Source organism: Amphiura filiformis, chromosome 9, assembly GCF_039555335.1.
Source record: "Amphiura filiformis chromosome 9, Afil_fr2py, whole genome shotgun sequence".
NCBI classification, from domain to species: domain Eukaryota; kingdom Metazoa; phylum Echinodermata; class Ophiuroidea; order Amphilepidida; family Amphiuridae; genus Amphiura; species Amphiura filiformis.
In genome coordinates, this window is record NC_092636.1 from 28,297,571 (window position 1) to 28,369,659 (window position 72,089).

The window sequence follows — 72,089 nt, forward strand, 5'->3', positions numbered from 1 at the left end:
ATGTTTGGACAAAATATAAGTTCTTACGTTGCGTTACTGTTCCATTTCCCTCATTAAATGGAACAACGATACATTTTGCTATCCAACCTCAATGAACACGATAGTAAATCACCACACCCAGTGTTTTTAATTTTTTTTAAAGTGGTTTGTGTCACGAAACATAGTGATTTCCAACCAAACCCAGAGTTCTGCTACAGAACCAAGACAAAACCCGAGGTTCTGTGCAAATCACTGAGTTTGTTTACTTAATTATATTTGCAGCTTAATTATACAAAGGGGAGACCGGGAGTGTCTACCCTCCTGGCAAGTCCACCACCACGTGTTTCTGATCTCGTGACTGCTGGGAAAGTACCATGATGATAGATGACACACGTCACAGCTAAGTACCCAAGAAAACAAGACAATCCGGGACATTTCGCCACAGCAATTATCGTCAAAAAAGTTTCCGAGTCAAGGAAGTTTACTTTTTTGTGAATTAGTAATATTAATGTAATCTTAGTCTCAAAACCCTGTAGAGATATTTTTCACTCGTAGTAGGCGATTTGCTGACACATTATAAAATTAAAAGATCGACATTTTGTGTTTAGTAAAGATTTTTTTAAAAATGTTGGTGTTTATACAGCGCCTTTAACGTGTATCAAATGCTTTACATATATTCCACTCTCGTAAGAATATGTCAGCTGTCATACAATGCCAAAGGCATGCTCATAAGTTTGGGCAGCGCTCAATAGACAATATTAATAATATTTCCCCATTTCACCCCTGGGTAGGCAAGTAAGCTAAAGCTCCTTGTCTAAGAGCACAATACGATGGAACCGCCGGGATTCGAACTCGCAATCCACCGATTACAAGGCAGAGCCCGTACCCCGGTGCCACTTTGCCCCAAACACGAGGTAAAGATAAAAAAGTACCGTTGGGGCAAGTCCGCCCTGTATGTGAAGTAGTAAGTTGGTCCTGTGATTTCCCAAACGAAATTCCGTGGCGGACTCGCCCCATCTGTGTATTATGCAAAATATTGATAAAAACTACTGACAATTATGTTTTATAAAGTAAAGTAAAGTTTTATCAGTATTACTTTACTTATACTTAGTTATCCTTACCCCAGCATGGGAAAACTTGCCCCATTTTGCAAATCTGTTTTTGCATTACTCTGTTGCTACTGCAAGAGCTTACAGTCCTGAGATGGGGTCGTATGTAGCCAAGACTTTTACATGAGCCAACCAGGTTCCTTCTAACCTATAAATTGACATCGTTAGGCAAGCGTAGTGTCACTGATCAGATAATCACGAATAATATCGAGGGCTTTATCCTAGGTACTGAAGTGAAAAAGACAGTGACGTCATAGGGTCTAAGGCCTTCGTCTTGCTCTATACCCATATACATCCAGTTCGTTGTCGTTGATCGATTTGACGACTTTTGACTTGTGACGTCAGAACTGGATCGTAGACTAGATCCTTTTAATTAAAGGATTTAATTTATACTACACCGAATTGGACATGATAGATGAACAGAAGCTTCTGTTCGTTGAAATATACCATAAAGGGCGTAGTAAAATGCCGTTTTGAACCTCAAAAGAAATAGTCATTATTCAGATGAAAAGCCATCAATTGACACGAGCTACTGTTTATTGGACAGACAAGACCTAAACCATCTAGGGTTGGTTCCCATGGGTATTCTTTACAATAAGTATGGAACTGTCATAGTCTGCAACGTCTCTCTAGACTCTATTGATGAATTACATATTTATACACAAATGTCTAGATTCTATTGACAGGGGCATCTATTCTTCTGTTATTCGTCCCCCAAAGGAAAAAAAAGGGTGAAGTTTCAATAGGATTTAAGGGAGATCAAAATAAAATTAATTAAATTGGGGAAATAAAACGTTTTTAACTTGAGCATGTATTATTATAAATGTGAATATGGAGAAGGACAAGGTAGACATGGACGACAAAACCGGCGTCATTTATGAAATCCCTTGTCATAATTGCCCAAAACCTTATGTAGGCGAAACGGGTCGCCGGTTTGGTACTCGAAAAAAAGAGCACAGAGTTGAATCGGAAAAAATGATGGCCCAAAATTACACCAGGGCGACCCGGAAGGATTCGCAGTCAATTGAAATGAAATCATCAATTGCAGAAGATGCCAGTAAAGAAAACCATCTTATTAACTGGGACAATCCAAAAATTCTGGACACGAGAAACACCAGATGGATAAGGGAGTCTATCTGGATACGGAGGAAATCACGACCAAGCATGAAAGAGAGTCTAATGAACGGCGACGAGGGGGCCTTCCAACTGAGTCACGTCTATGACCAATTGATCTTGAGGGCGTCATCATCTCCCGATGACGTCATACCATCCAACAAGGGATCAATTGGCATATACCATTGAGAAAGGCAACAGACAGGATTGCCGAAACTGTATGGAAAACGTGAGTTTTTTCTTGGAATTTTTACTATGAAAACTTTGAAAAAAAAAAATGGAGATGGGGCTATTTTGTAATAATGTAGTCTAGTAGCTGGTCATGGGGATTTCTGTGACTGCTCTGCAGGGTAGGTGAATTCATATGTTTTGTCTTTTGTCTTTTATCTATTCCTATCCAAAATAACTGTACCATCTAAAGGAGAATTTGAGGTGTGAAGGGAAGGTAAAATAAAAACCCGAACAGTTACAATACAAAACAATATCTAGAATTTCCCATTTAGGGTGGCTCTGTGTGACTCAATAGCAGCTTCAACCAATTTTGTATATACTATACAATTAATGGGCTTCTTTAAACGACCGTGTATTAAGTTTCACAAAGTAAATTTGATGTTCTTGATTAATCTGTTATTTCTGACAGCCGACAGATTAAGAGCCGATATATGTACCATAGTATTAAACGTAATATTATGCTTGCTTAGTACAAGTTATAATATCGTAATTCTGCTTATGGGTATCTGGTAACTTCAATTATCGGTATTGACGTTATGTGGATTAGGGAATTGATATCTTTTATACTGAGTGAATTCATTTTTCAATTAACTTTGGATAATAGATATAAGGTGATTCCCATTGCCAGTATGTCATTGCAGCTACAGATTATTTTTGAAAGAAATAACCGTAAACGATAAGAAAGAAAGTAGAATAAAAGAAGGAAACAAACGAGATTAAAGAACACCTTCTAGCAGTAACATTAATCAATGATTATTAAAAAAAGATGGTATAATAGGGGTAGAATCAATATGTACACGAGCAATGTTAAGCACCTCATAAAACCCCTTATATCATCACTATCAAATACAGGAAGCATATGTGGGGACAAAAGTAAACATCTCAAAAAAAGTAACTGACCCCCCTTAAAAAATGACCATTATTCCAAAAACGGGTGATTGTATTACAAATCTGTAAAATGCGCTGGAAGCAGAATTTATTTCTGCACATTTTGACACCTCATTTGTAGCAATTGACTAAATATTGACGTCACAGCGTACATTTAAATCAATGTAGCCAAAGATCTGAAAGCTGCAGTAAATTCTATTGATTTTGTATTCAGTGTAATGGACGGATATCTGTATTTTATTGTAAAAATGTGTATGTAAGTGCAACTTTCAAATCTGGACCTCACTACATTAAATTGACATGTGTTTTATTGTGTTCTGGGCTATCGTATCAAATTAGGTGTCAAAATGTGCACAAATAAATTCTGCTTCCAACACATTTTTCAGATTTGAAATACAATAGCCCCTTTTTGAATAATGGCCATTGTTTAAGGGGAGTTAGTTACTTTTTTTGAGATGTTTATATAAAAAACACCTGAAGTAATGTCAGGTTAAAATGTGAGTCTCACTATGGGAGTAAAATAGCCAATAGCTAACAGGAAGTAGGTATTAAGATTTTCATTGCAGAAAAACATCAACACATAATAGTGTGATTATATTGTGAAAGTAATATAGATATAGGATACCGTGCTTACTGGTTTTTATTCCTTATAGGAATGTGTGTATATTTAAAGCACTCATCCCCTAGGTAACGCAGATGCTTATGTTTCTGTTCAAATTTAAGTTCAGACTTCACCATTCTTGCACAACGATTTTGCCGCTTTGTCCAATTTAATGACATATTTCGTCGGCCGTATCACATACTGACGTATTCGACATTTTTAACATTTTTGAGAAAATTGGTATATTAATTTGTTATGTTCAAATCTATATATTCACCAAAAACCATGCCTCAAAGTGGCTTAATTAGTAAAATATTTACAAAACCTTGAAATGTCCGCATCACATAACGACGTATTTGCCGATCACCTATACTGCGCAAGCCCAGTATATCGTATCTGCAATTTGAAGATTTTGCCGTTTCACATACTGACGTATTTGCGCAACGTATTTGCGCGACTCTGTCTTTTCACGGCAAAATTGCTGTTTTGTCCTTTTCACATACTGACGTATTTGCGCGACGTATTTGTCATTTGAACGACGAAATTGACATTAGTCCTTTTCACATAGTGACGTATTTTATTTAATATTGATTTTTTGCAGAATGAGTTATGCTCTGATAGTGATAAGTGAATTATATTGAAAATATGGTATATTTGCATTACTGTTAATCTGGTTTTAATCGACAATAATAATTTAATCAAGATTATAAGGCAAATGAAAATCGCTAAATTTTCAAGTTCGATTTTCTCGAAATGCGTATTTTGCAAATACGTCAGTATGTTGATGCGGCCGACGATTTATCCAGCTCGGCATAACAATGGCAACACGTTGCTCCCTTTGCGCGCAACTTGTTATAAAAGGTTTATTTCAGGGAGCGTATGCGACTTTCGCTCCGGCCGCTTTAAGGCCACTGATTCCTATGGTGCTATGTTTTTGAAAGTGAAGCTATCTGAAACAATTTTTTAAAATCAAAATCAGAGAGCTTTTAATAAATTTTTGTCCCCTCTGGAATCCAAATTTTGACATTTGTCTATAACTCAAAAACTGTACTTCGGAGGTCGATTGAACTATATATTTTTCTGAATCTGTATGACATGAGAAATACATTGGTATGGTTTTCAACACAGTCTTACCAATATGGAAATTTCACCCACTACATAAGCGGCCATTTTTGATTTATGCAAATTAGGCACTGTTCCACAATGACTTTTGACATGTTTTGTGTAAGCTTTAGGGAGATGGACGCATGTGAAATGGATTCTGTAATTTCTGTTGCACTTAGTGGTTTCATAATTTGACTGGGATATTCCCTGATACTTGGAGGAATAGTGTACAAATATTTACTGCTCATGAGGGATCTAGTGGAATCTATTCATCCCCGAGGTAGACTGGAGACCGTGAGCCTACTATTTTCCCGAGACTGCCAAAAGATTCCACCAGATTCCGAATTTAGAACAATAAATATTGGTTTTATATCCTTGATTGGTTAAAAAATAAGAAACACAATGTCTTTATCACAGACATAGGCCTAGGCATACATGTAGGCTAGGTACACACACAGTTGAGTTTCTAAAGCTTACCATCTTGTAATACCGCCGTGAATTCAGTAACCCTGTTCTCTGTTATTTCACCGTCAATATTAAGATACTGATTCTGATTTTTAGCATATTTTAGCATTAGCTGCAGTTCTGTGCTATGCTGCTTATGATTATGCACATTGATACCACGGAACCGACACTGAAATCCGGTGTAAGTGGCGGGCACTAGGAACTGCGACGTGGCAATGAGGGGAAATAGTACTTATGTATGCAAAATAGTTATGGTCACATGGTAAACTATCTTTGGTCACATGATACTCGTTTAGCCAATTAATGAACATGAGATTATATTAATGAAGGATATAATACGAACTATTCTGTACGTAGGGAAACGGTCGCTAACCTTGACTAAACGTAACCTCCACTCTCAAATGTTGCTAAATCAGCGAAAACAGCAGTAACACAGTTGATCTGATGGGCGGAGCCTATGTTTAACTTTTGGGGAAAAAAAGGGTTAGTTAGTATAACCAGTTAGTACAACTCGGGTTAACCGCTTGGACTTACATTCAGCGATGCAGTGTCCTCCCAGGGTAGCTTTTCAATGCAAGCTGTTTTAACAGCAGGAGACGCATTGTGTTATTCTGGACTCATCATGTTTTTGTACAATTTTGCATACTTATTCTGACCGACGACCTTTATAAAGATTCTAAAATTCTGAAAAAGATACCGTAAAACCTTGTCTACAAGCCGGCATATATGCCTCTAAACGAGGTTTGTTTGTTTTGACGAAAGATACGAGAGGCAGACAGGGTCGGATCCAGGAATTTTTGATAAAGGGGGCGCCTTTTGGGCGACGACGAAAAAAAGGTGTTAAAGGGGGTTACCCCCTCGAAAACTCAACGGTTTTGGTCCATTGTTTGCTGTTCATGGCCGAATTGGTTCCTTTTTTTTAAATTTCTTACAAGTTTTGTATTTTTATGTTACCGGCGCCCTTTGCTAGTCAAAAAATAGAGGGGGCGCGCGCCGGCTGCGCCCCCCTAAATCCGCCCCTGGCAGACACTCTCCACAAAAACATTATTTGGAAGTTGAACAACTACCCAGCAAACTCAAAACGTTTTTTTGTCCAGGAAATTCGACTTTTGGGTGGCAGCGGCCAAAAATAGATTTTCCTTATAAGTTGAGTGGTAAGAGGCCTTTGTCTCATATAAACACTGGTGGTTTTATTTTGACAATTTATATCTTGTTGCCATAGTAACGGACATTTTTTCCATTATTAGCCTATTTAACCAATTGTCACACTTTCGAGCAGTAAAATACCCTTTTATTAGAGTAACTGTACCTCACACATAAAATTTCTCAATATTTACTTATAATTTTTCCGATATAGATGGAAGGCTTAGTAGCAAATACATTCCATAACAAATTAGAATGGGGTCAGAATTGGGCTATACCATTTATTTTAAATAGGGTGTTTTTGATAATTTTGAATATTCCCATTTAGGCCTAACTTCTGGGCTTCATAACCCGTATGGTAACGCTTCATTTGATTTGTCATTTTAGGGTTGACTTGATGGGACATTGTTACATTGAAAATGGAACAAATTAGTTTGGGGAAAATCATGTGGTAAACGGGGTGTTGCCAGAAAATGTTGCATACTTTCAATTTGGTAAATAGATTTAGGTGCATAATAAAGCTGGTTCTCGCATAGAATACTTGTATAAAATTGTACTATTATCATGTACAATAGTTTAGTGTAGTTTGTATAACGTATTTACATAAAAAATAGCAGAGTTGCCATTCCGCATGTAAATGTTGCCATTTTTGGCAAAAAATGTACTACATCTGTAAAAAGTTCAACGCATTCTTGCAACACTGATGGTGTTCATGATGAACTAATAATAAACCGTACTTTGATATTGACTTGTCATGAATAGCTGCATACAACTAAAATTGACATTATTATAATAATATTTGGATTATATTTACAATATCTGCAGTTGAAAGTTCTATATTCAGTTTCTCATAGGCTTAATCCCCCCTTGAAATATGTGTAAAAATTCTGGTCTTCTTTGCTCGTCTTGAGGCCTTTTGGGCACCTTTTGAGATATTTTATGACAACCAGTCGATTGCAAATCGATAAAAGTTTAACATATGTTTCAATGTATGGGCAGCCTGAAGTTCCACCTCGTTTTCCAGGTACGAGGCACTAAACAGCGCCCTCACTGTTTTTGATATGCTCAAGACTATTTCGCGGACCTTTTTCTCTTTCTCGATAATTATAAAAATGCGACTTTTTGGCGACTGAAATTCATGCATAGGCTTTACACTTTATTCGAAATATAATTCGATACTCTCTCTCTGATTATTTGTCTAAAGGGCAGCCCAAATACCTCAAAAAGTTTTTGTATTTTACTGGAACTCATTAGGGTTACACAAATGGCGCATTGATTTAGTGGTGTGCTCCCTTCAAGGGTAGGTTACCGAATGTTCATAAAATCAACTTTTGTTATAATCAGAGATGCCACTTTTCCTACTTTTGTCTGAATTCCTACAATATTTTGACCATTTATTTAGATTTGCATTAAATACCAATTTTCTACCTTTAGTTTTTGACCGTTTATCTACTACCGCTTTAACCCTATAGCTAGAACTACGAAAAACAACCCCTTCGCCCAAACGACCTAAGCTAGTCGTAGATCCATCCTTTGTGCTCATTGTAGTGATAAAATGTTTACCCCAACATCTTAACCGGGTAGAACCGACCGTCAAAGATGACTATAGATGGGGGCTGGTGAGGCACCCATTGGTTTGTATAGTAAAATCAATGATTTTCATTTTGCTCTTAAATCTTAAATTATTCTAAGAGCTACTGACTTTTTACATGTTAGTTATAGGTTGAAGTAGTGTGTGTTTTCCTTTTATATTGAGGAGATTATTCACTGAAAATTGCATTTTTGTAGAATTTTTTGCCCAAAATCAATTTTGCCTATATACCTTTGTACATGGGCAGAATTTCCCAAATTTTAATGGGCACCCTCACATTATGACATCATAGCTACATTGTGTGGGGAATATTTGTACTTATTTTGGTATTACTGGGTAGAGGAGACCCATAGCTATACATTGGTACCAAATATAATGGTATCACAATTTAGGGGGGTTACATTATTTCTTTTGGTAAATTAAAATGATTTTTCTCCCAAATTCAATGACTGTAATAATAATAATAATAATAATAATAATAAAAAAAAAATAATAATAATAATAATAATAATAATAATAATAATAACACTAACAAAAACAACAATAACAATAATAATAATATAAAACACTTAAAACGCAATTTTCCAATTTTTAAAAATAGAAACACTGCTTTTTTGGAGAAATTTTTATTCATTAGTATTTTATAAATTGTCAAATCCTACCAAAATACTTTGTTATCCAAAATTGTTCTCTACTAGTAAGATTATCCCTGAACTAATTTATCTTGAACTAAAAATGAATGATTAAAACCAAAATACTATAGAAACACTGTATTTTCAGCATTTTGATATTTCTGTAATCTCATATTTATATTTGCAATACATTAGGCTTACAATCTCCAATAATTGTAATTTTCCAAATGTTAATATTACAAATGAAGGCAAACTAGACTATAAGAGATTGTAAAAATAGGGAAATTTCTAGAAACACTGTGAGCATACAGATGATTTCCCCAAACCATTTATTCTATAAATTATTAAAGCATACTTTAATCTTCCAGGAAACAAAAGTTTGTTGAAATGGAAGCGTTGGCATGATACTTACAACCGTTTCAACCATACAGGTTTTATGTACTTTTCAAAATAATAAAAAACACCCCTCTTAGAAAAAGTGGTATCTCCCAAATCAAAAGGCCCTCAGTTCCCATTTAGGTCCTGAAACACAGACAAGACCTTGACCTAAATTCTACCCTCACCAACTTTAATGAACCCGCTCTAACTTTCTTCCAGAATGATATCGAATTGACAGAAAATTTTACACATAATTTTGCCAAAATCACTCAATTTAAGGGGAAAATAACAATTAGCCGTTTCCATGGCAACAAGAAGCTGGTGTCACTATAAATGTTATTTTTGATACATCACCCTAAAGTGTCATTGATTGACACAATATGAAGAAAATTGGTGATTTTGCGTTTTGCCACAAATTTGAAAAATAAGTCTATTTTCCTGGACAAGTCCTCATAAAACGTTTCAAACAGGTTATATTTTTAAAATGTTTTCAAAATGTTATTGTGAAATATTATTTGCAAATATTTTTTGGCCAAATATTTTGACAACACTTAAATAAAATTATGTTAGAATATTTGCAGTATGTTATCAAAAACGTTTTTGAATGTTATGAAAACGTTTTATACCCTTTATACCATTTATATAACCCGGCATTTAAAGGTTTTCTGGCAACCTTTTCTAACCTTTTTCGAATGAGGTCGAAAATGTTTTGTGTTTGCTGGGTATATTAATGATATAGGCGGCTGTACAAACACGTATTATTGTAAGACCAATCTATTGTGATGTGTCTGTGGAGGTTATTTGCCTTTCATTTCTTTCGTCAACCCCCCCCCCAAAAAAAAATCCAAAAAAAAATCGCTTAGAAGCATTATTCTTTATAGACAGAATTCTACGGTACATATCGTAAGAATAATAACATATCCGCCAAGTATAACCCTCGGACTGCCTTATACCTCGCTAGGGAACAGGGACAGTACACCATGAGTTTATTTTGAGTAGCGATCACTAATGGCGAGACGAGACAGGGCGGCTAGCACAATGCTCCAAATGTACCAGTTGATTGATGCAAGTTATATGATGCTCTATGAAATTGATTACTTTCCAAACCTTGAATAATGATTGCTTTGACTTTTCGTGGCATGTCAAAATGTGCAGTCATCTGTCCCGATTGCAAAAAAAAAATCATACTAAGGCGTTATATTGTATGGAACATTACACCGATGTAGAAAAAAATAAGGTAAGAAAGTAACATAAAATACAGCGGTATTGTTGTTATTATCTACCTGCCTATTAGTTACAGTAAAGACATTGAAAGCAATAAATAAATAAATAAATAAATAAATAAATAAATAAATAAATAAATAAATAAATAAATAAATAAATAAATAAATAAATAAATAAATAAATAAATAAATAAATAAATAAATAAATGAAAAAAAAATAAATGAATAAAAATAAGTAAATAAATAAATAAATGAATAAAGTTTGACCGAATTTATCGACAGTTTTGAAATTCCATTCAACTGACCATGTGGATTGCCTTATTCATTTATTTGTTATACTCGATTATGTTCAGTCATTGCACTATAAATATTATGTTATATTTGTCGTTTGCATTAGTTTCATGCTCAAAGCGTCGTTAACCCGACATAAAGTACGAGTTCCATTTATATATTTAAAAATCAATCAGTGTCGGCCGACTCGTGTTGCACATTCTTTTATTTGAGACACGAGTTAGAAAACTCAGCGATTGGTGAAAATGTATTTACGTTTTATGATCAATCAGGGTCCATCTATAACGGACACTGGACTTCATCTCTACATCCCTGTACATGTTTGAAGTTAGATACGATGTTTTGTACAGACAGTTTCGCCCAAGAGTGAGAAGTCCTGGCCTTTTAGATTAAATAACATCTGCACGTGATCAATATTCTAATTATATATTACTTGATCCAGGTGTCTGCTAAACCATTATGTCAATTGAAGAGCAGAGTTTACGAACTTTGCTGATAGTGCCGGCCAAAAACACTTGAGACTACTCCGTAGTCAACTTGCCCATTATGCATACTCTGGATATTGCATTTAAGCTTAAAACTCTGATTTAATTAATTTGTGCACAATTGATAGATTTTCTACTCCCTCTGTTTGTTAGCTTCCCAAGTGGACTACTTACTTTGGATTGCGGTTTACATACTTAACACGGTTGTCAATGGATGAGATTGTCGGATTTCTGGCATAATAAATTTGGCCATGATGTAATGCATCTTTAAATGGATCTGGCTTGAGATTGGACGCCCACATCTTGTTATGGTTTAAATCGCCCGGGCACCTGCCATTACCATCAATAACTGCATGGAAACCCAACTATGCGGCCTTTGTGTTGGCGGGAACATTAACATTTCAGCAGGTGCATGAGCGCGTCTTGTACTCCATGCTTTGTGCGTGCGGTTAAATTGGATTGATAAACAAGTATGATTGGCAGTGTGTGTGTGTTAGGGACTTTGCCAGATCAAAGTCCCGTTTAAAATGCAATGTTATGTACATTTCGATTTTTAACTCGGACTTTCGAGATTAATAAACTGGTATATTTTAAAATCAGAATTGTTCCGTATTGAAGTGCCAATATAATTATGGAATTATGATATGTTGCATTCAATAATATAAGCCTACGTATACTTTACTGGTACTGTCACTAATATAATTATATAAACTTTTTTCACAATTTTATGCTAGTATTTTGATATAATAAATACCAGTATAATTTCGAGTTCAACTGAATGCTTTCATCATGATTAATAACATGTTTTTATTTATCAAAAATCGACTATGGCATAGTCTAAATACACTTCAGAATGCAAACCAAAACACACTGTTTGTATAACTTTACAAAATCTGAATGAAAAGTATAACATGATCGATAATGTTTTTGCACATGAACACAAATCCATACACTTTATAATCACACTAATAATTACCACTTATCCGGCAATCTTTTTGTCATATGAAAAGGTTTGACTACAGAAACGATTCTCTTATAAATGCATCTACGCGCAGTTTCCACCTCGATACACCCGAGCACACACCTTTCCAAGCACATCGAGTCTAGCCTCAACGCAGTCTATGTTATCCTACACGAGTGCATAGCATCATAAGATCTGTGTGAGATCTAGTGGAAAATAGGCATATGTGATTTGTTTTTGTCAAAACCTCGAGTGTTCCCTTCATCTAATCACATTGTTTTATATATTGAACAAAAGCTAACACTTCCCCCTAAAACACCTTTTCTACGCAATTCAATGTTTAAAGCAAGGCGAATGTGGTAAATCTGTTGAAAACGACCTATCCCAGCACAATTTTTGACTAAAATGTAGGTTTTAAATATCAAAACCTTGAGTGTTCCTTACAATATTTTCCAAACGGTATGTCATTAAAATGAAAGAGCACACTAATATTGTCAATATACTAGCTTCATTTTGATGAGCAATGGCCAATTCTCTTTAAATTGCTAATCTTGCAATAAGTTACTATTTCGCCTGTTTTGTCATACTGTTGTAAATTCAATGAACGATGACTTTGCTTAAGAGCGGCTACAAATTGATATGAGTTGAGGTTCTGTTGCACTCAATGTTACAGACGACAGATCTGATTAAAACTTGTCCTTTAGTGAACATTAACTGTAGACTTGAACTTATTTATCCTATGTGTAAATTCCTTGCACAGATGATACTTTCGCTGAATTGTACTGCTTTCATCAATCACTCGCTTCATTTAAGGAACAGGATTTTTCGACCTGTTTCACTTACATTGTGTCGTTTCAAAAAACAGACTTCGACAGTAAATCGACAGAACAATATGAATACATGAATACAAAAGCCACCTAAGTCCATGCGAAGTTATATATTTTGAGAGAAAAACCCGTGTATCATTTTAATTCCTTCAGTTAGATTTACCTGGTCAATATGGTAAGTTTTACGTGCAAATGTGTGGATTAACCTGTATTAGGTATGACGATTAGCATTTCAGGGACTTCGTGGGGTTCATTTTAAATTTTGGACTTTTGGTGGTTTTTGAATCATATACAAAGACAACAATGTTAGAATGAGATTACCACTAGTAAGATAATACAAAATAAAGCACACAGGTATGTATAATGTTGATAAGCATTCTGCCATGTAATATAAACCACACACTTTCCTTTATTAAACCCATTTTATGTTCAAAAGTCATTCTCTAGCAATGAATGTGTTACAAGTGGACTTTTATACATACTGGATTTCAATCAATGTGTTAGAAGACTCAAATCATGGAATTGGGTGATTCTTTCATACATGCTATTTTTCACATGCCCAATAGACACAGAGAATGAATTTGAGTTGTTCTTTCATGCATATGACAGGCCTATGTATAGCAACAATTTCCCATGCTTAACTCAATTTGGCCAAAGTATGGACTTAGGTGGCTTTTGTATTCATATATTCATATATTCCCCTTTGCTAAAATAAGAGCATTTTGTTGCACTTGAAAGAAATCTCCTTTGTTATATATTGCTGGAATAATAGTACATTACTGGCTTTGCAAATTAACTGGCTCACAGGAACCTTTCTTTGAAGGCACGTAGACTATAAACACATTAGATATCCTACAACAACTTTCTAACTCAGATCTGCCACGAAAACCTGATTTCATTCCTATTCTAATAACAATCCTCAGACTATTAACATCCGCAGGGGTTTTCATAATCGTACAACACTATGATGACATGATGGCTAAAGATATTAACCCCGAGACTGAACAGTGTTTTTGGATATCGGAAGTTAAAGAAAAAACGAAAAAAGGACATGAGATGAAGAAAGAAGTCATGGCATTCAAACCTTAGAAATTAGCGAAGAGACCCATTAATCGCATTTATATTATGTGTCTAGCATTTCTAGAATTACGACCAATAATATATAATATAATCTGCATTATTTCCCTCAATATTCCAGTGCAAAACCGATAGGATTTGCCTTAAGGTGGTACTACACCCCTTGATAAATTTGTGATTTTTTTTGCAGTTTTATCACCAAATAATAATACACTGGTAACAAAAGTTATGTATATATTATAGGAGCAAGAAATCCAGTTACTATACCGGAATTTCAGTGACTCAAGACAGAAAAGAGGTACCGCCAGAATGTACTTCACTTCTTCATTTCTTAACATATATGAAGAAATTTCAGTGAAATAATTGGATTCCTTGCCTCTATAATATACATAACTTTTGTCATCAGTATGTAGTTATTTTTTGAGAAAAATGCAAAATTAGTCACAACATTTATCAGTGGTTGTAGTACCACCTTAATGCTGGAGGAATTGATGTTTTGTCATTATTTTGTCTAATCTGACGGTGTGATCGATATATTTTATGTAACGCTCCTGGGAATTAATGTTTTGTCACATTTGAAATTGATTTTTTGATTTCTTGACATGCTATGACAGTTCATAATTGAACATTATACCCTGGTGATTGTTAGTATGATGAGCTTGATTTCCCTACTGCAATATTTGTTTCACATTTTACAAGTTAACACGTGCCTCTATTGCACACAATAATCGCCTTAATGTTGATCGTATTAATAATCATTAATATTATATCCCCAACACAATCCACAGTATGCTTTTACAATGTTGCAATGTATGAGTTTTACATTAAGGGGGTACTACACCCCTGCCCAATTTTGTGCCTCTTTTTGCATTTTTCTCAAAAATTAAAAATAAATAAGATATATAATTATATATTATATAGGGGCAAGGACTACCACTACTGCACTAGAAATTTTATTTCAGCACAGACAACAGTTGTGGAGTTACAGTCAAAAATGAGGGAAAACCAATATTTAATCAATATTAAGAATCAATAACTACTTGCCTTGAGTTGCTGAATTTTCAGTGCAGTAGCTGTAGTCCTTGCGCCTATATTATATATATCTTACTTGTCACCAATGCGCTATAATTGTTGAGAAAAATGCAAAATAGGCACAAAATTGGCCAGGGGTGTAGTACCCCCTTAAGCACGAGATTAATATTATAAACGACATAGAACTGAAATTGTGACAAATATTCATAAATCTGTTTACCCAAAAATGAGAGTGAATGTATGAATAACTTCGTGGGAGGAAAGTGTCTTTCTATTGAAGGAGTCAAACTTCGCAGAAAGGATACTTCAATCAATACCATTTATAACATCATTGACTTTATATAAAATCATGCGATACCCAAAACGACATGGAAGTTTGCCATCAATACCTTTCGAATTACATCGACATTGACAGTGTAGAAGCTATATTATGTGACCAGCTCCAACAAAACCCGGAGCAAGTCGTCAGACATGTGTTTAAGTTATAGGCCTTTAAAGATGACATTCCCATAAAAAAAATCTGATTTTGGAATTCTTAATTTCATGCTTTTTGGCCTTGGGACTGTGTGGACTTTCAAATCCCTAAAGCACTCATTAAAAATAGGTTTATTTAATCAATAATTACAATATTATTGAACTGTGATATCCCTATTCAATCCTGTGTAAGGCAGGAAACTAATTAGCACATTACTGTCAAAATGAGATACATGTCGCACCAACTTGAGGTACCTACGAGTACGACCTTAATGCACATTTTACACTGTAACTCAGAATACAATAAGGACATTTAGGGCATTTACCGGGTCATTCGTCGTGTTCGGTCACATTTATGAATTCGAGAAACAAGACATGAATTGGGATTCTGTCATGCAGGTCAACACCTCCAAGAAGAAGCTTCTGTATGCCTGGACACCAGAGTTGCCGTCCTTCCACATCAACACCTCGATCATTCCAACCTGGATCTGAGGGAAAATGTCAGGCTCTGTTACCTTTGTTATCATCTCCACTGTAAGCTGTTCCAGATCCTTAATGGTTGCAGCTAAACCGGAAGATATGAAAGAATGACGCCACGGCTAAACACTGAGAGGAATTACATCAGGTCTGACACCATATCGTAGAGACAAACCAGGCGAAATATCGTCGTTGGGCAGGAAAAAACTAATTTGTGTCATTGGCCCCTGAACAAGCTTAAAGCAAAACATCCTATGTAAGTGGTTGGCATATTTTTTAAACATGTTCAGGGGCCACGAACACATATGAGGTTTTTTCCTGCTCAACGACGATATGTACTTCATACCTACAATACCTTTTTGTACAGCTAATGGCATGACCTACCGAAGTCGAGTCCTGAAACTTCCGAAGGCTATCAGACTTCATAATTCTAATTTCAAATGCGCGCTCTTCTAAATCAGATGCAATTGAGAGTTTTTCATCTTAGTAATATGTTTGATATTTTTTCGGTAATAATAATATGTGTATTTATGTATGTATTAATTTATTTTGTATGAGCGCTCATGAGTGAAATTTCCCTTGTGGATCTAATAAAGTATTAATTGACTTGACTTGACGATAGTAAATCGTAGTATGATAGCCCAACCTGTATTATGTTTCTAGCAGTTTAACATAGAGCTTCTTGTGAAACTAAGCATATATTTAATTTATTTGCAATAAATATTACATTTCTTATTTTGAAAGTCATGTAATTTGAACGCAAAGCAACTTAGCGTAATTTTCTGTACACTAGTATCACAATCTTCATTACCGTTGAATATGTCCTATAGAAAGTTCAAAGTAGTCATAAACATAATTTTGGTTATCGGAAAGAAAACATAACCCAAGGAGAATAAAATATCTATGATTTTGCAATCTAATTATCGCGCTCTTTTTCTGCTCAGTAGTTTTTCTATTATATTGATGCGGATGATTGAACGAGTTCATGTTAATGTCATGCTGCAGGGTTTGGAAAAACAAACTCATGCCGACGAGAATGCATGGATGATTGAGAGAGTTTACACAAACATGAAAAGAAATTTATAGTTAAATATGCTTGGAGTCAATCGCACTTAAACTGTATAAGAGCCAACTAAAATATCAGTTGGTTTTACCCAACACATACCCTTGAAGGTTTGTCACCCACCCTAGTCTCGGGTCATTGCATGGTAGGTCAAAGAAATTGAGTGCCAGGATTGTATCCTGATTAGCTCGTTGTCTATATGATCAATACCGTCGATGTATCGGATGTACGATGTCATTCAAATAGAAGCCCCACACACAAAATTCTAAAAGGAGCCGGTCCAGATATCAGCGTTAATTTCAAGATAAGCTTAAAACGCATTGAAAACACCAACATGCATTCACAAGATATAATATGATTAGTAAATCACCAAAACGAATGGTAACGTTGATATGCGGAAATGAGCTGCGTTAACAATAATAAAGTATGTGCTCAAAGGTTTGTCTTTGGCATGCTTTCTTGAAATATCACCAAGAATATCAAATATGTTGAAAACGCCCCAAAATTTAAAACAAATATGTCGCTTCGCAAATAAATACACATTCTCACTCGGTGTCTCGGTCATTACCTGGCGCTGTGATTTGAGGTAACTCTCCTCGCCAGTTACATGTACTTTAAGTTGTCCCTATTCCTTCTTTCTTTTGTATCAGGCAACAAACAATGCAAAATGTCACATCAACACTTGTTTATGCTTTTTTAAAATCTCGGGGGTTAGGTCATTTTCTTTATTGGTCTCTAGCGACTGTCTTTATATATAATACAAAATCACGATTTGTATTAGATACGCATACCTTTGAGATAAACAACATACTGTTCTTTGAATAATAACTCATCTGTGTAAAATGTATAGAAACATTCCGCCTAGAGTTAAGACAAATATTATTGTCGTTTACATTTTGTGGGCACTTTGCAATGGCCATGTACCGATAATCATTCTACAAGGAATCAGGAGTGTGAGAGTTCATACGGGCAAAGTTTGGTCAGTGGATCACAAAAAGGAACACAATGGGTATATGAAAGGAACCGTGACAGATATCACTTTCCTTAATTCCGCTTTGACTGCCATTTTTACCGCATGCATCATATTCCGCTCAATTTATATGGTTTTTGCCTTATAACACATGAGTAATGTTATATTATAGTGATACGCATTGACACGTTCCTATTAATTGCATATGAGCCTCAATAACCTCAAGAAAAACACTAAGTAAATATCATTAGATTTATAAATTTTGCTTCGAGGACTGTTATATGAAAAAAAAAATCAATTTTTAATAATTTGCCATTAACTGTGTATTATATCGCTAATTTCAAAAATTCAAAATTATTTGACATCAGAAGAACATTCCTCGTATTCAGAATAGAATTCGATATATCTGATGTGATCTTATGTCCCACAAAAATACTGTGCAAACGTAGATATCCGATCCCTTGCATTGAATCCACTTTATTTTTTCTTCAAACGCTCAGGTATTTTGAGCAAATCACCTTTTAATATATATCTAGTATTTCTCAGAACACGTCCACCCACTTTAACCCTAGAACTTGTTCTAACCCCAACCCCAACCCCCTACGATTTTTTATAATAAAAAAGCCATACTTTTTTACGCCCAAACGATCCGAGCTAATTGTAGATTCATCCTTTGCGCTCATTTTAGTGATAAAATTTTACCCCAGCATTTTAACCAGGGTATGACCGTCAAAGATGACCATAGAGGGCGGGTGGGGGGGGTGAGGCTCACCATTGGTTTCTACCGACAATAAAATCAGTGAGTTTCATTTCGGTCTTGTAAAATTATGACAAGAGCTACTGCCTTTTTACGTGTTAGTCATTTTCTTTTATACTCAGGAGAACATTCGGTGAAATTTTACACTTTTGTACATAACCAGAATTTCGCAAATTTGCAAGGAACCCTCCCACTATGACGTCATAGCATCATTATGCGGTGAATGTTTGTACTTGTTTTGTTATCACTGGATAGAAGAGACCCATAGCTATACATTGGTACAAAATATAGGCCTGACGGTATATGACGTTTATAATTGAAAATGGGGTTCACCCCCATCTTAGTCCGTGTTATAAAATAGTGGCTCAGTAGTTCTAGGGTTAAGAATATAAGATAAACAGTTTGAAACCACTTTACATTCATCACGAGGCACAACATGTTTTTGTTACTGACCTGTCGCACACGACTACGCATTGACACGTTACTATTGTTTTCATATGACCCTTACAAACCTAAATCAAAACACTTGTGATGTAACCACCGTAAAGCTGGTTATATTTTTTATTGGGATTTGGTGGTTAATAAACACACACTGCATGCAAGGGCTCAAAAGAGCTCTAGAACAGGTTGAAGCATATACTAAAAGTATAACCAACATGCACTAAGATCTTGGAGGTGTTTAGGTCAACTTGATGGTACTGTTGAGTTTGACTCTGTTGCATGCAAAATTGTTAATTTTGAGTCAAGTCTTCAAAACCTAATTCTTGCTGGTTTGTCGTAATAAGTCCGAACACATTAGAGGATATTATGATCGAATAAAGACATGTTGGCAAATCATAATTCCATTGTATTGTTAAAATAGAATACACACAGAACCTAATGTATGGCAAATATATTGGCATTTTAATCATCTTTGGTATCTGCTCTTATTGAATCCAGTGGTAGTGGAAGAGTGTATCGTCCCTGACAGAAGAGGCATGTATCCTGACTTAGAGTGGGTATTGTGGGCAAGATTAAATCATTAAAGAATCCAAAACCAAATATTGACAAAGATGAACAGAAAGCTTTAAGGAAATTGTCACCATGATCCTTCCAACGAGGATTGACAGTAGTGCATGACAACGATCACCATACCATCTCGGCTAACCTAAACAAAGAGGGTCGTCTTTCAGATATGGAGTACTGGCGTCTATATCCAACTGCGGAAAATACACCTCGAATATACTGTACTCGAAGAATTGATGGAACACATCAATCAAATTGAAATTGACACAAACTGACATACACCCTTCATAAAGTTTACTGTAATTGTAAAATTATAGATACATCACTGATTGACAACGGTTGGATCCTGTTCAAATAAGGTATAGCAAGAGTTGTTGGAAGAAAGTATCAACAATGTCATGCCTGTATAATCATCTGCCAACATCCAGTAAAACCACATGTCTGTACGATGTGTTCAAGCAAAAATTTATTGTTTGCTGATGAATTACACAAGGCATTGCCGTTTTCTATTTGAATAAAATCTGGTCAGATGCTGGAAGAAACAAACAGACCAAACGCTTTGCGCTCTCCCGCCTTGAGCGTTTCCCTATACTCCGGATATTATAGCCAACAAGAAACGTATGTTCGTTGCACACAGTCGTTTCCTGACTTCATCAATGCTACATATTTCCTTTACAAGGAAATGTTATCTGATTTCATCTTTGCAAGAAAAAAACCCCATTTTAATAGCCAATTGAGTGTTACGAGAATCATACTAAATTATTTCATATTATCGGTATTTCAAATTTGAAACGTGGCCGCATCTATGTGACGGGGGTATTGGACAATATGTATAAATATAGATACAAAGATTGTTAAGAAAGATGAAAATATATGGTAGGACTTGATTGGTATGTCAGTTCATCAAAATACCATTTTGCTTTTTCTTTTGAAAAAAAAATGGTAGAGACCATCTTCAATCATACAGGAATAATTGCTACCGTAGTTGGATGTAAATTTGACTAGCCTTGATGTTTGTGGTTTGAAATCATTATTCAAGAGCAATGCAGAATATGAAGACACGTAGTACAACATTTAAGGCGAAAATCCGTCATCCATTAAAATTCAAATCTTGTTCTGAGGTATTTGGTTGTGATATAACAACGTGAATGTTTTTGTCGTAGGCAAATATATGACTTGAAGGTCAAAACCATAATGGCCCAAATAACCGTATTATTTGTTCAAATGTACATCCACCGATCGAAACATGAGAGCCCGATGAATATCCAAGCCTGTTTAGTGATATGCTTGCATCAGACAAGAGCATTTTGTTACTAATAACTAATAAACTCGATCTACTCGTACTTTCCCAAAACGATCCAAACTAAACATCGTATGATACATCAATTAACCTTCTTGAACAAAAAGTGTCATATCCATAGCATGATGCTCCCAGTTAGCCCTCTTTCGATACAGACAATTTCTGCATGCATTTTGGGCATTTTTCAGAAAAGAAACATATTTGATTACAGTTCTTATCTGCTCTAATCTTTTCTTTGCTAGAAAGCAAAAGTTTTTGTTGAAGTCCGCAGCTTTTTTTGTAATTGTTACATAATTTTTTAATATTTGTACTTATGTCAGCTTAAAATTAGGTCATATGAAGTGAATAAATCATATTTTTGGTAACTTCAATGTGGTATACTTATGTGTTCTTTGTAAATATATTCAGAGATTGTCTCCATTTCTGCGGTCCCGAATCTTGGTTCCATTTTTGCCTCGCTTACAACAAACAAAACAAGATATTGAAAAAAAATGACACCTGATAGATAAGAGCATAGGTTATAATCATGAAAATATGAATGGATTTTTTTCTACGGAAGCTGAGATACTAGGATGGATGCAGTTCTTTTTGAATGACCCAAGTATTTACCTTATCTGTATTGTGATGGCGACGTGCTGTTTTGCTTGGCTATCAAGTTTTAATATAAAAAAAAATTCTGCTAACTGGTTACTTATACAATTAGCGGCATTGGCGTTTCACAGCGATTAATGAATTGATCATATTTTACCTTGAGTGAAGAAAGAAAGAAAGAAAAAATTAATGAAAGAAAGTAAAAACAAATCACAAGATTGTTTATCAAATTGTATGCTCTCTCTCTCTCTCTCTAAGGTCACATTGCATACACGTATGCAGGTGTGGTTCGTATGAGAGTATGCCATCGAATGCGGTCAGCGGCAGCCCTGGTAGCCTCAGTGATGCTCAGGCCAGTGATAATTTTGATGTCGTCAAGCCAGCTCGCTGCAGGTTTGCCTCTCTTGCGTTTTCCCTCAACCATTCCTTGGACAATTGTTTTCTGAAGGCAGTGATATCTGGTGATGTGGCCAAAGTATGATAACTTTCTAGAAATGATATCGGCTCGCAAGGTCTTCTGAACTCCAAGCTCTTGAAGAACCCACTCATTTATTTTCCTGGCAGTCCATGGAATCCTCAGGATTCGTCGATAGCACCACAGCTCAAAAGAATCCAGTCTCTTCCTGTCAGATAATTTCATCGTCCAGGATTCAGATCCATATGATGCCACAGCAAATGCTGTTGATTTTAGCAAACGAACCTTGAGGGATGAAGGAAGTTTACTTTTCCACAGTTTGGTCAGGTTTGAGACTACTCCTCGAGCTATTGCCAATCTTCGTTTTATCTCCTGGGTGCAGTCACTTTTGGTATTAATGATGGAACCCAGAAATTCAAAGCTTTCCACCTCTTCAATGAAATCACCCTCTAAGGAAAAGTTTGCATCTGTATCATCTCGTCCTGCGTCTACAATCATGACTTCCGTCTTCTTTGTGTTCAAGATCAGTCCCCTCTGTTCACTTGCCGATTTTATTGCTTTCAATAGATCCATCAATTCCTCTTTGCTACTGCAAACCAGGGTTGTGTCGTCTGCATATCTGAGATTTGTGATCCGCTGACCACCTATGGTAACACCTCCTCCGCAGTCTTCCAAAACATCTCTCATGATGCTCTCAGCATAGATGTTGAAGAGCTGAGGAGACAAAATGCACCCTTGTCTCACACCTCTGCCAATTTGGAACCACTCTGAGTCACCTCTACTCGTCCTGACTGAAGATTCCTGATCCTGGTATAGCGTACTGATGAGCTTCACCAGGTGACCGGGGAATCCCATATCCCCCATGATGTTCCATAGGTCTTGATGGTTGACACAGTCAAAAGCCTTGCTGTAATCGATGAAACAAACTTAGAGTGGAATGGAATGTCCTCTGCATTTTTCAATGATATTACGCATATTGACAATTTGATCCCGGGTGCCTCTTCCTGCTCTAAACCCGGCCTGTTCGTCTGCTATCTCAGTCTCGAGCCTCTGTATCATTCTGTTATTGATGATCTTGAGAAGGATCTTGCTGGCGTGACTGATTAGGCTGATGGTTCGGTGGTTTGAGCACTCTTTTATATTTCCTTTCTTTGGTATCGGGATAAATACTGCTCTCTTCCAGTCCTTAGGCCATTCCGCGTCCCTCCAGATTTTGTCACATAGCTTCCACATGATGATCACACCTTGCTCACCAGAGGCCTTCCAGAGTTCACCTGAAATCTCATCACAGCCTGGTGATTTCCCATTTTTGTCCCAAATTGTATGCATAGCACCTGAAAAAATACAATTTAAAATTTGAATCTCAAAAAGTAATATGAGAATTCTTATTGCTTCCTTCCAAAATGTATATGAAAACATTGTGTTTATTCATTAACTGCTGTGTCCTACTCCAATAGCCTTCAGGAAGAAGATTGAATTCCAAAAAAACATCAAGACATGATTGATCAATATTGTGACATATTGTGAAAGGTAATAAAAATGTGAAATGCCTCTCACGTACTGCCTCTTAGTTTATAAAATAGCACTTGTATATCTTTCAAGAACATAATATTAGTCAGAATAAAATTAATGAAAGGAAGAGAGTACGATCGAATGATCTACGCAAAGCTATAAAAGTACATACTATTAAGGGATGGGGTATGAACGTTTAGTATTTATTGTGGGACATTAGATCACATCAGACATATCGAATTGCATTCTGAATACGAAGAATGTCCTTCTAATATCAAATATTTTGATGTTTTGAAATTCGCAATGTAATACACATTTTATGGCAAATGACTCAAAATTTATATTTTTGATATTTAACAGTACTCGAAGTAAACTTTATAAATCTGACGATTTATACTTAAAGTGTATGTAGGGGATTAAAGCCGACGATCAATTGAAAATTTTAACCTTTCAGTATTGAAGATATGGATTTTTCCCAAAACACCCAAAAAAAATTAGGTCTTTTTGTTTTAATAATCCATATCTTCAATATAAAATGTCAAATTGTTCAATTAATCGTCCGCTTTTCCTCCCAGCTACATTACTTCGAGGACTGTTATATATCAAAAATATCAAATTTTAATAATTTGTCATAAAAGTTGTATTATATCGTGAATTTCAAAAATGAAAATTATTTGATATCAGAAAGACATTCTTCGTATTCAGAATGCAATTTGATATGTCTGATGTGCTCTCATGTCCCACAAAAAATACTGTCGAAACGCTCAAAACGCTCATTCCAGATCCCTTAACAGAGTCATAGAGCTGTAAAGGAGGTTAAGAATGGAGAACAAAAAAATTAGCTCGTTGTTATTGATGGATGAGAGATTTTCAAGTTTAAAATCTATTAACCAATATAATGTTTTTTTCTTATTCTGCAGCTCTGTTGATTCTGTATGTAAAATTATTAAGTAATACGTCACAATTCGAGTCAAATTTACATCCACCTGCACCTGCAATGCTTCATAAATCCAGAAAAACAGGCAAGTGTTATTATAAAGATAAATAAACAAAACAAATTAAAATACACAAAGGCGCCATTACTATTGTAAACTATTTAGAAAAACACGACAATGAATGTTGTTAATTTCTTTTGTGAAATACGAAAGTGCATGGTGAGATACAGATAAGTGCATTATTTATAGGTAAATAATATTGTACGCGTACTGAGATGTTGATGCGTCTAATAATTATACACCCACCAGTGCATTAGACGCATTTTAGCATTTTGACATATTACTCAGGAGGGTTGCAGCCACTAATTAAATAGTTTTTTTAAATCGAAATTACCGCACATATAGACCAAAATTGTTAGCAGTCCATAACTCCTTATAAACAAGCAGTATATTGGTTTAAAATTTACGAGTTGATTGATGAAAATTTCATGAAGCTCTAGGGGATTTATTATTTTGCAAGTTGAAGGATGATCACTGTGACTTTTCGTGGCATATCTAAACTTTGCAGCAATATCCCCACAAATGGTTACGAGACGCAATATTCCACACAATAATTCGCTTGAATCTTAAGTCGAGAATAAATGAATTATTAAAAGCAATTTAAGAAAATAATTTATAAACAATACTTGTTATGTTCGCCTTATTAAATAATAATAATTATGTAATTAGTATTATTATTAATATTGAATGTTTTGCTTATTAGTTTTATTGTGAAAGGCAAGGAAATGTAAATTAATTTAAAGTTCTATTGGCAGACGTCGACCCAGGTCTACCTTGGTGATATGAATAACAACATGATACGCAATGTATATCGATAGATAAATAGACAGATGTGGAAGACAGATAGGAAAAACAAACCTATGACGGATTGAAATTCTGTCAAATCTTAATATAATTGGTTATTTTAGTGAATATATATAGGTCACAAAAATCTCAATATAATATAATCCCAATATAATAACAAGATTGTGCTATTGATTAATGTTTTTTCAATTATTCAAAGATTTCAGATATAATGCTTTCATACCAAATATATAACAGAGATTCAAAGGTAGAAATTGTACAGGAAATATGTAATTTTGAAACCAACAGGCCTATGGGGAGGGAGAAGCAAGAGAGGGAAGGTGGGGTGGGGTTTAAGGGAAGTGAGAAAGAGAAACAGTGTTTAGAGTAGAGGAGTGATCGAATGTAGGGTGATGCAAGGAGTGGGGAGGACTTGTGTTAGGAAAGATGTGGTTATATGGGGAGGAGAGGGAGCCTAGGTTAAGATGTATGAGTTGTGCTTGCCGGGGACAATAAACTAATTCATAATCATATCATCTCCATCATCTATCGTTTATGTTTCATACAAAACAAACAACCCTCACATATACGCGCATGATTTCTAGGCCGCGGGGCTCTAATTATACGGTGAAATAAAAGTATGCCACCTACGACAGAATAGAGCATTCACGGTTGTTTGATGGGATCATTTATTAGTTTTTCAAACAAAACATCATGTACAACCAAATGTTAGTTACTGGAAATTACTCTTTCAAGCTTTTGATACAGATAATTCCTTTTATTGTTTGATGAAATATGTTTATAAAATTTCCTAATTTGTGCCTGCACCACTGCGGGGTGCAGGCCTCTCCATGGTGATGCCACTCTGATTAATCCCACGTCTTTCTCATCCAGGTTACATCATAGATAACTTTGTAATTTCATCCCTCCATCTCAGTGGCGTATCCAGAGCTATTTCAAGGAGGTTGCAAGGGGGGCAAGGTAAATCTCAAGGGGGCAAACTTTAACGAAGATGGTCAAAAATGGGTTGAAAATTACAAAAAAGGCCTCCCATAGTGGGACAAGAGGGCAAGAGTGGGACATTTCACAGCACGCCCCTCCTCTTGGCTACACCACTGTTCCATTGTATTTTATGTATTCCTTGGTGCTAGTACCAGTTATCCATTCTGTGACCAGTTTGGTCCATTGTCCATCTGATGTTCTAGCTAGGTGACCAGCCCAAGATCACTTCTTTTGTTTCACAGTCTGATATAAAATTGATTGGTTGAGTCATATTTATTGGTCGAGCTATGAGTTTTAAAATATTGGACGAGACGTAGTCGAGTCCAATATTTTACAACTCATAGCGAGACCAATTAATATTGGGCGTAAAGCATCCAATTTTATCATTATTATGTGTTGGATCCAATATTTTCACACACTTGGATCCATCAAAACATAATAATGGATAATATCGGATACCTGTGTAATGCTTCTGCTCCACTCACTTGCTTTCTTGTCTATTTTTGTGATCCCGAGCATCGAGCAGTCTCCTTTCCATACTGTGTTGAGTCACTCTCAACTTCTGCTCGATTCTGTGAGTCATGGCCCAAGCTTCTGAGCCACGGCTGAGAGCCACAATGGTTTTAGACTTTCTTTTAAGACATAGTGGCATGTTGTTCTGCATCACCTCATTCAATAATTTTCCAACAGCACCCCATCCTGCTTTTACCCCTCTTCATTTTGAAAACTTTGACCAAATACATATTCTTCTTCTACTTCTTCTAGTGCTGTTTGTTATATGTAGATTTGCTGCTTGATGACGATCTGTTGAACATACTTTTGGTCTTGCTCATGTTGATGCCCATGCCCCACTTCGTTACTTTCATGTTGAGACTCCAGATCATCAGGGTTTTCTACAATGAGTACGATATCATCTGCAAATTTCTGGTGGTTTTTCCTCTCCACATTGATGTTGATCCCTTTCTTTTGAAGCTCTTGTATGATGGCGTCCAGAGCTGCATTGAAAAATTTTGATGATCTTTATATTGACGTTTCAGTAAACAAACAATTGCATTATGTTAATGTGTTGTATTGTTATTATGTGGGCTTTTGCCTACTGTATTTGTGGTAAGTAAAGTATTAGTTTAAGAATCGACATGGTTGAGCTACACAATTTCGCATCACTCGAATGGCTAATAATTGGTTTTTAAAAGCTATTACAACTATCTTTTACAGCTAAAATGATTTACTTTCAATAAAATGGTTTGAATTTACTCTCAAATGAGTCTTTCACAGAAACAATAGTTTGCTCCACTGACGCAGCTGTATTATTTCAGAGACAATTGCATTGGGGATTTTGGGCGACGTTATCTTATCTATTTCAGTCCCATAATATCATGTAAATCAACACGTGTTATTGTTATGACAGCCGTTAAAGGAACTCTTTTGTCACAATTATATAACTGAAAAGATTGTTACATGTCACACAAACACTTGGTTTTTTTCCAGAAATTTGGTGCCTCGGGACTTTTTTTCTCAGCGACTGTCATTTATATAAGGAACTCACCATTAGATATCCAGGGGGAGCTAAACGTTTAGTTAATGAATGCATGATTGACATAAAAACAAAATTTGGTAATTGTAAAATAATCATTAAAATTATGAAACTGGGTATATGTATGTGTTTTGATCTATATTTTAAAGCATTTCTCACTGTAAAAAGTTAACCAATTATATTAACTACTGTCTAATTCATGACAATAACACCGGCGCACTAACTTATTTGCACTATGCCGAGTAAATACTCTTTCAAAGCGGATTCCGTCCACTTATACTATATAAAACAGTCATATCAAAAGGCATAATCATTTTACGAATTATTGTGACTTTCTGTCGTATAATTATAACATAATGTAGGAAGGTCTTCGAAGATGTGAGACATTGGATTAAAATGAGTGGGTTTTATTGGGTATGACCAAATTCTCAAAAATCATAATAGCAATTGACTCCAACGGTTGGGATATTTGGATGAATAAATTTGAAAATCGATGAAAAACATTAACGTAAGTCATATAGGTGTTTCTTTCTTCTGCTTTTTTTGGGGGGGGGGGGGTAATAGCTAATTACGATTAGGTCGATTCACATCAAAATGCGCCAACAGGCGGATAGTCAAAAATATGTGGTGCATTTTGCAAGTCGACATTCAAAACCCATGTAATACGAATACTTGAGCATGTGTTTAAATATCAATATAATTTAAAAATGATGTTACACACATATCTACACTAAAGTAGCAAAGTAGCAACTAACACTTATAATAGTAGATCCAATTTATCACGCGAGATCTTACGTGGAACTCTTTTGAACATCAGTACTATTATCCTACTATTTCACCCGAGTCCAATTTCTGACATTCGGGGTCAACATACCTCGAAGGTCAGAAATTGGACTGGCAAGATCAGCCGGTGGGGCGCGTCGTATTGTGAATTGCGACAATTCAATTCACCTCTGTTTATAACAACAAACGAAAGTCAAATTAAATGTTTGTGAAGAGCATGAATTTAAGGACAATAATTCCAGCATACATCCTCTTTATGATATAAATAGTGGAGCGAAAGAATAACTAAAGGTGTTTGCTTATGTACGATGAAGATTAAACATATATCGCGTCATCATCATAGTGTATATTTACATCTAAAAACGCAAACAAATGTTAATGACACACTTCGACGAATTACTAATGCGATGCTTGCAAAAATAGATAAATAAATAAATAAATAAATAAAAAAATAAATAAATAAATAAATAAAAAATAAAATAAATAAATAAATAAATAAATAAATAAATAAATAAATAAATAAATAAATAAATAAATAAATAAATAAATAAATAAATAAATAAATAAATAATTTTTTAAAGCTATTATTCCTGGAAAAGTGATAAATATATCCATTTTGTTTGACTTCTTCGTTAATTAATTGCAATGTCTCCACGCTTTATTGAATGACGAGGTCACTGGCAGTGTTATTCTTGCCTTGGGTCAGTTCCATCAAGTAGTGAAATATCATATACATCAACACGTTTATTGGTATGATAACCGTTTAATGTAAACCTTTGAATCTTTTTATTCACCCCTTTCGTCACATTGAACTGGAAAAAATACACATGCTGCACCGATACTATTTTTTTTGTTTTTGTGGAATCACAACATCACAAGATAGCTTGGATGTTGGATAATACCTGTCATCTGCAGTATTTCTAGTTCTATATTGTTTCTGGATTAGCTGGTGTGAGTTTCCGCTGCAAGGAGATACACACTTACATTACACCAACCAAGATGTTTTCTTAGATACTCCCACGTTTTTGCGGAAATGTTATTGTGTTTGCATTATCAATATTATTTTGCAGTAAACAATATGGAGAAGGACAAATGATTTATGCGTTTGAATTGTATCATATTACATCTTTTCTGTAATTATAACTGCAGTAGACCTTTTGCTTAAAATCACAATATGTGATGCGATCAAGCAAAATCAGTCGGAACTCGGAAAAATTTAATTTTCAGTTTTTTATAGGATAGAAAAAAACATTCACAAAGCTGGATTTTGCAGAAAGCCCCATTGAAATTGAATACCCAGTTCTAAAGATATGAGCAATTAAAGAGTTTCCAAAACAAGAGGAAACAAAAGGAAATATTTCCTTTGTTTGGCTATATCTCAAAATCAATATTTGCGAGTTCCGACTGATTTTGCTTGATCGCATCACATATTGTACCTTTCTAGACAAAGAAGTAAGTATTCTTTATATTCCCGTATAGCTTTAGTTAAGTCAAAAATCCCATACAAGATTACATAGGTAAAAGGACAGGTAACATCATCAGCATTAAGCAGGCAAATCAAAGGTTATCTATTATGATGACTTATCCTTCACTTTCAAGTGATTTATACAACATTGTAATGCTTTTATTCTATCAATGGGATAACTGAATGGAACTTTGGTTCATAGTAATCCCCCTTGTGCTGGTCTGGATCAATCAGGCTTAAGTTGGCAATAATACAACTGATATATAGATATAAAAGCGAGGTAAAAACAATACCAAACATAAGAGAAGGGTTTGATATAAGGGATTCATAACCTGGCCACCAAGTATTCAAGAGACCTAGGGATTCAACATCAGTAATGGTATGTTACAAAAAAGTGGATAAATACAGGATAACAGGATTACTTCTTACTTACCAACTTTACTTTTGTTAACATCCTTTATTGTTAGCTTTTACATGCATCACGAGGCATACCATGTTTTATGTAGGTGACCAGTTGCCATGGTTGCACACGACAAGAGTTTTTTACGTTCCTATAACAATTGTATACGATACCCACTAACCGCGTCAAAACACTCTCGCGAAAATGGTTATGTTATATCTTGGAATAGATAAATGAGCACAGGAAAGACGCCGAAAAAGTCAAGAACATCAAATATACTAGGTTAAAAAGATACGATTCTGTTTCGGAACCGCACAAATCGGCCATTACAGACCACCTTGCTCAAGAGAATCATGTCATTCATTGGGAGGGGGTAAGCATAATTGACAACGACACTAACAAGCAAACTAGATGGATACGCGAATGGATTAGAAAGTGTTGTACCGAGACTATTAACCGTGACGAGGGCATCTAATCTCTAAATCACATGTATGATGAGCTGATAAGATATGTGCACCCGAGGAATGAGAAATTTCGCGGATTATCGCATTACTGAAGAAGTCAACCGACCTGGTTGACGAAACTGTCCAAAACCGTGAGTAGGATATTGGATTTGACTACATAATTAACGAACTTTATGGTTATGTTATAATGCACTACTTTTACTATAAAAACAATAAAATTAAGGCACCAAAAGGGATGGCATCTCAAAATAGCATCGCAACATCGCGAGGTAACTTTAATGTTGGATTATGTCTGCTGATGTGTGTTTCCGCAAGGAGATACACCTTTAAACCAAACAGGATGTATAATATTTTTTAATAAGTTTGTATCATATTAAATTTGTTCTGTAATTTTAAGGGGATACTACACCCCTGTGGTAAATGTGTCACTATTTTTGCACTTTTCTCAAAATATAATAACACACTGGTAATAAAGGTTATGTATATTATTGGGGCAAGGAATCCAATTACTACACTGAAATTACAGGGATTAAAGACAAACGGTTCAGTATATATGATCGGAAATGAGGTACATCCTAGCAGTACCTTATTTCTTATCATAACGAACCGCTTACCTTGGGTCACTGAAATTCCAGTGTAGCAATTGGATTCCTTGCCCCTATAATATACGTAGCCTTTGTTACCAAAACCACCACAATATACCTTTTTAAGAGGAGTGAGTCGGATGTCGCTAATATTGTTTTTGAGATATTGGCAAAAATAGTGTTCGAATTCTTTTGTTTTGTATTGTTTTCAGCCATTGATAAATTGCTCATAACTCGGTAACCAGATGTCCGATTTTGACGGGGTTTGCATCACAATGTAGCATTCATAAACTGCCAGAAAATGATGTAAAAACTTCTAATTGATCAGTCACAAGCATCCTTAATGAATTTCCTAGCTTTGCTTCAAAATCCCTTAAATGTTACATAGATAGAAGGACCAGTAACATCACCAGCAGTAAGCAGGCAAAATCTTAATTTTGATTCTCTATAATAGTATATCATCAGCCTACTACGCTAATTGCTACGCTAACTACTACGCTAAAGTATTTTTTTGTCATTTTGAGAACAAAGGACAAAGTGTGGTACATGTTGTAATAACCTAATTATTTCAGATCATTTGTTTTGTTTTTCAGATCCTTTCATTTGTATCATTATCATTTATTCTTGTGCAAAGATTTGAATAAATATGTTTAAATGCATGTTTGAACATATATAACAATTTTAAATATCAATTATTAGTCCATTTAGAAAATCACCGTAGTCATGAGCTATAAAGTTGTTGATCGATTTACTGACTGATTGGATCGCAAGAGCCATAATAAGTATCATATAAGCGTTTTTTTCTATCACAGTGGTTTGTGTTTACTGTTAGAGGAATACTTCGCATAAATAATAAATACATTTTCTCGACTGACAAGGCCGTATTTTATCAGTGACACTTATTATGGTGCATATAATTCGCGGTGCTATATTGCCTTGGGTCAGTCCCACCAAGAAGTGAAATAGCATATACATCAACACGGTTATTGTTATGACATCCGTTTATAGTAACCCTTAGAAGCAATTATTCCTTTTTTCCTTTTGTCACGTACAATTGAAATGGCCAAAATACACATGCCACGACCAACACCCCCCTATAATCAAGGTTAGTTTCACGGTTAATGACACTTTCATATTCGAGTACCCCAATGCTATGTGTCCAAAACAGTTATGACACGATTTAGGGTGTAATTTCTGTGTGCCGCACTCACATTATCGCCCTCTACAGTCTCTCCACATTTTTATGTTTTCTATTATTTTGTGATTGGATTTCTTTTGTTTTATATTGTTTTGTGAGGCGATCATTTGCAGGAAAAATAAAAAATAAACACGATTTTAAGTTTCATATTATTTTGTGATTGGATTTCTTTTGTTTCATATCGTTTTTTATTGTTTTGTGATGCGATCATTTGCAGGAGAGATAAAAAAACCACTATTTTAAGTTTTCTATTATTTCGTGATTGGATTTCTTTTGTTTCATATTGTTTTTTGATGCGATCATTTGCAGGATAGATAAAAAAACACTATGTTATGTTTTGTATTATTTTGTGATTAGAGTTCTTTTGCTTTATATTGTTTTGTGAGGCGATCATTTGCAGGAAAGATAAAAAAACACTATTTTAAGTTTCATATTATTTTGAGATTGGATTTCTTTTGTTTTACATTGTTCTGTTCTGTGATCATTTGCAGGAGAGATAAAAAAGCCCACTATGTTATGTTTTGTATTATTTTGTGATTGGATTTCTTTTGTTTTATATTGTTTTGTGAGGCGATCATTTGCAGGAGAGATAACAAACCTCACTATTTTATGTTTTGTATTATTTTGTGATTGAATTTCACATTGGCATTTTTTTGCCATTAAACTTTGGCACTCGGCACCGAACTTTGCCTGTTTTTAGGCCTACATTGGTTGTTTGGTTTTTGCTCAGTGATATTCATCGCTTGTTCTAGTACACTTTTTCTTCTAATGCCTATTTTGCCCCCCCCCCCCTCGTACTGTCTAGTCCGTATTTTACTTGTTCCCCCACGTCAAGTTGGTGTACCTTGCTTTTTTTCTTTCCACTATGTTATGTTTTGTATTATTTTGTGATTGGATTTCTTTTCTTTTATATCGTTTTATGATGCGATTATTTGCAGGGGAGATAAAAAACCACTATGTTATGTTTTGTATTATTTTGTGATTGGATTGTTTTTATTTTATTTAGTTTTGTGATGCGATCATTTACAGGAGATATAAAAAAACCACTATGTTATGTTTTGTATAATTTTGTGATTGGATTTCTTTTGTTCTATATTGTTTTGTGAGGCGATCATTTGCAGGAGAGATAAAAAAAACCACTATGTTATGTTTTCAATTATTTTGTGATTGGATTTCTTTTGTTTTCTATTGCTTTGTGATGCGATCATTTGCAGGAGAGATATAAAAACCACTATTTTATGTTTTCTATTATTTTGTGATTGGATTTCTTTTGTTTTATATTGTTTTGTGAGACGATCATTTACAGGAGAGATAAAAAAAACCCACTATGTTATGTTTTGTATTATTTTGTGTTATGTTTTGTATTATTTTGTGTTATGTTTTGTATTATTTTGTGTTATGTTTTGTATTATTTTGTGTTATGTTTTGTATTATTTTGTGATTGGATTTCTTTTGTTTTGTGAGGCGATCGTTTTTAGGGAAGAGAAAAATTATTAATGTTATGTTTTCTATTATTTTGTTAGTGGTCTTTGTATTTAGGTTGGGCATTAAAACCTCGTTCCTCGTCGAAACTGGACTATATTTCCCTTTGGAGTCTTTGTTATGATTTATAAAACTGGTTACAATGTCGCAACCATTTCCAATGCTGCATAATTACATTGATGTATTTAATATATTTTCTGCTTTTTTATTGATTGTTTTGAGAGGCAACAGTCTTGTAGTTCTATAGAAATGTGAGGCTGTAGAAAAAAAAGATCTGATATTTGTTACACCCTAAATCGTGCCGTATCTAGTCCAAAAACAATCCAAAAATAAACTGGAAGTCTGGGACCGGATTAAAATTATCACCAGCAAAGTAAATGATTACGAAAACCGTAAGCAAGAAAATGATAAAAACAACTGAAGGTTGATGAGCGGCTGTCAACTACTGACTCTATGGCGGACAAGCATAACTCGACACTCCATTACGAGATGCTGACCCTGCAGCCTTTCAACCCTCTTGAAATTTCAAGTCATTATGTTCTTCCTCTGCAACAACAATATCCACCAGATATTTATTTAAAGGTTCTAATTCTGCATTTTGTTTATCCCCATAGCAAACAGAAAAGGTTCCCAGTGACCACCCGATCATCAGAAACCTTTCGGGTACCTTTTACAGAGTTACCCGAAAGTACCCGCTAGCGGATACCTTGCGGATACCTAAGTAAGTTATCTAAATGTTTTCGGGTAGACATCCGGAAGTCTCCCAAAAACTCAATATTTCAAATGAGTTACACAGAAGGTTCCCAGAAACTTTGATTCTTTGCAGTTATCCGGTGGTTATCCGCTTTTAATTTAACTTTGAAAATAGCCTAAAACATCTTAAAAATGCATTATGGGTGGGTATATGGTCAAAGGTCACTGGATGATTTCAAAATGGAGTAGCTAGCTGTTGGCAGTTGGAATATTTTGTGCAGAATATTCAAGTTATTTGTGGTCCAAAATGTACTGTATATTGATGCAGACTTTATACATGTACATACACATTTCATTTTGACAGTAAATTAATGTCAACTAAATTATATACTAATCATCAGCTAATGTGTCAATTAACTGACGTAAGCTAATATGTTAAGCTATTTGTTGTAATATAATATTTGATATAAAAATTATAGGCTGTGTCAGTGATGTGATCACATTTAGGTACTGTAATACAATGTATATGTTATTATCATATCAATTTGGTTGTACATTAATTGAAAGGTATATGCACCTTTAACGCGGCTGTGTACTCTAGCCATTGTTTCTTTCTCAAAATTGAGTTTTTATGATATGTTTGTACCTTGTTATGTTTTTTATAAATACAAGGAATGAAAATCCAGATTTGTAAACTCCAACTGCAATATTTTAAGGATTTTATTTCACTATTCCACTCGTGTTTGAAATTGAAAATGAAAGAAAATCTTTGTTGTATCAGCAAGGTACACGCGCGCAACAACTCATCGCGTTGCGTATCGCGCAATTTGTTAACGCACAAATACGCGACGCATACGCGACGCTTATCTGCATGCGCGGCGCATCTTATGGAATCACCACGGAAGCACTGATTTCACAAAAACCTAGTGGTCAAATGGCTCCGTTTTAGCTGATAAAATGTGGGTTTTTTCAAGTTCTTTCCTCCGATTTAAATATCAAGTAATGAATGGATTTCGCTCAAACTTCTCAAGGGGCTGTGGATTTACCCGATGTTCACGTAATATAAGTTACAAAAACGAAAACTGTCGCATTCTCCTGTGAGATTCGATGAAAGTGCAAAATGTGACCACTTTAAACTTCAACGGCCATTATTTCAATGTTCATTTTCTCGGTAAAGTGACGATTTAGGTACACGATAACTCAATAAATACAACATCTATAGGTAAGCAAATATGATCATCGTAAAAAGCATGATCGACTCAAGAAACGGTTTTTTCATTTTTTTATATTTTGGTCTATTTCCGATTTTGGGCATCATTTTGTGCAAATAGGCGTTTTTGAATTTTAAAAAGTTCATTTTGATGCCTTATATGGTCAATATCTCAAAAAATAAGGCCATTATCAAAACAAAAAAAACCGTTTTTGGAATGGAGCCTCAAGATTGAGCTAAAAACAAAATAAAATATTTTGGAAAGAGTGTTTTTTGTTATGATGTACCTAACAAATATTGCCAAAAACTCACTTTTTATGATTTTCTTCAAAATTGTTGTTTTTACCCCAAATCTGTATTTATATTAAGATTTATTGATGTCTTGCCTTCATAAAATGTATACTTTTATATGTTTTGCGCGAATAATTACAAAGTTATTGCACTTTTACTACATGCATGTCTGAGAGTACACATCCACCTTAAAAGGTGTGAACCAAATCAGAATATTATTGTACAATAACTACACATTGTACACTTTCAAGTTTCTTATAGCTCAACTGCCATGACTGCAGAGTTGTATTTCTCAAAAATAAATATAATAAGCTAAATTGCCTAATAAATTTGTGTATTCTCATGAATTTGTAATTCTGCATTCCCAAAAAGGTCAACAGGAAGTCTCCAATGAGGTCACAAGGTATATCGGCACCACAATTTATCTGCTAGGTCCCCGAAAAGTTATCGGGTAGTTATCGGCTAGTTCCCCCAAAAAAGTTATCGGGTAGTTACCCGCTAGTTTCCCAAAAAAGTCATCGGGTAGTCATCCGGTACCTATTACTTGAAAGGTATCCACTGATGATTTCCCAAAAAATTATCGGGTAGTCACCCGCTACCTATCTAATTTGCATGTGAAATTTGCCAGTGTCTACCCGGTGACTATCGGGAAGTTATCCGCAAAGGTCTCATTATTTGATATGGGTCTTCTCCTCCACCTCCCAGCCTCATGTCCTGTTATTAAATTCCACCTTGTGGAAGAATTACAATATTTGCGCTTGAAATTGTATTATCTTCCCTGGCTTATGTTTGATAAACAGTGTGTGGAATCGTCGCACGTAATTCATATCAGAACGTCCAAAGGAGCTCAAGTTTGGTGAGCTCAAACAGCAATTTATACAATACTCACAAATCAAATTTCAATTTGGCCTTTCACTAAGACAACCTGACTAACTGTACGCCCAAATAGCTACAGGCTGCCTTTCCTGCTAAATTTACAATTCCGCGAGGATGTCACAAATTTAATAGAGCCCTGAGATGACATTGGTAGGTAGTTGGCAGATACAATTATTCAATTTCCTCAAGTTTAAAGTACTTGTTGTGCTCTACCCACACCACACACATTAGATTAATCAAATGACATAAACTTAAACTGTTATATTGATTCACTTGATTCACCGAGAGATAACAGTCGAAGATTATTGTCTCCATCAAACACGTTTTGTTTGAAAGTGTGTTTTGTGTTTATTCGTACGCCACTCAGTATGTACTGTGACAAACGAAATACGCACCAAGAGAATGCATGGTTACCTCAAATTCATGACTTTTGATACAGAAATGGGTCTCACGTAAAATATTGCGAAATGACACTCTCCTGTAAAGGAAAGGAAATCAAATACATTTGACTATTTATTTGCGACATTGACCGTCAATTTTCCCAATAGATGAGCTCTCTTAGATATCCCAAAATAATGGTAAATATAGTAACATTTCACGTTGCCTTTAAAAACCAGACTGTCGCATGATAACCAAAGTTGGTTAAGTTCCAATGTATTAATGTTGTTAAAGACAGTTATAAATCATTATTTCTCCGTAAGTAATTGCCTTAAGGGAACGTAGAACTTGTAAACTGTTTGTAAAGGTCGTATATCATAGGATGATGAAAAGCCACGCGTAGGTTGTTCTCATTTAGATGAGAGCAATCTGCCACACGCATTAGAATATGATGCCCGACTATCAAGTATTAAATGGATAACTCGCTGTTTTTCTTATGAATAATGATCCCTCTTCACGATTTTGTTGCTAATTATGTCAATGTAGCCATTGGGTTGATCTGTGTCCATGACATGTGCATTCACTTTCTTCTGGACACAGATCATCTCCATGTATTTTAATTTAAATAACTTCATGATGTGTGATTTGATTGTTTGAACAGTAGCTGATTAAGAGCAGGTGGGCTGGTGGTTTTTTCATGGATTTCACATAAGTTTTATCATGGCTTATGTCTCTGTCGTTTGTTTTCTTTCCCCGCCAGTCCATTACAGGGAATAAAGGATTAAAAAAGTAATGGATAACTCTATTCAAAATATTTCGTCTCTTTAAGTCTCTACATAATTATTTCTAGCATCGCATTTGATTAATTTGACAATGGGTATTGAACTTTACTTTACGTCAATATAAAGTAGGGTAAGCTGGTTGTTGGTTAAATTTAGCTTCCAATTACATCCATTTTAAAAGCAAATTACTTTTTTATGCTACTATCTCACAGAAGGACTTCTAAAAACACGCCCACCCTTTTCGACCTTGCTTAATGGTTTACATGTTATATTTGGTAAAGAAAACAGAGATGAATATAAGATAAACTGATGTAAATTCATCATGAGGCACGACTTGTTTTTGTTGACAACAACTGACCTGTTACACGGAACACACGTATTTGCGCTCGTGATGATATTGTTTGCATAAGGGACCTAATAGATTAAAACAAAACACTTTTGATGTAACCACCGCGAAGACGTTTGTATCATTTGTATTTGAAATTGATGGTTTATAAACACTGAAAAGCATGAGTGGTAATCTCGAACACTTCGAAATCGGAAGAACAGGACAATATGGAATATTCATAGTTAAGAACCAGAAAGCCTTGGCTCACAATAGAATCCTTCGTGAGTTAAAGGCCTATTCAGTGATTTGCTCATCCGGACGATCGTAAAAATCATCAAAATTCAGATTTTGGTACCTTTGTCAATGTCATAGATGTGCTAACATAGCCTGCGAGTGGTTCAGCCGACAGCAGTGTATTTAAGACAAAATAAGACATTTTACACGAATCTGTAATTATATACTGACAGTATCTAAAATAGCTACATGTATTTGAATGGGTCTTCAACTTCGTCAAAACTGCTGTTTTCTTTGGTTTTTTGCCAAATTTGTCATTTCAAAAATACCAAATGACAATTTGAATGACTTATCCTTCACTTTTAAGCAATTTATAAGCAATTTTAATTTTTTTTACACTTGCACTGGGAATGGGTCTTTAAGGCTTTATTGCCCTCGACCCTCGACTTGTTAACACCCAAAGTGTAAGCAATGGTTATGGGTGTAACTTGAGTTTTTTAATGTTTTCTCTGCAGAGTTTTTTTTACTCTTTGAGTTCTTTTGTCCGGATGGCCAAGTGGCCCACACACATGAGAAGGTCGCAAGATGACCAAGTTGCAAATACAGTATTTTTCTGGCTTCATTGGCAGATAACAATGAAAGAAGATGAGAAAATCTAAAGAAAATAAAAAGAAATTTGAGCTTGCTTAGCTCATAAAACATTTTTACTGTATCTGATTTCAACAACCAAGGTGTCATTTTAAAAACAGCTAAAACAGCAATTTATTTTATCCTGGTGTTTAAATCTCAATTGCTGCCGCGAGGTGGTTGGTTTTAATGTGATGGGTCACATTTTATCTTGTAGTAATATGACGTGACAGCAAGATACCGATTGAAGTATTCTATTAGCGTACTATGATGCATACTGATCGCATTTGTTTTTGACTTCAGTCGATCAGATGACGTGGTGTTTCTCAAAATATTAATGATATGACACGAAAATGTAGCTATTCAATCATTTCAGACAAAAATCAGTTGACGATGGTACACCATTGCTTTGGATTTTTGCAAAATTTATAAAAAGGATATTAAGCCCCAAACACAAGGAGGCAAAAATCTGCGATCGGTTGAAAAATCCGTGAAAATTCTGTAATCCAACACAAGTTTTTCACGGAATTTCCAAGCAGTCATAGATTTTTCACCGACAAATGTTGAGCTCAATAAAATAAAATATTACACGTAAAATAAAACCTTACACGTATAAGTTGCATTCTTACGCGTAAAAGATGCAATCTTACACGTGTACCCTTTTTTTTTTCTTACACGTTTTTTGGACCACTTGGCCATTCATACTATGATGTTCTGTTATTATCAAATTAATTGGGGTTTGAGGTGATATTTCCTAAACTCCGTCAGCAATTGGCATTCGTCAGAGCTTAAATGCACTTGTAATATATCAACTTTTTGATAATGAGAAGGGCTTAAAATATGTCTCTTAAAAGTTGTACGTACTCAGAAAGTTTGAGTGTCCACCACTGGGGTGTTATGTTATAAACTTACGGTACAAAAACAACCGTGCGGATTACTGGTTGTCCAATGAACTGACGCTGTTTATTTAAGTTTCTAACACTCGGTTACAAGGGGCCATTCAAACTTCCTGAGTATATACGTACCACTTTTAAGAGCCATATTTTTTTTTCAAAAGATCCTCCCATATTTGAAATTGGTATATTACAATAAAACACATACTACCCGGGGTCTTTGCTATAAATTGAGGTTTGACCGTCATTTGAATGAAATTGAATACATGAATTCAAAACCCACCCAAGTCCATGGGAAGTGATTTTGAGAAAAAAACCCCTGTGTATCATTTTAATTCCTTCAGTTAGATTTGCCTGGTCAATATGGTATATTTTCACCCATAGTGGGTAGGAGAACATGAAAACTAATATGAGATACTGTATTAAGATCACATATTAAGTATCATGAGAGTATACTCTTGTACTCAGAAGACAGGATCACATATTAATGTGCGACACTATGGAATATAAAAAGCAGGATATGGGTATGTTAAAAATTGAAATGAGGTATGGGGCTGGCTGGGGGTGGCTACGGGGCGTTATCTAAAGGACAATATTGTTCAAGGTTGCGCCGCAGGCTTACAAAGAAACAATAGCAATCAAGCTTAAACTTTAAATTAGCACCCGATAGAGGGCAGGGCCTGAAGAATGAGGGAAATTATGGGGTAAATATTTAACGGAATAAACTGCATAATCATATTATTTAGATTTATTCCGTTAAAAATCTTTTTAACTTATCAAATTACTAGTTTTTATATTCTATGGTGTCAAATATTTATTCATAACGTTGTAAATACGCATTAAATACGATTAATAACAACAGAGGGCGCTTTTTAATATGTGATCCTGTCTTCTGGAGTACAAGAGTATACTCTCACATGATACTTAATATGTGATCCTAATACAGTATCTCATATTAGTTTTCATGTTCTCCTACCCACTATGGGTGATATTTTACGTGCAAATGAGTGGGTTAAGCTATATTAGGTATGACGATTAGCATTTCAAGGACTTCGCGTGGGTTCATTTTAAATGCTGGACTTTTTGAATCATATACAAAGACAGCACTGTTTGAATGAGATTACCACTAGTAAGATAATACAAAATAAAGCAAACATGTATGTATAATGTTGATAAGCTTACTGCCATGTAATATAAACCACACACTTTGAATAAATCCATTTTTTTCAAAAGTCACTCGCCAGCAATGATTGTGTTACAAGTGGACTTTTATATAATGGATTTCAATCAATGTGTTACAAGACTCAAATCCTGGACTTGGGTGGTTCTTTCATACATGTATAGTAACAATTTCCCATGCTTAACTCAATTTGGCCAAAGTATGGACTTGGGTGGGATTTGTATTCATTATATTCAATTGCCTGTCCTAATTTGACTTTTTTGAAACATTTATGAGGCTTCTAACAGACCAGTGGGAGTTCAAAGACTTCAATGACAATTATCCAACATCCACAACCAGGATTAGGCAATTTTGTAGATTGTAGTATGCCAACTTATTCTGCCAAACTTCCCGAAAATGTCACATACATCGTTATTTGAAACGAACGAGATATAGCTCATATACCTTATTTTTAGGGTCATCACGGTTGTTTGATGTTATTATTGATATTTTTTTCTAACAAACACGTAGAAAACAATCCAGATCAGGCCATCATAGTTCAAACCCCTGTTAATAAAACCACGAGCCTCACGAAGCTGATGCACGTATTCGGGGCACAGTTGTTTGATGGCATATAAAATTGTAATTTTAAAGAAAAGTTGAACAATGATGGCGCTATTATATGTAAATAGCGCCCTCTATTTGCACACAAATGTACAGTTTATATAATAAAATAAATAATTATGTGAATATTAGTGTGATAGCGCTGTTGGTATTGTCCAGATATAGAATTGAACATTATATGTTTTATTAGAAAATATAATAAATGATCACCTCAAACAACTGTGGGGTTTGATAATATACTATTGTAAAGAAAGATGTAACTTGGTCAGTTACAAAATATAATTATTATCTTTTTGCCAGCGTATGGAATACTGTTCATGAACATATTTTTAACCAAAGCGATATTTGGGCGGTATAAAGCGCTGATTAAGCGCCAACCTGTCACAACTACAGTAATGGATGAATACTGATAATATCTTTGTGAGGCTTCATCCTTGCCCTACCAAACACCTCCCACGTTCAGCACGACTTTTTTGTACGCCAAAAAATTATAAGCACTTTCTAAGTTGAATGGCAGAAGCAAGAAAAAACAAACTCATTTGGAAGCTCAAGATAATAAGATGTTTTGTTGTTGTCGTTTTTTGAAATAAATACTTGAGCTTAATCTTTGATTCAAAAGTAGGTCATCTCCTGCGTAGAATATCTAGGTCGTAGTATATCTTAGACTATTTTTCCGTAGTATCATGAGTAGAAACTGATTTGTGAAATGAGCTCAGCTGTTTTTGCGCTTGTTAACTGAAGACAATTAGCGTACGTTAAAGCATCAACACCTTTTTGAAACTCAGATGTTTTCTTTGAACTTGTAAATAGTTTATCAAGATTAGAAATTGTCGCCTCTCCCACTAAAGTTTATCTAGTAGCCTAGTTTTAAATATTATGACAAGTTGGTCAACGTACAAATTCCTGTACCAAGTGTGGATCCCGAAGCTAATTGAGTTCTTAATCTGGAAGAGTGCAAAGTAATAGTCTGAAGGAGATGAAGGAGAACTTGATGGTACAGTTTTGTTTTATCAAACACGAGTATTTATATCCTTGAACCCCTTCTGCCCACTACAAGCCAGGATGTAGGTCTCATCATTGTAGAACCTACTATAAAAATATATAGTCGGAGATAACCACTGTAATCACTACCGATGTATGCCATGCTCGTCAACCACATATTCAGCAAAGCTCACCAACCAGACAATCAACACCAATACTAGGCAGCGATAAAAAAACCCACACACAGAAGCAACTCTTATAGTAAGATAAAGACGCTCAAAGACAATTGTTACCATTTTCGAGGTCACAGGCCTTCTCAACTAGTTTATTTTAAGTGGCAACTGCAAAATATTGTGATCATGAAGTGCCAACATGTCAAGGGAGGACTCTGAGAGGTAGCGCGAGTAAGCATGGTAAGAGACAGTGGTGCTTTATCGGGGGTCCAGTGGGCAGCGCCCCCGGAAGCTCATGGATTTCAAGGTTTTTTAAAGGCCCAGATTGGGTATTTTCAACCTTTTTTTTTCAAGATTTATGTGAAAATAATATTATAATAATACTGTGAGCCACTCACTCAGCCACTTCGTGCGCCACTTCTACTGACTCCAAGCGCCACAGGTGGCGCGCGCGCAGCCAGTTGAGATAGTCTCCACAGCAGCCAGTTTGGTTCCCTCCGCACAAACAGTCTACCAATGACAACGAACGAGTTCTTTTTGATTGGCTAGCCGTTTTCTGACGACGTCATCCAGCTTGACGTCAAACAAAGCTTTCAATTGGTCGATCGGCTAGACGGTTACTTTATTATTCATGAGCAATTTTGACCCGCCATCTCGCCAGCTGACTGAGGTCAATCAAGTTCCCGTATGTACAGCTCTACAGCTACGTATGTGTAGCCAGTCAGAAACGGCGTTATAAGTGGCCATTGGCAGACTGTTTGTGTGGAGGAGCGTAACCAAACTGGCTGCGGAGGAGACTACCAGTTGAGATAGCCTGTTCTAGTAAAAAAAATGTCCCCATTACCAAATGAAACAGGAACGATGTGGATGGTGAGTGATTACATTAAATTGAAGGCGTTCTGTCAACCAGCATCAGTCTCAGAAATTGGATATACAATGACCAGTATACTTGTTTAAAAGTACACTTTAAGGCGTCCGACCCCGTGTATCCTTTGCTTATATAATTTAATTATCTCGATGGACATGATTACCAATTTAACCATATATAAACGTTTTGTTTTATTTGTCACGAAAACCACGGTGTGGAAAACAAAACGTGACCAGAGTACAGTATAAGCACGAATATATATGTGATGCGATCAAGCAAAATCAGTCGGAACTCGGAAATATTGATTTTGAGATATAGCTAAACAAAGGAAAAATGTCCGTTAGTTATTTCTTGTTTTGGAAAGTCTTTAATTGCTCATATCTTTGGAACTGGTTGTTCAATTTTAAAGGGGGAATCTGCAAAATCTAGATTTGTAAATGCTTTTCACTATCCTATAAGAAACTGAAGATTGAATGTTTCCGAGTTCCGACTGATTTTGCTTGATCGCATCACATATTAATGAACAAAGTGATTGATTACTTTAACACCGAAAAGGACCTCTCCGTGAAGATGTTTGTAAAGTATTTGAGAGTAGTCCCACTTATTTAATTAGAAAAGTAATACGTTGCAGCATTTGAATACTAAATATATTATCCTGACTTTATTAAAGATATATTGAATGATGAATGCGCAACACGTGTGAAAGAAAATATCTACGTGTGATAAAATCGATTTCTAACTAATATATAATATTTGTTTAGTATAAGGTCCTTGGCATTTTTATGTTATTTTAAGAGGGTTCGATGACTGTAAAATTGGACGTAATATTTACCCAGGTGTTTTAATAATAGTGAGAAATCAGAAGTAGAGACACTTTATTTGCCTATTAAGCAAAGCCGACGGACAAAACATAGACCAGAATCCTGTTATCCATTGCACCCAATGACTGACTAGGGTGTACCTGAACGGATTTTACCATCAGAAACTTTCATTTGGACAGGGACTAACAAGAACCACGGAGGCAGTGCGGCGCCTTTTAAAATATCTCATTTATCAGCCCTATCGATAACCCACTTTTTTCTTTTGCTCGAAAACTCTCTACACCCTTTTGCTACGCCCTTTTTGTCTTGTTTTTTTTGGTTTGTTTTTTTTGTTTTTTTTTTTTTTTTTTTTTTTTTTTTTTTTGTTTGTTTTTTTTTTTTTTTTTTTTTTTTTTTTTTGTTTTTTTTTTTTTTTTTTTTTTTTTTTTTTTTTTTTTTTTTTTTTTTTTTTTTTTTTTTTTTTTGTTTTTTTTTTTTGTTTTGTTTTTGTTTTGTTTTTGTTTTGTTTTGTTTTGTTTTTGTTTTGTTTTTGATTTGTTTTTGTTTTGTTTTGTTTTGGTTTTGTTTTCGTTTTGTTTTCGTTTTGTTTTCGTTTTGTTTTGGTTTTTTGGTTTTGTTTTGGTTTTGTTTTTGTTTTGTTTTTGTTTTGTTTTTGTTTTTGTTTTGTTTTTGTTTTGTTTTTGATTTGTTTTGGTTTTGTTTTGGTTTTGTTTTGGTTTTGTTTTTGTTTTGTTCTCGATATATTTTCTCCCTACACACTATTCCACTCCACACTCCACTCCCTTCCCTTCCCTCTTCAAATAATCCTCCCCGCCTGTTTCTCTTTTTCTCTCCCCTAACCTCCCCACACATACATTTTCCCATCTCTATCTCTCTCCTCTCTCTTTCTCTCTTCTCTTTTATTTCATGCGATATGCATATGAATTGATGTGTATTACATCACTCGAATGTCTATTCTTTTATAATCTCGATGGCAATATTTCGATGGTCTGTATTTTTTCACAGTGGAATAATCCTAGGATTATTTGACCAACTAAATCACGCTTTCCAATGTAGATTAACTTGTTCGACTTCTCTGCTCGCTAATATTGCACTGTGAAATTAAAAACACTTCTTTTGTATACTTTGATCAAGGTAACTTCAACCCTGATATTCTGCGGTCACACAATTATGTAACAAACTAAAAGGAAAACCGAAATTGCTTTCTGCAAGTTTTGAGTTTCGAAAAAAGGATACAAACGAGGATATCGGTATTGACGTCGGTCATAAAGTAAGGCAGGATAATATAGGAAACCACGTGAACAAAATCAAAACCAATCCTAAAATTGCCACTAAAAAATGTTAATCAGCTCAATGCAATATTCTACACTGTCTGTATTTTATTGTTTTCTTCCCTCTTCTCCCTTTTATTGTTTATTAGGTTGTAAAGGCCGGAAAGTTGAGGTGAGTCACGCGGGAGCAGGGACAAACTCGGGATCGGGTCAAAATGAGAAATAAAGAGTACAGCTTGGGCAAATATTTCAATTTTTTCCCTGTTTATGTTGCCAAATTTTATGATATTGCTAAATAAACTTAAAAACGAGTTAATTATTTTAGATTATACTCTGCAACCTCCCTCCCACTAATTTTCAATTACATTACATAAAACATACCATAAAACTTTGGCATAATTCCGCTCGAAATACAAGAAATTACTACAGCCCGGTCATATAGTAGCTGCAAACATTTTATTATACTCCCAGGCTCCGGTAAAGTAGATATAGCTATCATTGGGATTTACGTTCGACATTTACGCCAGAGAAGATAAATACCTTCCATTCAATTGTTTCTAAGAGAAGTCATTCATTACTCTAACAGCGCCAGATGTCATCATAAAGGATATAAAACAGTCTGATATTGGCATGACAACGTGTTTTTTCTTCTTTCAAATACACTGCAAAAATATCGAGGGTTGAGAGCCATAAAGCCAAAACTCACGATTACATACTCCCACTATTAGTCTGGTGCTCTAATCATGATAAAATTCAAAAGAAAACAAAAGACATTCCTGCAGTAAACTTGCTTAAATTGAACATTCTTTCAGTAATTTACATAGTTTTATAATTGTTAATGATTAGTTCCAACAACTTTCCGGTAATTTCCGGTAAATTACACTGCATTTGTACAGCGTATCATGCATGTAGTTTATTACAATTAAACGTGTTTGTTCAAAACACAAATAACTAACTAACTGTCGTTAAAAGAGAACGCTAAGAATGACAATCGTGTTTCATAATTTTGTATTTAAAAGATCACAGGATGACAAAGACATAACTAGTATACATTGTATCAGTTACATCATTATGTTGTTTGGTATCAATACTAATGTAGGAGTTGTTATAAATACATTAACAATTATTTATTAATAATTACAGTTACAGAGGGATGAGTGTTATATATAAATGTATTGTAATTTTTCCGGTATTAAAACATAACTGTAGGAAATATTTCCTTCTTCTGTTTGTTTTGGTATATTGCTGAACTAAAATTGGTTGAACATATTTAAAACTAGTCGATGAGGTAAGAATGAGGGAAGTAAAAATAGCATAGCATTTCGGATCTACGGATATCATGTGTCAGTTTCTCTAAAGCACCTGCTTTTTGGTGGCCTTATTCTGTGGTTAGCAAAAGTGACATGGATGATAAGAAGGATTCTTTCTAGAGTATTGGTAAGACATTCAAAAGTATGCCTACTTAGTATTGTCATATCGCATCAGCTGTTCTCGAACAAGATGTATTTGGTCGTCCAAGAATGAGGGAAGTAAAAATAGCATAGCATTTCGGATCTACGGATATCATGTGTCAGTTTCTCTAAAGCACCTGCTTTTTGGTGGCCTTATTCTGTGGTTAGCAAAAGTGACATGGATGATAAGAAGGATTCTTTCTAGAGTATTGGTAAGACATTCAAAAGTATGCCTACTTAGTATTGTCATATCGCATCAGCTGTTCTCGAACAAGATGTATTTGGTCGTCTTGTGCTTTTATGTCCTTTAAGCCCAATGTCCTTCCAGAGTTCAATGCAAAATCACATACTACACACACCAGAGCTAGCAATTTGTATTTCCATTTCCAAAAGCTTTTATTAATATCAGAACACCATGTTTAACTTGTGAAAAAACATGCCGTGACATAATAAAAATATGCTACGAGATTGCAATTAAGTCATACTGGAATATGTACATGAATGAACACGCAGGAATGCACCTTTAAAGCAAAAATACATGTGTAAAAATTGACTACGATTAGTCGATTTTAACCATAAATATTTAGGGTGAGCAATCCTATAAATGATGGTATATGTGTTAGGGAGAGCGTAGTCTAATGGTTAGGGTACTTGCCTTTAGTGCATGAGGTTCCGGGTTCAATTCCCGGCGGTGGAGATTTGCTGGGATAGTGACTAAAAAAAAAATGTCTGAAATTAATTGGCAACATCTGTAATTCAGACATCCGCTCTCCCCATGATTCATTTAGAATTGGGTAAATGAATCATGAGAGTACTCCGTCCTTCGGAGGGGACGTTAAGCCGTCGGTCCCGTGTACAGAGTACCTGTACCTGTACATGTATCTCGCAGTCAGTTTCGAAAAGAGTAGGGTGTCAACCCCTGACTGTTCCTAACCTGTCCCGGTGCTCAAATGGACCCCAATGGAAATAAGCTTCAATAGAGGCTTTCTTGGGTTATCCAGGGTTGTCAAAACCCGAACAAATAACAAAAAATACAACCTTCAAGCGCAATAATATCCTGAATAGTTGTCTCTTATTTTCTTACAGTTCTTACCATCAATACGATATACATATTATAGTTATGACACTGTTAGACAAATCCTGGTACATTGCACACGGATATGGAAATTGTTATAGGAGAAAAGCGACGTTTACCTACTTAACAAAAGGATAATTACATCTTCATGGAACAATTAGTGAGCAGCCATTGAACGTATTATTAAAATCCATAAGAATTAAGATGTTGGCATTTTTGGAACAGATACATTAACACTGTCTTTTTGCTGTTTACTTTATTAAAAATTGTGCTACTCCCAATAAGGTTGACTTACATAGACCTTAGCATAGTATACTATTTGTATGAAATAATTAAGTTAACATTTTTATCACGAAAATGAGCGCAAAATATATATCTATGATTTGATATTAGTATTTGAGTGTAACTGCGAGCGTTTCATTATAATGCCGCATGGAAAATCTGGGGTAGTACCGCACTAATGAATGATTGTGTTACAAGCAAAAACAGGTTATTTTGATAAGAGTCCCGGTTTTTTTTCCATTGTTCGAATTCTTCTCCGATTAGTACCGCCTAGGGGGGTTTAGGCACCCAAACGTAATTTGCTAATGATGGTGTGTTTGGATTTTTGGCCAGAAGAAGAATATCGAAATATCAGGCAATTGGAAACAAAATATGATCTTGCATTGACGATAAATCGCGAGAAAAACTTTCAAATACATTTTGGTACCGCTCGTTTTGACATATTACACACAGTGCTGTGATGTAGTTTTATACCAATATTCTAGTTATAGTTTCTTCCAGAACATTTTACTTCCGTAAAAGTTTTTTTTTGATGGATGTAAGCATGCGAAGTTCTTTTTGAGCGTCACAGAATGTTAAAAGGATTGATATGACACGTTATTTCCAGAGTTAATCAGAACGTGACTAGGGTTTAATTGCCTCAAATACACCAAGAAATGTATCCACTTAAATGGACTACTCGACTCGCCCGCAATTGCTGTAGTTAGAGTCACTCATGAGAGTAGACATGTTGTATGCCAGCCAATTTTTTTAAATATAGCAATGTTACACTCACAGAAAAAATACACAAATTGTGTAAAATTGTACACAACTTCGATGTACGTATATAACTCCAAAACATATCAGATAAGTAAAAAAATACATACATATTAGGTAAAATATTTACGTAACTTTTATGTAGATTTTTTACCTCAGCTATTAGGTATTTGTGACCTGTCACGGCAAATGAGCCGTAAATTCCTCCCCCGGTCAAAATTGTTTTATTTCGTATTTAGAAAATATACATCATAAGCTTTAAAATGGTATATTATTTGACTTCAAACGATATCCAGTAGCGGGGTTATGGTTTGTTGAACTTTGCTCCTTCAACAAAATGGTAGCCTTTTTCATTTCTACGTGATTCTCTTTTCCACATTGCTGGCAATAAATACCAAACAGTCGTGATTGGCGGTCATATCAAGTCAACGAGGTTCAAGAAAGTTCTCTCATTGTTAATTGTTGGTTATACATACCTATACAAAATACAATGCCTGGTAACCCACCACTTGAACAGGATTTAGCCAAAGCAAACAAAGACCATAGCTATTAAAAATTATATTGCCATCTAAGGTAGAAGCATATTATCCTTTTCAATAATAGGATTATTGATTGATGTTGTGAATATCAAAATGAGACAGATGTCGCGCCAGCTTAAGTTACCAATGCATACGACCTTCGTACACATTTTACACTGTAACTCAAAATAAAATTAAGGGAATTTATGGCTCATTCGAGCTGTATGGGTCATAATTTTACTACATAATTGTTATGTAATATTTTACACAAATTATGTAAAAATACATAACATTTATGTATAGCATATGAACCCTATAACAAATAGGTATTTTTCACACAACCTTGTATTATGTAAAAATACATACCAGTTAAGCAAAAAACAGGTCAATAGGATTGGGGCTTTGTTTCTTTCTTTGTTTTATTTTATGCTGAAACATAATTCATGATAGATTTGAAGTCATCAGATCTTGGTTAACTGTCAGATTCATTCAACAATACAATTTCATGCATGAAGTATTTTATTTTGTTTTTTTTTTTTTTTTTATCAGTTCAACCGCTATCTAGTTAATGTTCAATGTAAGCGTTTCTCTCGCGCGTGTACATGTACGATACAATGCTATAGTACACTAATGCATTGTCACTTCAAGGCTTCAAGCCTATAATTCGTGACACTTGGTACACTAGGCTACATTATCGAAGTCATTTCAATGCATATCACGGCTACCCTGTCCGTATTATCTAAAGGACAATATTGTTCAAGTTTGCGCCGCAGGCTTACAAAGAAACAATAGCAATCAAGCTTAAACTTTAAATTAGCACCCGATAGAGGGCAGGGCCTGAAGAATGAGGGAAATTATGGGGTAAATATTTAACGGAATAAACTGCATAATCATATTATTTAGATTTATTCCGTTAAAAATCTTTTTTTTTTTTTTTTTAATTACTAGTTTTTATATTCTATGGTGTCAAATATTTATTCATAACGTTGTAAATACGCATTAAATACGATTAATAACAACAGAGGGCGCTTTTTAATATGTGATCCTGTCTTCTGGAGTACAAGAGTATACTCTCACATGATACTTAATATGTGATCCTAATACAGTATCTCATATTAGTTTTCATGTTCTCCTACCCACTATGGGTGATATTTTACGTGCAAATGAGTGGGTTAAGCTATATTAGGTATGACGATTAGCATTTCAAGGACTTCGCGTGGGTTCATTTTAAATGCTGGACTTTTTTGAATCATATACAAAGACAGCACTGTTTGAATGAGATTACCACTAGTAAGATAATACAAAATAAAGCAAACATGTATGTATAATGTTGATAAGCTTACTGCCATGTAATATAAACCACACACTTTGAATAAATCCATTTTTTTCAAAATTCACTCTTAAGCTATGAATGTTTTACAAGTGGACTTTTATATAATGGATTTCAATCAATGTGTTACAAGACTCAAATCCTGGACTTGGGTGGTTCTTTCATACATGTATAGTAACAATTTCCCATGCTTAACTCAATTTGGCCAAAGTATGGACTTGGGTGGGATTTGTATTCATTATATTCAATTGCCTGTCCTAATTTGACTTTTTTGAAACATTTATGAGGCTTCTAACAGACCAGTGGGAGTTCAAAGACTTCAATGACAATTATCCAACATCCACAACCAGGATTAGGCAATTTTGTAGATTGTAGTATGCCAACTTATTCTGCCAAACTTCCGAAAATGTCACATACATCGTTATTTGAAACGAACGAGATATAGCTCATATACCTTATTTTTAGGGTCATCACGGTTGTTTGATGTTATTATTGATATTTTTTTCTAACAAACACGTAGAAAACAATCCAGATCAGGCCATCATAGTTCAAACCCCTGTTAATAAAACCACGAGCCTCACGAAGCTGATGCACGTATTCGGGGCACAGTTGTTTGATGGCATATAAAATTGTAATTTTAAAGAAAAGTTGAACAATGATGGCGCTATTATATGTAAATAGCGCCCTCTATTTGCACACAAATGTACAGTTTATATAATAAAATAAATAATTATGTGAATATTAGTGTGATAGCGCTGTTGGTATTGTCCAGATATAGAATTGAACATTATATGTTTTATTAGAAAAAATAATAAATGATCACCTCAAACAACTGTGGGGTTTGATAATATACTATTGTAAAGAAAGATGTAACTTGGTCAGTTACAAAATATAATTATTATCTTTTTGCCAGCGTATGGAATACTGTTCATGAACATATTTTTAACCAAAGCGATATTTGGGCGGTATAAAGCGCTGATTAAGCGCCAACCTGTCACAACTACAGTAATGGATGAATACTGATAATATCTTTGTGAGGCTTCATCCTTGCCCTACCAAACACCTCCCACGTTCAGCACGACTTTTTGTACGCCAAAAATTATAAGCACTTTCTAAGTTGAATGGCAGAAGCAAGAAAAAACAAACTCATTTGGAAGCTCAAGATAATAAGATGTTTTGTTGTTGTCGTTTTTTGAAATAAATACTTGAGCTTAATCTTTGATTCAAAAGTAGGTCATCTCCTGCGTAGAATATCTAGGTCGTAGTATATCTTAGACTATTTTTCCGTAGTATCATGAGTAGAAACTGATTTGTGAAATGAGCTCAGCTGTTTTTGCGCTTGTTAACTGAAGACAATTAGCGTACGTTAAAGCATCAACACCTTTTTGAAACTCAGATGTTTTCTTTGAACTTGTAAATAGTTTATCAAGATTAGAAATTGTCGCCTCTCCCACTAAAGTTTATCTAGTAGCCTAGTTTTAAATATTATGACAAGTTGGTCAACGTACAAATTCCTGTACCAAGTGTGGATCCCGAAGCTAATTGAGTTCTTAATCTGGAAGAGTGCAAAGTAATAGTCTGAAGGAGATGAAGGAGAACTTGATGGTACAGTTTTGTTTTATCAAACACGAGTATTTATATCCTTGAACCCCTTCTGCCCACTACAAGCCAGGATGTAGGTCTCATCATTGTAGAACCTACTATAAAAATATATAGTCGGAGATAACCACTGTAATCACTACCGATGTATGCCATGCTCGTCAACCACATATTCAGCAAAGCTCACCAACCAGACAATCAACACCAATACTAGGCAGCGATAAAAAAAACCCACACACAGAAGCAACTCTTATCGTAAGATAAAGACGCTCAAAGACAATTGTTACCATTTTCGAGGTCACAGGCCTTCTCAACTAGTTTATTTTAAGTGGCAACTGCAAAATATTGTGATCATGAAGTGCCAACATGTCAAGGGAGGACTCTGAGAGGTAGCGCGAGTAAGCATGGTAAGAGACAGTGGTGCTTTATCGGGGGTCCAGTGGGCAGCGCCCCCGGAAGCTCATGGATTTCAAGGTTTTTTAAAGGCCCAGATTGGGTATTTTCAACCTTTTTTGTTCAAGATTTATGTGAAAATAATATTATAATAATACTGTGAGCCACTCACTCAGCCACTTCGTGCGCCACTTCTACTGACTCCAAGCGCCACAGGTGGCGCGCGCGCAGCCAGTTGAGATAGTCTCCACAGCAGCCAGTTTGGTTCCGCTCCCTCCACACAAACAGTCTACCAATGACAACGAACGAGTTCTTTTTGATTGGCTAGCCGTTTTCTGACGACGTCATCCAGCTTGACGTCAAACAAAGCTTTCAATTGGTCGATCGGCTAGACGGTTACTTTATTATTCATGAGCAATTTTGACCCGCCATCTCGCCAGCTGACTGAGGTCAATCAAGTTCCCGTATGTACAGCTCTACAGCTACGTATGTGTAGCCAGTCAGAAACGGCGTTATAAGTGGCCATTGGCAGACTGTTTGTGTGGAGGAGCGTAACCAAACTGGCTGCGGAGGAGACTACCAGTTGAGATAGCCTGTTCTAGTAAAAAAAAATGTCCCCATTACCAAATGAAACAGGAACGATGTGGATGGTGAGTGATTACATTAAATTGAAGGCGTTCTGTCAACCAGCATCAGTCTCAGAAATTGGATATACAATGACCAGTATACTTGTTTAAAAGTACACTTTAAGGCGTCCGACCCCGTGTATCCTTTGCTTATATAATTTAATTATCTCGATGGACATGATTACCAATTTAACCATATATAAACGTTTTGTTTTATTTGTCACGAAAACCACGGTGTGGAAAACAAAACGTGACCAGAGTACAGTATAAGCACGAATATATATGTGATGCGATCAAGCAAAATCAGTCGGAACTCGGAAATATTGATTTTGAGATATAGCTAAACAAAGGAAAAATGTCCGTTAGTTATTTTCTTGTTTTGGAAAGTCTTTAATTGCTCATATCTTTGGAACTGGTTGTTCAATTTTAAAGGGGGAATCTGCAAAATCTAGATTTGTAAATGCTTTTCACTATCCTATAAGAAACTGAAGATTGAATGTTTCCGAGTTCCGACTGATTTTGCTTGATCGCATCACATATTAATGAACAAAGTGATTGATTACTTTAACACCGAAAAGGACCTCTCCGTGAAGATGTTTGTAAAGTATTTGAGAGTAGTCCCACTTATTTAATTAGAAAAGTAATACGTTGCAGCATTTGAATACTAAATATATTATCCTGACTTTATTAAAGATATATTGAATGATGAATGCGCAACACGTGTGAAAGAAAATATCTACGTGTGATAAAATCGATTTCTAACTAATATATAATATTTGTTTAGTATAAGGTCCTTGGCATTTTATGTTATTTTAAGAGGGTTCGATGACTGTAAAATTGGACGTAATATTTACCCAGGTGTTTTAATAATAGTGAGAAATCAGAAGTAGAGACACTTTATTTGCCTATTAAGCAAAGCCGACGGACAAAACATAGACCAGAATCCTGTTATCCATTGCACCCAATGACTGACTAGGGTGTACCTGAACGGATTTTACCATCAGAAACTTTCATTTGGACAGGGACTAACAAGAACCACGGAGGCAGTGCGGCGCCTTTTAAAATATCTCATTTATCAGCCCTATCGATAACCCACTTTTTCTCTTTTGCTCGAAAACTCTCTACACCCTTTTGCTACGCCCTTTTTGTCTTGTTTTTTTTTGGTTTGTTTTGTTTTTTTTGTTTTGTTTTTTTTTTTTTTTTTTTTTTGTTTTTGTTATGTTTTTTTTTTTTTTTTTTTTTTTTTTTTTTTTTTTGTTTTTGTTTTGTTTTTTTTTTTTTTGTTTTTTTTTTTTTGTTTTGTTTTTTTTGTTTTTTTTGTTTTGTTTTGTTTTTGTTTTGTTTTTTGTTTTGTTTTTGTTTTGTTTTTGATTTGTTTTTGTTTTGTTTTGTTTTGGTTTTGTTTTCGTTTTGTTTTCGTTTTGTTTTCGTTTTGTTTTGGTTTTTTGGTTTTGTTTTGGTTTTGTTTTTGTTTTGTTTTTGTTTTTGTTTTTGTTTTTGTTTTGTTTTTGTTTTGTTTTTGATTTGTTTTGTTTTTTTTGTTTTGTTTTTGTTTTTTTTTTTTGTTTTGTTCTCGATATATTTTCTCCCTACACACTATTCCACTCCACACTCCACTCCCTTCCCTTCCCTCTTCAAATAATCCTCCCCGCCTGTTTCTCTTTTTCTCTCCCCTAACCTCCCCACACATACATTTTCCCATCTCTATCTCTCTCTCTCTCTTTCTCTCTTCTCTTTTATTTCATGCGATATGCATATGAATTGATGTGTATTACATCACTCGAATGTCTATTCTTTTATAATCTCGATGGCAATATTTCGATGGTCTGTATTTTTTTACAGTGGAATAATCCTAGGATTATTTGACCAACTAAATCACGCTTTCCAATGTAGATTAACTTGTTCGACTTCTCTGCTCGCTAATATTGCACTGTGAAATTAAAAACACTTCTTTTGTATACTTTGATCAAGGTAACTTCAACCCTGATATTCTGCGGTCACACAATTATGTAACAAACTAAAAGGAAAACCGAAATTGCTTTCTGCAAGTTTTCAGTTTCGAAAAAAGGATACAAACGAGGATATCGGTATTGACGTCGGTCATAAAGTAAGGCAGGATAATATAGGAAACCACGTGAACAAAATCAAAACCAATCCTAAAATTGCCACTAAAAAATGTTAATCAGCTCAATGCAATATTCTACACTGTCTGTATTTTATTGTTTTCTTCCCTCTTCTCCCTTTTATTGTTTATTAGGTTGTAAAGGCCGGAAAGTTGAGGTGAGTCACGCGGGAGCAGGGACAAACTCGGGATCGGGTCAAAATGAGAAATAAAGAGTACAGCTTGGGCAAATATTTCAATTTTTTCCCTGTTTATGTTGCCAAATTTTATGATATTGCTAAATAAACTTAAAAACGAGTTAATTATTTTAGATTATACTCTGCAACCTCCCTCCCACTAATTTTCAATTACATTACATAAAACATACCATAAAACTTTGGCATAATTCCGCTCGAAATACAAGAAATTACTACAGCCCGGTCATATAGTAGCTGCAAACATTTTATTATACTCCCAGGCTCCGGTAAAGTTGATATAGCTATAATTTGGATTACGTTCGACATTTACGCCAGAGAAGATAAATACCTTCCATTCAATTGTTTCTAAGAGAAGTCATTCATTACTCTAACAGCGCCAGATGTCATCATAAAGGATATAAAACAGTCTGATATTGGCATGACAACGTGTTTTTCTTCTTTCAAATACACTGCAAAAATATCGAGGGTTGAGAGCCATAAAGCCAAAACTCACGATTACATACTCCCACTATTAGTCTGGTGCTCTAATCATGATAAAATTCAAAAGAAAACAAAAGACATTCCTGCAGTAAACTTGCTTAAATTGAACATTCTTTCAGTAATTTACATAGTTTTATAATTGTTAATGATTAGTTCCAACAACTTTCCGGTAATTTCCGGTAAATTACACTGCATTTGTACAGCGTATCATGCATGTAGTTTATTACAATTAAACGTGTTTGTTCAAAACACAAATAACTAACTAACTGTCGTTAAAAGAGAACGCTAAGAATGACAATCGTGTTTCATAATTTTGTATTTAAAAGATCACAGGATGACAAAGACATAACTAGTATACATTGTATCAGTTACATCATTATGTTGTTTGGTATCAATACTAATGTAGGAGTTGTTATAAATACATTAACAATTATTTATTAATAATTACAGTTACAGAGGGATGAGTGTTATATATAAATGTATTGTAATTTTTCCGGTATTAAAACATAACTGTAGGAAATATTTCCTTCTTCTGTTTGTTTTGGTATATTGCTGAACTAAAATTGGTTGAACATATTTAAAACTAGTCGATGAGGTAAGAATGAGGGAAGTAAAAATAGCATAGCATTTCGGATCTACGGATATCATGTGTCAGTTTCTCTAAAGCACCTGCTTTTTGGTGGCCTTATTCTGTGGTTAGCAAAAGTGACATGGATGATAAGAAGGATTCTTTCTAGAGTATTGGTAAGACATTCAAAAGTATGCCTACTTAGTATTGTCATATCGCATCAGCTGTTCTCGAACAAGATGTATTTGGTCGTCTTGTGCTTTTATGTCCTTTAAGCCCAATGTCCTTCCAGAGTTCAATGCAAAATCACATACTACACACACCAGAGCTAGCAATTTGTATTTCCATTTCCAAAAGCTTTTATTAATATCAGAACACCATGTTTAACTTGTGAAAAAACATGCCGTGACATAATAAAAATATGCTACGAGATTGCAATTAAGTCATACTGGAATATGTACATGAATGAACACGCAGGAATGCACCTTTAAAGCAAAAATACATGTGTAAAAATTGACTACGATTAGTCGATTTTAACCATAAATATTTAGGGTGAGCAATCCTATAAATGATGGTATATGTGTTAGGGAGAGCGTAGTCTAATGGTTAGGGTACTTGCCTTTAGTGCATGAGGTTCCGGGTTCAATTCCCGGCGGTGGAGATTTGCTGGGATAGTGACTTGAAAAAAAATGTCTGAAATTAATTGGCAACATCTGTAATTCAGACATCGCTCTCCCATGATTCATTTAGAATTGGGTAAATGAATCATGAGAGTACTCCGTCCTTCGGAGGGGACGTTAAGCCGTCGGTCCCGTGTACAGAGTACCTGTACCTGTACATGTATCTCGCAGTCAGTTTCGAAAAGAGTAGGGTGTCAACCCCTGACTGTTCCTAACCTGTCCCGGTGCTCAAATGGACCCCAATGGAAATAAGCTTCAATAGAGGCTTTCTTGGGTTATCCAGGGTTGTCAAAACCCGAACAAATAACAAAAAATACAACCTTCAGCGCAATAATATCCTGAATAGTTGTCTCTTATTTTCTTACAGTTCTTACCATCAATACGATATACATATTATAGTTATGACACTGTTAGACAAATCCTGGTACATTGCACACGGATATGGAAATTGTTATAGGAGAAAAGCGACGTTTACCTACTTAACAAAAGGATAATTACATCTTCATGGAACAATTAGTGAGCAGCCATTGAACGTATTATTAAAATCCATAAGAATTAAGATGTTGGCATTTTTGGAACAGATACATTAACACTGTCTTTTTGCTGTTTACTTTATTAAAAATTGTGCTACTCCCAATAAGGTTGACTTACATAGACCTTAGCATAGTATACTATTTGTATGAAATAATTAAGTTAACATTTTTATCACGAAAATGAGCGCAAAATATATATCTATGATTTGATATTAGTATTTGAGTGTAACTGCGAGCGTTTCATTATAATGCCGCATGGAAAATCTGGGGTAGTACCGCACTAATGAATGATTGTGTTACAAGCAAAAACAGGTTATTTTGATAAGAGTCCGGTTTTTTTCCATTGTTCGAATTCTTCTCCGATTAGTACCGCCTAGGGGGCTTTAGGCACCCAAACGTAATTTGCTAATGATGGTGTGTTTGGATTTTTTGGCCAGAAGAAGAATATCGAAATATCAGGCAATTGGAAACAAAATATGATCTTGCATTGACGATAAATCGCGAGAAAAACTTTCAAATACATTTTGGTACCGCTCGTTTTGACATATTACACACAGTGCTGTGATGTAGTTTTATACCAATATTCTAGTTATAGTTTCTTCCAGAACATTTTACTTCCGTAAAAGTTTTTTTTTGATGGATGTAAGCATGCGAAGTTCTTTTTGAGCGTCACAGAATGTTAAAAGGATTGATATGACACGTTATTTCCAGAGTTAATCAGAACGTGACTAGGGTTTAATTGCCTCAAATACACCAAGAAATGTATCCACTTAAATGGACTACTCGACTCGCCCGCAATTGCTGTAGTTAGAGTCACTCATGAGAGTAGACATGTTGTATGCCAGCCAATTTTTTTAAATATAGCAATGTTACACTCACAGAAAAAAATACACAAATTGTGTAAAATTGTACACAACTTCGATGTACGTATATAACTCCAAAACATATCAGATAAGTAAAAAAAATACATACATATTAGGTAAAATATTTACGTAACTTTTATGTAGATTTTTTTACCTCAGCTATTAGGTATTTGTGACCTGTCACGGCAAATGAGCCGTAAATTCCTCCCCCGGTCAAAATTGTTTTATTTCGTATTTAGAAAATATACATCATAAGCTTTAAAATGGTATATTATTTGACTTCAAACGATATCCAGTAGCGGGGTTATGGTTTGTTGAACTTTGCTCCTTCAACAAAATGGTAGCCTTTTTCATTTCTACGTGATTCTCTTTTCCACATTGCTGGCAATAAATACCAAACAGTCGTGATTGGCGGTCATATCAAGTCAACGAGGTTCAAGAAAGTTCTCTCATTGTTAATTGTTGGTTATACATACCTATACAAAATACAATGCCTGGTAACCCACCACTTGAACAGGATTTAGCCAAAGCAAACAAAGACCATAGCTATTAAAAATTATATTGCCATCTAAGGTAGAAGCATATTATCCTTTTCAATAATAGGATTATTGATTGATGTTGTGAATATCAAAATGAGACAGATGTCGCGCCAGCTTAAGTTACCAATGCATACGACCTTCGTACACATTTTACACTGTAACTCAAAATAAAATTAAGGGAATTTATGGCTCATTCGAGCTGTATGGGTCACAATTTTACTACATAATTGTTATGTAATATTTTACACAAATTATGTAAAAAATACATAACATTTATGTATAGCATATGAACCCTATAACAAATAGGTATTTTTCACACAACCTTGTATTATGTAAAAAAATACATACCAGTTAAAAAAAAAACAGGTCAATAGGATTGGGGCTTTGTTTCTTTCTTTGTTTTATTTTATGCTGAAACATAATTCATGATAGATTTGAAGTCATCAGATCTTGGTTAACTGTCAGATTCATTCAACAATACAATTTCATGCATGAAGTATTTTATTTTGTTTTTATTTTATTTTCCATCAGTTCAACCCGCTATCTAGTTAATGTTCAATGTAAGCGTTTCTCTCGCGCGTGTACATGTACGATACAATGCTATAGTACACTAATGCATTGTCACTTCAAGGCTTCAAGCCTATAATTCGTGACACTTGGTACACTAGGCTACATTATCGAAGTCATTTCAATGCATATCACGGCTACCCTGTCCGTATTATCTAAAGGACAATATTGTTCAAGGTTGCGCCGCAGGCTTACAAAGAAACAATAGCAATCAAGCTTAAACTTTAAATTAGCACCCGATAGAGGGCAGGGCCTGAAGAATGAGGGAAATTATGGGGTAAATATTTAACGGAATAAACTGCATAATCATATTATTTAGATTTATTCCGTTAAAAATCTTTTTTTAACTTATCAAATTACTAGTTTTTATATTCTATGGTGTCAAATATTTATTCATAACGTTGTAAATAAGCATTAAATACGATTAATAACAACAGAGGGCGCTTTTTAATATGTGATCCTGTCTTCTGGAGTACAAGAGTATACTCTCACATGATACTTAATATGTGATCCTAATACAGTATCTCATATTAGTTTTCATGTTCTCCTACCCACTATGGGTGATATTTTACGTGCAAATGAGTGGGTTAAGCTATATTAGGTATGACGATTAGCATTTCAAGGACTTCGCGTGGGTTCATTTTAAATGCTGGACTTTTTTGAATCATATACAAAGACAGCACTGTTTGAATGAGATTACCACTAGTAAGATAATACAAAATAAAGCAAACATGTATGTATAATGTTGATAAGCTTACTGCCATGTAATATAAACCACACACTTTGAATAAATCCATTTTTTTTTTTTCACTCTCCAGCAATGAATGTGTTACAAGTGGACTTTTATATAATGGATTTCAATCAATGTGTTACAAGACTCAAATCCTGGACTTGGGTGGTTCTTTCATACATGTATAGTAACAATTTCCCATGCTTAACTCAATTTGGCCAAAGTATGGACTTGGGTGGGATTTGTATTCATTATATTCAATTGCCTGTCCTAATTTGACTTTTTTGAAACATTTATGAGGCTTCTAACAGACCAGTGGGAGTTCAAAGACTTCAATGACAATTATCCAACATCCACAACCAGGATTAGGCAATTTTGTAGATTGTAGTATGCCAACTTATTCTGCCAAACTTCCGAAAATGTCACATACATCGTTATTTGAAACGAACGAGATATAGCTCATATACCTTATTTTTAGGGTCATCACGGTTGTTTGATGTTATTATTGATATTTTTTTCTAACAAACACGTAGAAAACAATCCAGATCAGGCCATCATAGTTCAAACCCCTGTTAATAAAACCACGAGCCTCACGAAGCTGATGCACGTATTCGGGGCACAGTTGTTTGATGGCATATAAAATTGTAATTTTAAAGAAAAGTTGAACAATGATGGCGCTATTATATGTAAATAGCGCCCTCTATTTGCACACAAATGTACAGTTTATATAATAAAATAAATAATTATGTGAATATTAGTGTGATAGCGCTGTTGGTATTGTCCAGATATAGAATTTAACATTATATGTTTTATTAGAAAAAATAATAAATGATCACCTCAAACAACTGTGGGGTTTGATAATATACTATTGCAAAGAAAGATGTAACTTGGTCAGTTACAAAATATAATTATTATCTTTTGCCAGCGTATGGAATACTGTTCATGAACATATTTTTAACCAAAGCGATATTTGGGCGGTATAAAGCGCTGATTAAGCGCCAACCTGTCACAACTACAGTAATGGATGAATACTGATAATATCTTTGTGAGGCTTCATCCTTGCCCTACCAAACACCTCCCACGTTCAGCACGACTTTTTTGTACGCCAAAAAATTATAAGCACTTTCTAAGTTGAATGGCAGAAGCAAGAAAAAACAAACTCATTTGGAAGCTCAAGATAATAAGATGTTTTGTTGTTGTCGTTTTTGAAATAAATACTTGAGCTTAATCTTTGATTCAAAAGTAGGTCATCTCCTGCGTAGAATATCTAGGTCGTAGTATATCTTAGACTATTTTTCCGTAGTATCATGAGTAGAAACTGATTTGTGAAATGAGCTCAGCTGTTTTTGCGCTTGTTAACTGAAGACAATTAGCGTACGTTAAAGCATCAACACCTTTTTGAAACTCAGATGTTTTCTTTGAACTTGTAAATAGTTTATCAAGATTAGAAATTGTCGCCTCTCCCACTAAAGTTTATCTAGTAGCCTAGTTTTAAATATTATGACAAGTTGGTCAACGTACAAATTCCTGTACCAAGTGTGGATCCCGAAGCTAATTGAGTTCTTAATCTGGAAGAGTGCAAAGTAATAGTCTGAAGGAGATGAAGGAGAACTTGATGGTACAGTTTTGTTTTATCAAACACGAGTATTTATATCCTTGAACCCCTTCTGCCCACTACAAGCCAGGATGTAGGTCTCATCATTGTAGAACCTACTATAAAAATATATAGTCGGAGATAACCACTGTAATCACTACCGATGTATGCCATGCTCGTCAACCACATATTCAGCAAAGCTCACCAACCAGACAATCAACACCAATACTAGGCAGCGATAAAAAACCCACACACAGAAGCAACTCTTATCGTAAGATAAAGACGCTCAAAGACAATTGTTACCATTTTCGAGGTCACAGGCCTTCTCAACTAGTTTATTTTAAGTGGCAACTGCAAAATATTGTGATCATGAAGTGCCAACATGTCAAGGGAGGACTCTGAGAGGTAGCGCGAGTAAGCATGGTAAGAGACAGTGGTGCTTTATCGGGGTCCAGTGGGCAGCGCCCCGGAAGCTCATGGATTTCAAGGTTTTTAAAGGCCCAGATTGGGTATTTTCAACCTTTTTGTTCAAGATTTATGTGAAAATAATATTATAATAATACTGTGAGCCACTCACTCAGCCACTTCGTGCGCCACTTCTACTGACTCCAAGCGCCACAGGTGGCGCGCGCGCAGCCAGTTGAGATAGTCTCCACAGCAGCCAGTTTGGCTCCGCTCCCTCCACACCAACAGTCTACCAATGACAACGAACGAGTTCTTTTTGATTGGCTAGCTGTTTTCTGACGACGTCATCCAGCTTGACGTCAAACAAAGCTTTCAATTGGTCGATCGGCTAGACGGTTACTTTATTATTCATGAGCAATTTTGACCCGCCATCTCGCCAGCTGACTGAGGTCAATCAAGTTCCCGTATGTACAGCTCTACAGCTACGTATGTGTAGCCAGTCAGAAACGGCGTTATAAGTGGCCATTGGCAGACTGTTTGTGTGGAGGAGCGTAACCAAACTGGCTGCGGAGGAGACTACCAGTTGAGATAGCCTGTTCTAGTAAAAAAAATGTCCCCATTACCAAATGAAACAGGAACGATGTGGATGGTGAGTGATTACATTAAATTGAAGGCGTTCTGTCAACCAGCATCAGTCTCAGAAATTGGATATACAATGACCAGTATACTTGTTTAAAAGTACACTTTAAGGCGTCCGACCCCGTGTATCCTTTGCTTATATAATTTAATTATCTCGATGGACATGATTACCAATTTAACCATATATAAACGTTTTGTTTTATTTGTCACGAAAACCACGGTGTGGAAAACAAAACGTGACCAGAGTACAGTATAAGCACGAATATATATGTGATGCGATCAAGCAAAATCAGTCGGAACTCGGAAATATTGATTTTGAGATATAGCTAAACAAAGGAAAAATGTCCGTTAGTTATTTCTTGTTTTGGAAAGTCTTTAATTGCTCATATCTTTGGAACTGGTTGTTCAATTTTAAAGGGGGAATCTGCAAAATCTAGATTTGTAAATGCTTTTCACTATCCTATAAGAAACTGAAGATTGAATGTTTCCGAGTTCCGACTGATTTTGCTTGATCGCATCACATATTAATGAACAAAGTGATTGATTACTTTAACACCGAAAAGGACCTCTCCGTGAAGATGTTTGTAAAGTATTTGAGAGTAGTCCCACTTATTTAATTAGAAAAGTAATACGTTGCAGCATTTGAATACTAAATATATTATCCTGACTTTATTAAAGATATATTGAATGATGAATGCGCAACACGTGTGAAAGAAAATATCTACGTGTGATAAAATCGATTTCTAACTAATATATAATATTTGTTTAGTATAAGGTCCTTGGCATTTTTATGTTATTTTAAGAGGGTTCGATGACTGTAAAATTGGACGTAATATTTACCCAGGTGTTTTAATAATAGTGAGAAATCAGAAGTAGAGACACTTTATTTGCCTATTAAGCAAAGCCGACGGACAAAACATAGACCAGAATCCTGTTATCCATTGCACCCAATGACTGACTAGGGTGTACCTGAACGGATTTTACCATCAGAAACTTTCATTTGGACAGGGACTAACAAGAACCACGGAGGCAGTGCGGCGCCTTTTAAAATATCTCATTTATCAGCCCTATCGATAACCCACTTTTTTCTTTTGCTCGAAAACTCTCTACACCCTTTTGCTACGCCCTTTTGTCTTGTTTTTTTTTGGTTTGTTTTTGTTTTTTTGTTTTGTTTTTTTTTTTTTTTTTTGTTATGTTTTTTTGTTTTTTTTTTTTTTTTTTTTTTTTTTTTTTTTTTTTGTTTTTTTTTGTTTTGTTTTTTGTTTTGTTTTTGTTTTGTTTTTGTTTTGTTTTTGTTTTGTTTTTGTTTTGTTTTTGTTTTGTTTTTGTTTTGTTTTTGTTTTGTTTTTGATTTGTTTTTGTTTTGTTTTGTTTTGGTTTTGTTTTCGTTTTGTTTTCGTTTTGTTTTCGTTTTGTTTTGTTTTTGGTTTTGTTTTGTTTTTGTTTTGTTTTTGTTTTTGTTTTGTTTTGTTTTTGTTTTGTTTTTGATTTGTTTTGGTTTTGTTTTGGTTTTGTTTTTGTTTTGTTTTTGTTTTGTTCTCGATATATTTTCTCCCTACACACTATTCCACTCCACACTCCACTCCCTTCCCTTCCCTCTTCAAATAATCCTCCCCGCCTGTTTCTCTTTTTCTCTCCCCTAACCTCCCCACACATACATTTTCCCATCTCTATCTCTCTCCTCTCTCTTTCTCTCTTCTCTTTTATTTCATGCGATATGCATATGAATTGATGTGTATTACATCACTCGAATGTCTATTCTTTTATAATCTCGATGGCAATATTTCGATGGTCTGTATTTTTTCACAGTGGAATAATCCTAGGATTATTTGACCAACTAAATCACGCTTTCCAATGTAGATTAACTTGTTCGACTTCTCTGCTCGCTAATATTGCACTGTGAAATTAAAAACACTTCTTTTGTATACTTTGATCAAGGTAACTTCAACCCTGATATTCTGCGGTCACACAATTATGTAACAAACTAAAAGGAAAACCGAAATTGCTTTCTGCAAGTTTTCAGTTTCGAAAAAAGGATACAAACGAGGATATCGGTATTGACGTCGGTCATAAAGTAAGGCAGGATAATATAGGAAACCACGTGAACAAAATCAAAACCAATCCTAAAATTGCCACTAAAAATGTTAATCAGCTCAATGCAATATTCTACACTGTCTGTATTTTATTGTTTTCTTCCCTCTTCTCCCTTTTATTGTTTATTAGGTTGTAAAGGCCGGAAAGTTGAGGTGAGTCACGCGGGAGCAGGGACAAACTCGGGATCGGGTCAAAATGAGAAATAAAGAGTACAGCTTGGGCAAATATTTCAATTTTTTCCCTGTTTATGTTGCCAAATTTTATGATATTGCTAAATAAACTTAAAAACGAGTTAATTATTTTAGATTATACTCTGCAACCTCCCTCCCACTAATTTTCAATTACATTACATAAAACATACCATAAAACTTTGGCATAATTCCTGCTCGAAATACAAGAAATTACTACAGCCCGGTCATATAGTAGCTGCAAACATTTTATTATACTCCCAGGCTCCGGTAAAGTAGATATAGCTATAATTTGGATTTACGTTCGACATTTACGCCAGAGAAGATAAATACCTTCCATTCAATTGTTTCTAAGAGAAGTCATTCATTACTCTAACAGCGCCAGATGTCATCATAAAGGATATAAAACAGTCTGATATTGGCATGACAACGTGTTTTTTCTTCTTTCAAATACACTGCAAAAATATCGAGGGTTGAGAGCCATAAAGCCAAAACTCACGATTACATACTCCCACTATTAGTCTGGTGCTCTAATCATGATAAAATTCAAAAGAAAACAAAAGACATTCCTGCAGTAAACTTGCTTAAATTGAACATTCTTTCAGTAATTTACATAGTTTTATAATTGTTAATGATTAGTTCCAACAACTTTCCGGTAATTTCCGGTAAATTACACTGCATTTGTACAGCGTATCATGCATGTAGTTTATTACAATTAAACGTGTTTGTTCAAAACACAAATAACTAACTAACTGTCGTTAAAAGAGAACGCTAAGAATGACAATCGTGTTTCATAATTTTGTATTTAAAAGATCACAGGATGACAAAGACATAACTAGTATACATTGTATCAGTTACATCATTATGTTGTTTGGTATCAATACTAATGTAGGAGTTGTTATAAATACATTAACAATTATTTATTAATAATTACAGTTACAGAGGGATGAGTGTTATATATAAATGTATTGTAATTTTTCCGGTATTAAAACATAACTGTAGGAAATATTTCCTTCTTCTGTTTGTTTTGGTATATTGCTGAACTAAAATTGGTTGAACATATTTAAAACTAGTCGATGAGGTAAGAATGAGGGAAGTAAAAATAGCATAGCATTTCGGATCTACGGATATCATGTGTCAGTTTCTCTAAAGCACCTGCTTTTGGTGGCCTTATTCTGTGGTTAGCAAAAGTGACATGGATGATAAGAAGGATTCTTTCTAGAGTATTGGTAAGACATTCAAAAGTATGCCTACTTAGTATTGTCATATCGCATCAGCTGTTCTCGAACAAGATGTATTTGGTCGTCTTGTGCTTTTATGTCCTTTAAGCCCAATGTCCTTCCAGAGTTCAATGCAAAATCACATACTACACACACCAGAGCTAGCAATTTGTATTTCCATTTCCAAAAGCTTTTATTAATATCAGAACACCATGTTTAACTTGTGAAAAAACATGCCGTGACATAATAAAAATATGCTACGAGATTGCAATTAAGTCATACTGGAATATGTACATGAATGAACACGCAGGAATGCACCTTTAAAGCAAAAATACATGTGTAAAAATTGACTACGATTAGTCGATTTTAACCATAAATATTTAGGGTGAGCAATCCTATAAATGATGGTATATGTGTTAGGGAGAGCGTAGTCTAATGGTTAGGGTACTTGCCTTTAGTGCATGAGGTTCCGGGTTCAATTCCCGGCGGTGGAGATTTGCTGGGATAGTGACTTGAAAAAAAAATGTCTGAAATTAATTGGCAACATCTGTAATTCAGACATCCGCTCTCCCCATGATTCATTTAGAATTGGGTAAATGAATCATGAGAGTACTCCGTCCTTCGGAGGGGACGTTAAGCCGTCAGTCCCGTGTACAGAGTACCTGTACCTGTACATGTATCTCGCAGTCAGTTTCGAAAAGAGTAGGGTGTCAACCCCTGACTGTTCCTAATCTGTTCCGGTGCTCAAATGGACCCCAATGGAAATAAGCTTCAATAGAGGCTTTCTTGGGTTATCCAGGGTTGTCAAAACCCGAACAAATAACAAAAATACAACCTTCAAGCGCAATAATATCCTGAATAGTTGTCTCTTATTTTCTTACAGTTCTTACCATCAATACGATATACATATTATAGTTATGACACTGTTAGACAAATCCTGGTACATTGCACACGGATATGGAAATTGTTATAGGAGAAAAGCGACGTTTACCTACTTAACAAAAGGATAATTACATCTTCATGGAACAATTAGTGAGCAGCCATTGAACGTATTATTAAAATCCATAAGAATTAAGATGTTGGCATTTTTGGAACAGATACATTAACACTGTCTTTTTGCTGTTTACTTTATTAAAAATTGTGCTACTCCCAATAAGGTTGACTTACATAGACCTTAGCATAGTATACTATTTGTATGAAATAATTAAGTTAACATTTTATCACGAAAATGAGCGCAAAATATATATCTATGATTTGATATTAGTATTTGAGTGTAACTGCGAGCGTTTCATTATAATGCCGCATGGAAAATCTGGGGTAGTACCGCACTAATGAATGATTGTGTTACAAGCAAAAACAGGTTATTTTGATAAGAGTCCCGGTTTTTTTTCCATTGTTCGAATTCTTCTCCGATTAGTACCGCCTAGGGGGCTTTAGGCACCCAAACGTAATTTGCTAATGATGGTGTGTTTGGATTTTTTGGCCAGAAGAAGAATATCGAAATATCAGGCAATTGGAAACAAAATATGATCTTGCATTGACGATAAATCGCGAGAAAAACTTTCAAATACATTTTGGTACCGCTCGTTTTGACATATTACACACAGTGCTGTGATGTAGTTTTATACCAATATTCTAGTTATAGTTTCTTCCAGAACATTTTACTTCCGTAAAAGTTTTTTTTGATGGATGTAAGCATGCGAAGTTCTTTTTGAGCGTCACAGAATGTTAAAAGGATTGATATGACACGTTATTTCCAGAGTTAATCAGAACGTGACTAGGGTTTAATTGCCTCAAATACACCAAGAAATGTATCCACTTAAATGGACTACTCGACTCGCCCGCAATTGCTGTAGTTAGAGTCACTCATGAGAGTAGACATGTTGTATGCCAGCCAATTTTTTAAATATAGCAATGTTACACTCACAGAAAAAATACACAAATTGTGTAAAATTGTACACAACTTCGATGTACGTATATAACTCCAAAACATATCAGATAAGTAAAAAAAATACATACATATTAGGTAAAATATTTACGTAACTTTTATGTAGATTTTTTTACCTCAGCTATTAGGTATTTGTGACCTGTCACGGCAAATGAGCCGTAAATTCCTCCCCCGGTCAAAATTGTTTTATTTCGTATTTAGAAAATATACATCATAAGCTTTAAAATGGTATATTATTTGACTTCAAACGATATCCAGTAGCGGGGTTATGGTTTGTTGAACTTTGCTCCTTCAACAAAATGGTAGCCTTTTTCATTTCTACGTGATTCTCTTTTCCACATTGCTGGCAATAAATACCAAACAGTCGTGATTGGCGGTCATATCAAGTCAACGAGGTTCAAGAAAGTTCTCTCATTGTTAATTGTTGGTTATACATACCTATACAAAATACAATGCCTGGTAACCCACCACTTGAACAGGATTTAGCCAAAGCAAACAAAGACCATAGCTATTAAAATTATATTGCCATCTAAGGTAGAAGCATATTATCCTTTTCAATAATAGGATTATTGATTGATGTTGTGAATATCAAAATGAGACAGATGTCGCGCCAGCTTAAGTTACCAATGCATACGACCTTCGTACACATTTTACACTGTAACTCAAAATAAAATTAAGGGAATTTATGGCTCATTCGAGCTGTATGGGTCATAATTTTACTACATAATTGTTATGTAATATTTTACACAAATTATGTAAAAAATACATAACATTTATGTATAGCATATGAACCCTATAACAAATAGGTATTTTTCACACAACCTTGTATTATGTAAAAAATACATACCAGTTAAGCTAAAAAACAGGTCAATAGGATTGGGGCTTTGTTTCTTTCTTTGTTTTATTTTATGCTGAAACATAATTCATGATAGATTTGAAGTCATCAGATCTTGGTTAACTGTCAGATTCATTCAACAATACAATTTCATGCATGAAGTATTTTATTTTGTTTTTATTTTATTTTCCATCAGTTCAACCCGCTATCTAGTTAATGTTCAATGTAAGCGTTTCTCTCGCGCGTGTACATGTACGATACAATGCTATAGTACACTAATGCATTGTCACTTCAAGGCGTCAAGCCTATAATTCGTGACACTTGGTACACTAGGCTACATTATCGAAGTCATTTCAATGCATATCACGGCTACCCTGTCCGTATTATCTAAAGGACAATATTGTTCAAGGTTGCGCCGCAGGCTTACAAAGAAACAATAGCAATCAAGCTTAGACTTTAAATTAGCACCCGATAGAGGGCAGGGCCTGAAGAATGAGGGAAATTATGGGGTAAATATTTAACGGAATAAACTGCATAATCATATTATTTAGATTTATTCCGTTAAAAATCTTTTTTAACTTATCAAATTACTAGTTTTTATATTCTATGGTGTCAAATATTTATTCATAACGTTGTAAATACGCATTAAATACGATTAATAACAACAGAGGGCGCTTTTTAATATGTGATCCTGTCTTCTGGTGTACAAGAGTATACTCTCACATGATACTTAATATGTGATCCTAATACAGTATCTCATATTAGTTTTCATGTTCTCCTACCCACTATGGGTGATATTTTACGTGCAAATGAGTGGGTTAAGCTATATTAGGTATGACGATTAGCATTTCAAGGACTTCGCGTGGGTTCATTTTAAATGCTGGACTTTTTGAATCATATACAAAGACAACAATGTTTAATGAGATTACCACTAGTAAGATAATACAAAATAAAGCAAACATGTATGTATAATGTTGATAAGCTTACTGCCATGTAATATAAACCACACACTTTGAATAAATCCATTTTTTTCAAAAGTCACTCTCCAGCAATGAATGTGTTACAAGTGGACTTTTATATAATGGATTTCAATCAATGTGTTACAAGACTCAAATCCTGGACTTGGGTGGTTCTTTCATACATGTATAGTAACAATTTCCCATGCTTAACTCAATTTGGCCAAAGTATGGACTTGGGTGGGATTTGTATTCATTATATTCAATTGCCTGTCCTAATTTGACTTTTTGAAACATTTATGAGGCTT